The sequence below is a fragment of the Zea mays genome, chromosome 7 (genome assembly GCF_902167145.1).
Source record: "Zea mays cultivar B73 chromosome 7, Zm-B73-REFERENCE-NAM-5.0, whole genome shotgun sequence".
Classification (NCBI taxonomy): domain Eukaryota; kingdom Viridiplantae; phylum Streptophyta; class Magnoliopsida; order Poales; family Poaceae; genus Zea; species Zea mays.
The window spans coordinates 162,397,473-162,468,405 of record NC_050102.1 but is presented as its reverse complement, the minus strand read 5'-3'; the positions used below and the strand labels follow the sequence as shown (position 1 = coordinate 162,468,405).

Here is a 70,933-nt window from a genome sequence, read left to right as displayed (position 1 = left end):
GTGTTTCCTCAATGGCCTCGATCACAGTAATAATTCTTCGCTTTTTCGGCCCAACAGACTTCTTCGTTGACGAGGGCTCCTTCTTCTTCTGTAAAAGCTTCGTCAGATGCGGCCTCAGTGGAATTAGCTTGATAGGCAAGGTTTCAGTCATTACCTTTAGAATTTTCTCCATGTTGGCAGCAGAGGGTGTTGAAAGAGCTTCTTCTCCCATATCAGTCGTCTTCTGCTTCGGAGCCGCTTAGCGAGGAAGAGGGAAAGATGCTTCAGTTTGCCGACCTTCAAAAGAAGATTGATGAAGCCGCTGAAGAAATGCGCCACCTCACTCGGGATGACCAAGACCAAAGGCCTAAACACAAGGAGCTTCGCCAAGAAAGTCCACTCAATGATGATGAATGGTACAGTGACTTCCATCAGGGCAATTTTGCTTTTGACGATGCTTCTCCCTTGGCAGTAGAATTGTAGTCTACCCCATGGCCACCATCATACAAGCCACCTCAGACCCAAAGCAATTCCTGATGAGCTATGAAGCAACAATATCCTCATATGGGGGCAATATTGTAGTCATGGCGAAGTCCTTCGTCATGGCAATCAAGAGCGTAGCTCAAACTTGGTACTCCTCTCTTCGGCCAGGGATGATTACATCATGGCAAAAGCTAAAGGATATGCTAGTGACCAGCTTTCAGGGTTTTGAAACAAAGCCACTCACTGCCCAAGCTCCCTTTTAGTGTACACAGGACCAGGAGGAGTACTTGCAGGCGTATGTCCGAAGGTTCTTAACGCTGAGAGCTCAAGCACCTACAGTGCCCAATGAGATCGTCATTAAGGCCATGATCAAGGGACTTCGGCCAGGACCCACGGCGCAATACTTTGCAAGGAAGCCACCACAAACCTTGGAGAAGCTTCTCCAAAAAATGGACGAGTACATCAGAGCCGATAATGATTTTCGGCAAATAAGTGAAGAAGCCTACAGAAACTCTGAAATGGCCAGGGGCTTCAGAGGGAGATTCCACCCCAGCATGTAAGGTCAATCCATAATGCTAGCTCAAGTGATGACAGGGGAAACCAAACCCAAAGACAGCAGCACAGCTCCCAATCATCAGGGGCACAACAAAGTTCCTTCAGGCCACCAGCTCTAAGAGGCAGAGGGGGCAAAAACTTCGGAGGAAGATATGGAGATCAGCCCAGAAAACTTTTTTGTTTATTCTGCGGCAAATACAAAGGGCATACCACAAGAACGTGTCAGGTTACTATCCAAAAGCAGAAAGAGATGTCAAAGCCGGAGCACGGCAGAATCAGCCGAAGCAGGTCCCGGAGTATGTAGGCAATCAACAGCCTACGGGCTCTGTTGCTTCGGCAAGCCATTCTCAAGCTTATTGGGCCCAGTTGCCACCGCCACCACCGCTAGCACTTACTCTGGTCCGCAGTCAGCAGCCAGAAGGGCATCACCACGCTCAACAACAGCATGAATTCCGAGAGGAATCCGAAGCTCGCACAGTCAACAGCACTATGCCCGAGTCGAAGCACATTTACTAAAGGATATCCTAATTTGATGCATTTTTGTTTGTCATTTTATGTTCTTACATGAAAAATAGTTCACGGAGGTTTAATCTCCAACTTGATGTAATAATATTGTGGTCACACTATCGAGTGTAAAATGCCACCCCTCAACAACGCTTCTGAAGCTACGAAGTCGTTCCTAAGGAACGGAGTAAGTTTCGAAGCTACAAAAGTCATTCCTAATGGGGCATAGAGTAAGTTCCGAAGCTCAAAAGTCGATCCTAATGGGGCGCAGAGTAAGTTCCGAAGCCCAAAAGTCGTTCCTAATGGGGCGCAGAGTAAGTTCCAAAGCTCAAAAGTCATTCCTAAGGGAATGCAGAGCCAATTTACCACCAAAAGACAAGGTGAAGAAGCTCAAAAGACGTTCCTAAGGGAATGCAGAGCTTAAATACCACCAAAATAGAAGGTGAAGAGACTCAAAAGACGTTCCTAAGGGGATGTAGAGTCTGGGTGTGTTTTGTGTGGGTATGCGTCTTCGGCATAAACATCATGTTGCATCACATCATCGCATCATTTCGCATAGCATTACATCATACATCATGTCGCATCAGCAGCAAAATTGTGCAGAAGGAAAGTTGCTTCTTTTGAAATACGCGATGAATGAAAGTGCGCTGGAGAAGGGCTCTTTCATACGATAGTTGTGCTATAGAAGGGCTCTTCGGCAATTATAATCTTACATACCAAAAAGATTTTTGTCGACAACAATATTATACGACAGTTGTGATATAGAAGGGCTCTTTCTTTACGAAGCATGAAAAGAAGGGAAGGTGTTTTTTCGCCGAAGGCTCAAAAATGGTATGTACGCAAATTTCATGCATCGCAAAGAAATATGTTACATTAATATACACATAGATATACATTGTTTAACTTATGTAAGAAAATTACATTTCCCAAATACTACATTTCTTAAGTACACAGAAATATAGTCTTCTTTTAAGATCTTCTCTACAGCTTCCTTTAGTAGTTTGTTGACAGCTTCATCAACGGCTTCTTCGACAATCCTTATTGTCTCCAATGTTGCTTTCATGGCTGGGTCAGCCTCGGGGTCATAGGGCTCAGGTGGCGGCGAAAGTTCAGCTGTGCAAAAGAATCTGTTAATCCGAAGTCAAAAATGAGCACCAAAGCTAAAATTCAATAAAAATACATATACGCCTTGCGCGTTCAGCAGCCTCTTCGGCTCGCTTGGCTTCTTCTCGGGCATCATGGGACTCTTTTCATTTTTCTTTATAGCTTCGTCGGCTATTTCACGGCCGCCTTTCATCCATACATTGGAATAAAATTTACCGTCTATCGTAGTAGCTTCAGCCGAAGGATCCTTCGTATTGTCTACGGAGAAGACGGTTTCCGTTTGGGTTGCATCTTTAACATGTTCACAACCAGTTTTCTCTAAAATTGCTACAACCCCTCTGGCACCGGCGAAGACACAGACATCCCCGCGGTCGCTAAGTATTTCATCAAAAGCTTCAGCTTCTTCGCCGATCCATTCGATGATTTCTTCGGGATCGCCTCTTATAATTTTTTGTTCAGATGAGTATGCACCCACATTTGCAAAACTATCTTTTAACTTCTTAGCACAGCCCAAGGATTTCTTGTAATACCTCTCCTTCGATTCACGAAGCTCGTCTACATTCTTTTGCAATCTTGCGCAAGTCCATTCACTTATTTCTTGTTTTGCTTTAGCCACTTCGAAATCCTCATTCTTTTCAGCAAGCTTTTTGTTTAAGTTTTCAATTTTGGCTCTATGAGCTTCGGACTGTGCAGCAAGATTGGCTTTGCTAACCTTTACTCTGTCTACCAAGGAAAGCAGAATTTTGTCCTTTTCTATGGCTTCATTCCTCAATCTGATAACCTCCAACCGAAGGTTCCCAAGGGCTATTTGGCAGCTTTCGTCTTCAGCATTCTTTTGTGCTCTTAAAGCATTGCTCAAGATTAAGCCCTACAAAAAAGAGGAGGATCAGCACCAAGGTACAAGATACAAAAATAATCTGTTTATAAGCCAGAACATTTTTACCTTCAGACTGTTATAAGCAAGGCTGTCTGCAAGGTCATCTTTTGACATTGCAGAGAGGCCAAGCTCGAGCTTCGGAAACCCCATGTTCCTTGCCATCTCTTGGCAAACAGATATTTCCTTGTTGTCCGGAAGGCAGTATAGAAAGTCATCTTCATCAGTGCCATTGTACACCAAGGATCCTTTTGGGTATTTTAATTCCATGGCATAGTGCTTAGCTTCGGCAATCTGCTCTTCCGACAACTGTTTACCCGAAGTGTGTCGTATGATAAAGTCTAGCTCCTTAGTAAACGCTTCGGGAGTAGGAGATTTAATCTTCTTGGATGCGCCTTCTTTTTCCAATATCAGGGTGGCATCCGAAGGTCCTTGTTCAATATCCTGTTCACTAGTTTCAACAGGCCCTGTTTCGATGGGCACTGAAGGCCTAGCTTCGACTTCAACACGACTTGTAGCATCTTCGACGGCCTCCATTGCAGAGGGACGAGTTGGTTACCTTGTCAATTCCAAGACAGCGTCCAGCACGCTAGCCATCCTCCTCCTCTTGGGAGTTATTGCAGGAACTTTGGATACCTTCGGTAACTCTGGCTCTGGTGGCGGGCTCAAGATTTTTGGCAGCCCTGTTGACTCCTCCAGTTTCAGTTCTTCGACCGCTTTCTCCTTGGCTTCGGCAGGGCGCTTCGCCCCGGCTCAGTTTTCTCATGTCCCGTTGCCTTTGGCACTTCAGCCGATTCTCCCTTGGCACCGACAGGAGTAGGGTATTCCAGCTCAACGGCGGAAGAGGTCCCCTCGGCAAGCTTCGACACCCTGGCCGTTTCAATGTACCTAGGCCGGTGTGTTGAAACCTTTATCTTCTTTCCCTTCGGTGTAGCATAGATGGCTGAAGCAGCAACTTTTCTTTTCTTTCCCTGCTTTCGCGAGGGATAGCAGTAGTCTGGGTATATAAAGCCAATTACATCAAAAACCTTGTTCAATCTTTTCTTGCCTCGTCCTCCGAAGGCTAATGTCATGGCATCATCTTCGGTCCTTGTGTAGGCCCCAAGAAATTCATCACTAGTTGCCTCAATACAATTCAACCAGTCATCGTTTGGCTCATCAAACTGATCTTTGTATCTGAAGGTGTATTTCAGATAAACCAAGCCGCCTTGACTGGACCCGGTAGCGGCCTCCTTTGGCATCTCCCAGTCACTCACAAGAGGTCACACTCTTTAAGCAATGTGCTCTTGGACTAGGTCTCTTGTGCCAATAATGGTGCATACATTGTTAAAAGCCCTCTGGTAGGCTTCAATTTCATTTCCAGGAGCAGTGGATGGCCTTCTGATGCCGAAGTGAGACCAAATAGGGTGTTAGATAATCCTCTTTATATCTTCCATTTCAACTAAGTTATTCTTTACATAAAACCATTCTTCCATCTAGGCTCCTAGCCACCTCTTCCGAAACGTCGGAACTGGATAGCTCACATTAGAGTGAGGCACGAAGCCGTAACAACCAAAATTATTATGATATTGCTCCTTGCCAGTAGCCTTCGTCTCATAGGACAACTCATGCATATTGCAGAAGCATTTTGCACTCGGCTCTAGTCCTTGGCTCCTCACGGCCCAAATAAAAACCCCCATTCTGATGATAGCTTCGGAGGTAATCTGATGAAGGTAAATAACAAAAGTCTTCAGGACTTCAACTAAAAATTTACTCAAGGGAAACCGAAGCCCTGCCTTCATGAAGCTCCTGTAGACAACAACTTCGTCTACTTCGGGTGCAGGGGCAGTTCTATCACCTCCAACCATCACAATAGAAATATCGCGGAAATATCTCCCCTTCATAGCGTCAATCTGGCTTTGCTTGATGGATGACTTCCCGAAGATGGTATGACTCGGCCGTCATGGCCGATCTTCGGTGTCTTCGTTTCCGCTATCCAAATCGAAACTTTCGCTATCACCGGAATCTTCTGATAACCCAGCCAACATTTCATTGGTGATTTTCTCTGTGTTTGTCTTCTCCATAGCCTCATAAAACTCAGCTAGTGCAGGGTCAACAACCTTCTTCTCTTAACACAATGACGATGAAAGCATGCGGGATATGGAGATACAACCCGGGAGCAGGATGAACGGGCGCCGAAGATGTGGCCGAAGAAGCTTCGGCTTCACACAATGACGAAGGTGGAAGATGGCACCGACTTAAAGGAGAAAAGACTACCTAACCCTTGATAGTTTGCCTTATTGTTAACAGTAAAAGTCAGGGACATGAATTTAATTTTATCCAGGCTGTGTCCCGTGCCTGTAAATAGATGAACAGTAACGTCGTGCTCTTCACGCTGGTCTATAATCACTCTTGCGTCACTCGCATTTTTTCACCTTCCAACAAGCCGAAGGTATTAATGTAATGTGAATACTATGAATATTTATTCATGGAAGAGAAGGAGAATATAAATGATTTATTGAATATGCCATTATTATTTATATTCTTTCATATTTTTTATATATCCATTTATACTTATTTTCTAAGATGATGAAGGTATGTCCTTCATGACCTTCGTCCGAAGATCATTATGTCCCAAGGGAAATAATGCTTCGAAGGATGAAGGTATCTAATCGTTAATAATTGTGTTGCTTTGTTCTTGATGTATAGCATTCGAGAACAAGGACCAACATCAGCCTCTCGACCCTGACAGGGGGAAGCCAGATGATGGTCCATGAATGGGACCTGATACCTCCAAGGCCTTAGAAAAAATGGGTTGTGGTGAGCCTGGCCGCATGATCCCACCGTCCAAGGGATCGAGACGGAGGTGACGAAGGCTTCTTATGATATCAGGCGACTCGCTCGTCTCGGGAGTCGTGGCTTCTGAGGCCCTATTCATTGTTTCTTCATTGTCAAGGGAGTTGCCGAAGTTCCCAAAGCGTTCGGTTGCTCCGGGAGCCCGTGCTACGCCAACGTCAATTTCAACCATCCGAAACTTGGAGAATCTCGTCGCAGAACGAGCAAGGCCCCTACCTGGCGGACCAATTGTCGGTGTTTTGTATTTCACTCCGACAAGTAAATTTATTATGCGCATTCTGGGCTCCGGAGTGTGCGTGGAGGGCAAAAGATTTATACTTGTGCGGGCAAAACGTCCCTACATCCATTCATTGGTGGCTTGAGCTACCGGCACCATTGATGATCAAACTCGTAGTAGGTGCTACAGGCAGTCGAGAGAGGGAGGAGAGGCTCACAGATCTCTTATCGGTAGGGATGAAAACGGTTTCGGAATTTTTCGGAATTCCGAAAACCGTTTCCGGTTTTTCTCGGTCGGATTTATCGGTATCGGTATTTTTCGGAATCGGTATCGGTTGTCGGAATTTAAGTTCGGAATCGGTATCGAAATCGGTACGGCGTTTTACCGACCGTTTCTATCGGATACCGATTTTAATCGGAATTTTACCGGATTCAGCTGTCGGAATTTCCGAAACCAAAGCCACATTCCAGCCCACACAGCCCATGACGACATGGGCCGATGTGAGTCTGTGACCGAGTGAGGCCCACTTGATGCCGAGACTGCCCAGTGCTCAGTTGCTCACAGGCACAGCCAAGACCCAAGAGGCCAGTGCGTCACGTCGTGTAGGGTTTGTGGCGGCGGGCGGCGGCTGCAGCTGGAGGCCTGGAGCCGGCGACGCATCCTCCTCGTCTGGCCAGGTATCACCTTGATTCCCAGCTTCTTCTCCCTCATCCGTAGGCAGCAGCGTCAGCTCGCACCTCGCAGCAGTAGTATGAACGAGCTCGCGGCACTGCGGCAGTATGCCAGTATGATTTATGAACGAGCTCGCAGCGAATAAAAACTAAATGAACGAGCTCGCAGCACATGTTGCTCTAATCCAACAACGAAGAACATGTGCAGGCGTGAATCCACCACCGTCGGTGGATGGATCCCATGAATCCCTGCAGAATGTGGCGCGTTCTCGAGCATTTATTTTTTCGTTGAATCGCTCGTTACTTTTGGGCGTTGTTTTGAACTCGATTATTTATCCTCTTTCACTCGCTCTTTCCCCACCCTCAAAAATTTAACTTGGAACATTGCTGGTTTTTTTCCCTTTTGGTTTGGTTCGTGCAGGGGGAGGGAGCCATTCTTGCCTCAGATTCCGAGAAGCTACCTACGGATCAAGTACTATTTAAATTTTCCCATCTCATACGTACCGTTCTTTAATTAATCTGAAATCCATTCGATGCATCAGTCGAGAGCTAGCATGGCATCCGCCTGCATTTGGATCAGTCGAGAGCTAGCATGGCATCTGAAATCCATTTGATGCATCAGTCGACCTTATTGTGATGTTCTTGTAGGGACGCGAGGGTGACGGTCCGGCTGTTGAGCAAGTATCTGGCGGGCAGGCTTGGATTAGAGGACGAATCAGAGGTGCGGTTACTCACAAATTCCAATCTCCTTCCTTGAAGCGTTGGTTGTTTTATAGCAGTACCTTATATGGCAGTACCTTATATGGCAGCTACCTACGGATCAAGTGCTGTTGAGCAAGTATCTGCACCAAAGATTGGATAACTGGAGCAAGAAAAGGTTATATAGCAGTACTTTATATTTATTTACAATTCAATTAGTCATTACCTTTTTACTAATGCACTAATGGATCTTTATATTCCCAGGTTCCAAGGCTAAGAGTGTTGCTATTCCTAATATGGTTTATGAAATGGATGAACTTGAGGCTCTTGCAAGAAATATTTCATTTGAAGTTAATTTACCTTCATTTTCTATTCTATTTTGGTGCATAAAACATTAGCTATGATTTAATTCTATATTTCTTTAACAAAAATGTAGGATGAAGACCTAGATGATGATGATCATGATGATGGACTTGAGGCATCGTTGTAAGCTTGTTGATGAAGATCTAGATGATAATAATGTACCATGAATGATATGAATGTTTCTTATTGTACTTGCTCCGTAATGTTTTGTGACCTTGCGAACTTGGGATTGTGGACTTGTGGCTTTGTGAACTTTATGATGAACTTGTTATATTGTGTACTTGTGTTCTTTGTGATCAACTTATCATATTGTGAACTTGTGATCTATGTTATCAATTTGTAATATTGTGAACTTGTGATATTTGTGATCAAACTGTTATATTGTGAACTTGTGGTCTTTGTGATCAACTTTTTATATTGTGAATTGTGAACTTGTGGTCTTTGTGATATTTGTAAACTTTGTTGTATTGTGAATGTGTTATATTGACATATTTTCATATTGATATGGTTACCGATTGTATTTAAGGTTCCGACCGGTACCGATGTATTTTCCGTACCGAGCTTTCGATTCCGATATTTCCGAAATACCGATATCGTTTTCGTTTCCGAAGTTACCGTTTCCGATTTCGTTTCCGATAAAAAAATATGGAAACGGTAATGGTTTTAGTGTTTTCCGATCGTTTCCGACCGTTTTCACCCCTACTTATCGGGGTGGAAGTGGAGCTTAGAAGCTGAGAGGTGGAGGCTTAGCTAAGTCTTGGCTTGGTGGGGCTATGGCCTCCTGGTCCTCGTTGGTGCTCTTCTTCCTGTTAGTCCTCGTGGGCTCGTCTCCGTCTGTTGATACGTCGTCGATCTCCAAGTGTCCTTCTTTTCTTGTTTTTTCGATCCCCTTGCCTAGAGGCCAGCCTATACCTTTTTATAGGCCGGGACATGGGTTGGCCAGCGGTGGCTTTCCTGGAAAGGAGCTGTAAGGCAAGGGTAAGACCAGTGTTTTACCCCGGGTGAGTCCACACGTACTCGCGGGGCCTGGGGCTGCCTGGATGTCGTGTATTTATCGCGGGGCGGCATGGTCCCATGCGCCATCATTCTGACTATACTGACCCCTTGCTTTCATAGCCTGGGGCTCGGTGCAGTCCGTCGTGTAGTGCCTTGCGGGAGGTCTGCGTATTCATGCCTAGTCCGATAGGCCAGAAGTGCGCCGTAGCCCGAGGGTGCATGGGCTATTAATGCGTCGCAGGCATGGGGCTCGTAGGCCATGAGTGCTATGCGACCCGAGGGGTCCATAGGTCATGAGTGGGAAACGGACCAGCGCCTAGGCTGCAACTCGGTGCCAGTCTGCCAGACATGGTTAATGTGGCCAATTATTTATGGTGTTCAATTCGGGGTCGTTCGCGGTAGCCACTCGAGTGGTTCCCTTCTGACACGTCTGTCCTCCCTCGTTAGGCTTCGACGCTCCGCCATGCCTGGCCCTAGACTCGGTGCCTCAGGGTTTGACTGAGGGTGGGTCCTTCCAAGATTGACATGCCTACATCTTTCGACTGACTAACGGGTCCCAACGGTCAGGGGCTCTTCCCATAGTGCACTCACTGACCGGTGGGTTCTAGGGGCTGGGATCATTTCCCCGACACCATGATAGGGCAAGAGCTCAACAGAAGGGAACATGCCTAGCAACAGTCTGTAAGTGCGAATAAAGGAATATTAAAGAAACTCTGCAAGATTAATGAGAGCATCGCTTATACTAAAACATTTGAACAATTTAATGAATTGTCGGATTGTTGCATCACCAGCATGGATGAACACAGAAAAAGCCCATAAATTTGCCTACAGAAGAGATGGAAGAGAAAAATAAAGAGTAATTTATTAGTTATACTTATAAATTAAGTAATTTTTATATTTAAGAGCTAGTTTAACAACGCAATTTTTCTAAGAGATTTTCATTTTTCTTTGAGAAAATAGGAATCCCTTCGAAAAACATAGTTGCCAAACTAGCTCTAAGTTATGTGTTTTAATTGTTATTATGAATTATGTAATTTTATTTTCTTAATTATATAATTGGATGTATTTTATTTTAATAAAATGGTATGTTTCATGTCAATTCAAAGTATGTAAAAAAATTGACATAGTGAAAGGGAAATGTGCCCTTGGGCCATTTCTAAGTATTTTGGTGATTTAGTGTCCAACACAAGTGCCTAAGTGTAAAATGGTGGACAAAGTACAAATCAAGTATAAAGGTACGTTTCTCAGACTTAGTACATTGTTTTAGAGACTAATGTATTGTGTCTAAGTGCTGGAAATAGGAAAAATCAAGTTGAAATTAAAGATGGCTTTGTTCAGCCAAAGTCAGCTCTGTCTGGGTGCACCGGACTGTCCGGTGGTGCACCGGACAGTGTCCGGTGCGCCAGGCTGGCTCAGGCGAACTTGCTGCTCTCGGGAAGTGATTAACGGCGTACGGCTATAATTCACAGGACTGTCCGGTGTGCACCGGACTGTCCGGTGAGCCAACAGTCGGCTGGGCCAACGGTCGGCCGCGCGATCCGCGCGAGACACGTGGCCGAGCCAACGGTCGGGAGGGGGCACCGGACTGTCCGGTGTGCACCGGACAGTGTCCGGTGCGCCGACGGCTCCCAAGTGCCAACGGTCGGCTTCGCCAGATAAGGAAGGAGATCCGCACCGGACAGTGTCCGGTGGTGCACCGGACTGTCCGGTGCGCCAGGCGACAGAAGGCAAGAATTGCCTTCCTGGAATGCACTCAACGGCTCCTAGCTGCCTTGGGGCTATAAAAGGGACCCCTAGGCGCATGGAGTAGAACACCAAGCATTCTCTAAGCATTCCTAAGCACCAAGACTTCGATTCCGCGCATTTGATTCTTTGTGATAGCAACTAGAGCTTCATTTGAGTTGTGAACTCGCCGGGTTGTGTTGTGAGCTCTTGTTGCGACTTGTGTGCGTGTTGTCGCTCTGATTTTGTGTCTTGTGTGCGTTGATCATTCCTCCCTTACTCCGTGCTTCTTTGTGAACATCAAAGTGTAAGGGTGAGAGGCTCCAAGTTGTGGAGATTCCTCGCGAACGGGATATAGTAAAGCAAAGCAAAACATCGTGGTATTCAAGTGGGTCTTTGGACCGCTTGAAAGGGGTTGATTGCAACCCTCGTCCGTTGGGACGCCACAACGTGGAGTAGGCAAGTGTTGAACTTGGCCGAACCATGGGATAAACCACTGTGTCATCTCTGTGTTGAACTCTTTGTGGTTATCGTATTATGCAAGCTCCCTTCTCTAGCCACTTGGCTTAATTGTGCTAACTCCTAATCAAGTTTTGTGGATTAAGTTTCAAGTTTTTACAGGATCACCTATTCACCCCCCCCCCCTCTAGGTGCTTTCAATTGGTATCGGAGTCGTTCTCTTCAAGAAAGGGACTAACCGCCCGAAGAGATGGATCCTAGGGGCAAGGGGATGGTGGTCAACGATAAGGAGAAGGAGTCCTTCGTCAACGAGCCTAAAGATGACAAGCCTACCGACTCAGGCTCGGGCCACAAACGAAGAGATGGGAAGAAGAAGAAGACGAGGCGCATCAAGGAGATCGTCTACTACGACGACAGCGACGAGTCCTCTTCTTCCCAAAAGGACGATGACAACGTCTACGAGAATAAGAAGACGGTTAATTCAAACTTCTCTTTTGATTATTCTCATATTCCTCAAAGTACCAATGCTCATTTACTCTCCATTCCACTTGGTAAACCTCCTCATTTTGATGGAGAGGACTACGGATTTTGGAGTCACAAAATGTGTAGTCACTTGTTCTCTCTCCATCCTAGTATATGGGAGATAGTAGAGAGTGGAATGAAATTTGATAGCTCGGATAGTCCTTTGTTTATCAATGAACAGATTCATAAAAATGCACAAGCTACTACTGTGTTGTTAGCCTCATTGTGCAGGGACGAGTATCATAAAGTGAGCGGCTTGGACAATGCCAAGCAGATTTGGGACACCCTCAAGATCTCACATGAGGGGAACGACGTCACCATGCTCACCAAGATGGAGTTGGTGGAAGGCGAACTCGGGAGATTCGCGATGATAAGAGGGGGGGAGCCAACTCAGACGTACAACAGGCTCAAAACCCTCGTCAACAAGATAAGGAGCTATGGAAGCACGCGATGGACGGACCACGACGTTGTCCGCCTAATGCTAAGGTCCTTTACTGTCCTTGATCCACATCTTGTGAACAATATTCGTGAGAATCCTAGGTACACGAAGATGACGCCCGAGGAGATCCTTGGAAAGTTCGTAAGCGGGCGGATGATGATCAAGGAGGCTAGATACGTCGACGATGCATTAAATGGTCCAATCCAAGAGCCTCAAACTATTGCTCTCAAGGCAGTAAGGAGCAAGGAGGAACTACCTAGCAAGGTGGCACAAGTTGAGGTGGCCGGGCTTAATGATGAAGAAATGGCCCTCATCATCAAGCGATTCAAGACGGCGCTAAAGGGTCGCAAGGAGCATCCCAACAAGAACAAGATGAAGGGGAAGCGCTCCTGTTTCAAATGTGGTAAGATTGGTCATTTTATCGCTAACTGTCCCGATAATGATAGTGACCAGGAAAAGAAGAGTGGAAAGTGGGAAAAGAAGAAAAACTACAAGAAGGCGAAGGGTGAGGCACATCTTGGAAAGGAGTGGGATTCGGATGGCTCCTCGTCAGACTCCGACAACGAAGGACTCACCGCCACCGCCTTCAACAAGTCATCTCTCTTCCCCAACGAGCATCACACTTGCCTCATGGCAAGGGAAAAGAAGGTAAGTACTCGTAATACTTGTACTTATGCTTCTTCAAGTGAGGATGAGTCTAGTGATGATGATGAAATAGATTATTCATGTTTATTCAAGGGCCTAGATAGAACCAAGGTTGATAAAATTAATGAATTAATTGATGCCTTGAATGATAAGAATAGGTTATTAGAAAAGCAAGAGGATCTTTTGTATGAAGAGCATGATAAATTTGTTAGTGCACAAAATTCTCTTGCTCTAGAAGTTAAAAGAAATGAAATGCTTTCTTGTGAACTATCTACTTGTCATGAAACCATTTCTACTTTAAAAGGTGTTAATGATGATTTAAAAGCTAAACTAGTAGTAGCAAATAAATCTAACTCTTGTGTAGAACATGTTATAATTTGCAATAGGTGCAAAGATTTTAATGTTGATACTTGTAGTGAACACCTAGCTTGCATTTCAAAATTAAATGATGAAGTGGCTAGTCTTAATGCCCAACTTAAGACTAGCAAAAGTGAATTTGACAAGCTAAAATTTGCAAGGGATGCCTACACGATTGGTAGACATCCCTCAATTAAGGATGGTCTTGGCTTCAAGAGGAAAGTCAAGAACTTAACAAGCCATAAGGCTCCCATCTCTACCAAGGAGAAAGGGAAGGCCCCTATGGCTAGTAGTGCTCAAAAGAACCATGCTTTCATGTATCATGTTAGGAGACATTCGAGAAATGTTTATAGAAATTATGATGCTTTTGATTCTCATGCTATGGTTGCTTCTAGTTCATCTATTATGCATGATAGAAATTTAGCTAGGAGAAATGCTATTAATCACATGCCTAGAAGAAATGTTGTTCATATGCCTAGGAAAACAAATAGTGAACCTTCTACAATTTATCATGCTTTAAATGCTTCCTTTGCTATTTGTAGAAAGGATAAGAAGGTGGTTGCTAGAAAATTAGGGGCAAAATGCAAGGGAGATAAAACTTGCATTTTGGTCCCTAAGGCTATTTGTACTAACCTTGTAGGACCCAACAAGAGTTGGGTACCTAAGACCCAAGCCTAAATTGCCTTGCAGGTTTATGCATCCGAGGGCTCAAGCTGGATTATCGACAGCGGATGCACAAACCACATGATGGGGGAAAAGAGGATGTTCTCTTCCTACGTCAAGAACAAGGATCCCCAAGATTCAATCATATTCGGTGATGGGAACCAAGGCAAGGTGAAAGGTTTAGGAAAAATTGCTATTTCATCTGAGCACTCTATTTCTAATGTGTTCTTAGTTGAGTCGCTTGGATATAACTTGTTGTCTGTGAGTCAATTATGTAATATGGGATATAATTGTCTATTCACTAATGTAGATGTGTCTGTCTTTAGAAGAAGTGATGGTTCATTAGCTTTTAAGGGTGTATTAGACGACAAACTCTATTTAGTTAATTTTGCAAAAGAGGAGGCTGGTCTAGATGCATGCTTAATTGCTAAGACTAGCATGGGCTGGTTGTGGCATCGCCGCTTAGCACATGTGAGGATGAAGAACCTTCACAAGCTTCTAAAGGGAGAACACGTGATAGGTCTAACTAATGTTACTTTCGAAAAAGATAGACCTTGTGCAGCTTGTCAAGTAGGGAAACAGGTGGGAAGCTCTCATCATGCCAAAAATGTGATGACAACATCAAGACCACTGGAGTTACTTCATATGGACCTCTTCGGACCCGTCGCCTATCTGAGCATAGGAGGAAGTAAGTATGGTCTTGTTATAGTTGATGATTTTTCCCGCTTCACTTGGGTATTCTTTTTGCAGGATAAATCTGAAACCCAAGGGACCCTCAAGCGCTTCCTAAGGAGAGCTCAAACCGAGTTTGAGCTCAAGGTGAAGAAGATCAGGAGCGACAATGGGTCCGAGTTCAAGAACCTTCAAGTGGAGGAATATCTTGAGGAGGAAGGTGTAATACCCACTTTTTAAGAAAAGTCTAAAAAGGGAAATTATACTACTTTGTATCTATGTGCTATCTATGTTTATCATTTCATGTGAACACCATAAAAAACAAATAATTAATAAAAGACATGCCACTAAATTGTGCATCATGCCGAAGTCTTTATTGTGTGTGCATTTTTACGACAACATGAAAATAAGGTGAATAAATATATTTTAGTGCCCAAGTTTGAATTTCAGAATTTAAGAAAGGAAACACTAATTAACATGAAATCAATATTAAAAAAATAGATAAATTCACCCATGTGCTATGTTTAAGATGAATATTTAATGAGAAAACAGATCTACCAATGAGTTTGAATTTGAATGGGATTGAAAATTTATGAATTTGAACATTTAAAAGGGAAGACAAAATAGGATATAAAAAGAAAAAGGGAAAACGCTTGCACTAGGCCGCCAACCTTGAATTCAGCCCAGTCTCCCTTTGACACCGCGCGGCCCACGTTGCTCTGCTCACCGCGCGCACACCCTGGTTGTTTCTCTACGCGCTGACAGGTGGGTCCCGGAAACCAGACGTCCCCGCGTGCGCCGACAGCAAGGGCCCACGGGCCAGCCTCTCGTGCTCTCGCTCGCGCTCACTGGTTCTACCCTTGCGCTACCGTGTGGGGTCCTCGCGCCAGGGACTGTGAGCGAGGCCCTGTGCTTCTTCCCCGCGGAAATCGCGCGCGCGCAGCGGAATACCGAGATTCCTGGGAGCTATGGGGGCGACCAGACACTCCGAACGGTGCGGTGTTTGACTCGGCGCTACACCCCCCTGCTCTCCATTTATAGCGTCGTCTGTCCTTCTCGCGAAGCCAACCACCGAGCTCTCCTCCGCCGCCGCGCGCGTCAGGGGTCGAATCCGCGATTCACAGCCGTCGGCAGCCCTCAAGGCAAGATCGGGGCTTCACGTGATCAAGCGAAGGCGTTTCGTAGTGGAGGAAGTGTGTGGGAGTTCTCTACGGCACTGCAATTTCTCGCCGTCGACCTGCGCTCCGCCGCAGATCCGCCTTCGCCGTGGTCGGACGCTCTCCGCGCCGAGACAGCCGGTAAGACCTACTCCAGCGTGCTCGCCATCAATTCTGGATCACGTAGAAACTCTCGGACGTTGAGATAGTGACTTAGGGCGCCGAATTGTTGATCACTGGCGATGTTCCGCCACTGGCCGTTGGCGGCGCCGCCGTCTAATGGTGGGGATTGGGGAGAATCACGTGTGTCGTCCGATTTTAATGGACGGCGTAGATTAGATGCTGAGCGTATCGTTTCGGCCGAGCGCGCGCGACCGTAGATCCAGGATCTGAGGGTGGCGCGTTGATCTCGGTTATGTTGAACGCGGTCCGTTGATCGCAGATCGTAGGGCTGGCGTAGCTTATTCTTTCGCTGTAATGGATGATCTAATCGCGACCGTAGAACTCCGATCCAACGGCCAGTAAATCCCGATACCCCTTCGTCGAGCCAAAACTGCAAAATAGCCCCTCGGTTTCATTAAAATCAACCTGTCGTCCATAGTCACTATGCGCTGTGTCTCGGGTTTCTTGTCCCGAGCACCCTGGACTTTTATTAATTTGACACCCAGTCCAGTGCCATGACAAACTGAATAAAGGAATTATAAAATATGTTTTTATTATATAAATAAGTGCTAGAACTTGATAAATTCATAGAAAATCCATTTTAAGTCCAAATGAGTCCATTCCAGTTCCTAAAATTTTGTAATTGTACTATCTATCACTTAGAGCCTCTGTTTTGTCATAAAAAATATTAAAATTTATTTCTCACCTAATCCTATTTTAAGCACATAAAACCTTTGAAAATCCATAACTTAAAATCTATAACTCCAAAAATTATGATTCCTGTTCCTAGGATTTTATTTTAATATGTAGATTATTACTATGTATTTTGTTTATATGTTTGGTGTGATGTTAATTTCTCTATATACACTGTGCTTGTTTGTATTGTGGCGACTAGAAGAGCCTGTTACTGAGGATCCTGGTGAGCAACAGGTTGAAGTAGCTGAGCAGGAGCTCATTGAAGGCATGTTGTGCCCTTGACCACTTTTTACCCAATAATGTTCTTTAATATCATTTATTCATGCATAGGTTAATTTTGATGGGACCCAATAGGTTACCCTAGATTGTTTATCTCATTACCTTGTTTACCCCTGAATCACTTGGGTAGTTTGCTATTGCTTTACATGGATTTGGGATAATTATTTATCATATCTATGTTTTAGTTATTTTGTTATTTTATTTATGTTCATGTCAAGATCATTAATGTTAATTGGAACATAGAGCTTAACTTGAGAAACACGTGCCACCACAAGGATTTATGGACGCTCTTGGCTGATTAATTAGGAAAGCTAGTGGAGGACTACCTTACCCGAAAGGGACAAGGGCAATAGGGGAGTGGTCAGTGTAGGGAGGTCCTTGGTTGATTTTGCTGCGATGGCGGTCAGGCAAGAACCCTGCATTGGAGCTTCCTATAAACTGTAGCGGGTTTTCTGAAACTAGTGGAACTTTGTAAAGGCCTCGTAGTGTTACCCTGCCTCGCCTCCTCGGTAGAGGTGTATGGGAAGTCGCGATCCCTTGGCAGATGGGTAACATGACTTGTGGGTAAAGGGTACCACCTCTGCAGAGTGTAAAACTGGTATACTAGCCGAGCTCACGGTCATGAGCAGCTCAGGACTCTCTGATGATTAACTTGTGGAACTAAATTCAATTTGTCATATGCATTGCATCGCAGGTGATGTTGTTACTTTGGTTCTACTACTTAACTGGGTTGGTATTTACTTATACTTAGTAATTGCTAATAAAATTTTGACCAACTTTAAAAGCAATGCTCAGCTCTAACCATCCTCTTTGGTAAGCCTTACACTTCACGTGAGCTCCCACCTTTGGCGAGTTCATGCACATTATTCCCCATAACTTGTTGAGCGATGAACGTATGTGAGCTCACTCTTGCTGTCTCACACCCCCCACACACACACACAGGTCAAGAACAGGTACCGCAGGATGAGGCGCACGGAGGATGCTGCGATGAGTTCGTGAGCGATCTAGGCCGTCGTCTCCCAGTCAACTTTGGGTTGCTGGACCGTTGTCTCCTTATAATGTAATTATTTATTTATTTTGTATAGAACTCCTGTTGTGTAGTAAAGATGTGACATTCGATCCTGTGCCATGAATCATCATATGTGTGAGACTTGCTCCCAGCACACCTGGTGATTATGTTCGCGCACGGGTCTTGGTGCCCCGAAATCCGGGTGTGACAGAAGTGGTATCAGAGGAATGTTGACTGTAGGACGAAACCTAGATAGAACTGGACAACCATTATCTACTTACCTTTCCTACTCTGTTTCTTTTCTAAACTTCTCTTAATCTTTCTCATCTATTTCCGCTTACTCTGATTATTCTTACCTTTTCTTTCTAAAGACAAATGTGGGTTTCACACTTTGAAATCATGTGCCTAAAGTGACTTTAGGAATAGGAGACCTATTCATAGGAACCACAACAAAACTATTTTTTTATATAAATATTTGTATGCTTGAATGTTTGTTCTTATGATACTTGTCTGATTTGGATCTTTGATTGAGTGTGATGAGTTGTGGAGTAATGTCCACAATTACATCGACATATACATATAGGCATAAATATAAATGAATAAAATTCATGAGATAACTAAACAACCTAGATTATCCTCCATTAAAGTGTATCTATTTCATATAGATCCATCTTATCTTAAAAGATTCTCTCTTATCCCAATAGATTCATCTTATCTTGAAGGAATCATCTTATCCTAACCACTGTACTTATCTCATCCTAAAGTAACAACCAAGATCTAATTAATGAGATTTTATCTAGTCTATCTAGTCATAACAATCTAACCTAGATCTGATCTGATGTGATAGATTAATCCAACCTAACGAAGTCTAACCTTAAGTTGAGCTACTCTAATCTAATTTACTTAAACAAGTTAGTTAATACTGGTAACATAGATTAGATTATATTCCTATAAATGGGTGCTAAACCTGAATTGGTGTCTTAGACCAACTCGTCCGTGAAACCACAACCTAGCCTATGTTATAGGTTGCCCAACCCATTTATCCCAAAAGCAAAGTAAACCTTGTTGGGCCTACCCATCCAAGCACCGACAACTATCTTAACCATATGTCCTTAACTTGGATGATAACTCCAAGAATAAAGGCCAAAGAAGACCAACCATGTCCAGGGAGGATAAGCATCAACTCAAGTCTTCAAAGATCAAGTTGGACTGCCAAAGGAATCAAGATTCGCTATGCATGATGGAGTCCTTCCTTACGCTACTATGTCCTATCCAAGCCTATCCATGCTTTAAAGACATTTTTTCTTACACATTTGGTGACTATACATATATATATATACCCATGCTTTCATAACCACTTTCTAAATAACATGAAACCTATTATTAATTAGAAGTTAAAGGTTAAACTATAAATAAAGCTTTTTACATCCCTGTCCTTACAAATCTCGAGGACGAGATTTCTGTTAAGGGGGTAGGATTTGTAATACCCACTTTTTAAGAAAAGTCTAAAAAGGGAAATTATACTACTTTGTATCTATGTGCTATCTATGTTTATCATTTCATGTGAACACCATAAAAAACAAATAATTAATAAAAGACATGCCACTAAATTGTGCATCATGTCAAAGTCTTTATTGTGTGTGCATTTTTACGACAACATGAAAATAAGGTGAATAAATATATTTTAGTGCCCAAGTTTGAATTTCAGAATTTAAGAAAGGAAACACTAATTAACATGAAATCAATATTAAAAAAATAGATAAATTCACCCATGTGCTATGTTTAAGATGAATATTTAATGAGAAAACAGATCTACCAATGAGTTTGAATTTGAATGGGATTGAAAATTTATGAATTTGAACATTTAAAAGGGAAGACAAAATAGGATATAAAAAGAAAAAGGGGAAACGCTTGCATTGGGCCGCCAACCTTGAATTCAGCCCAGTCTCCCTTTGACACCGCGCGGCCCACGTTGCTCTGCTCACCGCGCGCACACCCTGGTTGTTTCTCTGCGCGCTGACAGGTGGGTCCCGGAAACCAGACGTCCACGCATGCGCCGACAGCAAGGGCCCACGGGCCAGCCTCTCGTGCTCTCGCGCGCGCTCACTGGTTCTACCCTTGCGCTACCGTGTGGGGTCCTCGCGCTAGGGACTGTGAGCGAGGCCCTGTGCTTCTTCCCCGCGGAAATCGCGCGTGCGCAGCGGAATACCGAGATTCCTGGGAGCTATGGGGGCGGCCAGACACTCCGAACGGTGTGGTGTTTGACTCGGCGCTACACCCCCCTGCTCTCCATTTATAGCGTCGTCCGTCCTTCTCGCGAAGCCAACCACCGAGCTCTCCTCCGCCGCCGCGCGCGTCAGGGGTCGAATCCGCGATTCACAGCCGTCGGCAGCCCTCAAGGCAAGATCGGGGCTTCACGTGATCAAGCGAAGGTGTTTCCTAGTGGAGGAAGTGTGTGGGAGTTCTCTACGGCACTGCAATTTCTCGCCGTCGACCTGCGCTCCGCCGCAGATCCGCCTTCGCCGTGGCCGGACGCTCTCCGCGCCGAGACAGCCGGTAAGACCTACTCCAGCGTGCTCGCCATCAATTCCGGATCACGTAGAAACTCTCGGACGTTGAGATAGTGACTTAGGGCGCCGAATTGTTGATCACCGGCGACGTTCCGCCACTGGCCGTTGGCGGTGCCGCCGTCTAACGGTGGGGATTGGGGAGAATCACGTGTGTCGTCCGATTTTAATGGACGACGTAGATTAGATGATGAGTGTACCGTTTCGGCCGAGCACGCGCGACCGTAGATCCGGGATCTGAGAGTGGCGCGTTGATCTCGGTTATGTTGAACGTGGTCCGTTGATCGCAGATCGTAGGGCTGGCGTAGCTTATTCCTTCGCTGTAATGGATGATCTAATCGCGACCGTAGAACTCCGATCCAACGGCCAGTAAATCCCGATACCCCTTCGCCGAGCCAAAACTGCAAAATAGCCCCTCGGTTTCATTAAAATCAACCCGTCGTCCATAGTCACTATGCGTTGTGTCTCGGTTTCTTGTCCCGAGCACCCTGGACTTTTATTAATTTGACGCCCAGTCCAGTGCCATGACAAACTGAATAAAGGAATTATAAAATATGTTTTTATTATATAAATAAGTGCTAGAACTTGATAAATTCATAGAAAATCCATTTTAAGTCCAAATGAGTCCATTCTAGTTCCTAATTTTTTGTAATTGTACTATCTATCTCTTAGAGCCTCTGTTTTGTCATAAAACAATATTAAATTTTATTTCTCACCTAATCCTATTTTAAGCACATAAAACCTTTGAAAATCCATAACTTAAAATCTATAACTCCAAAAATTATGATTCATGTTCCTAGGATTTTATTTTAATATGTAGATTATTACTATGTATTTTGTTTATATGTTTGGTGTGATGTTAATTTCTCTATATACATTATGCTTGTTTGTATTGTGGCGAGTAGAAGAGCCCGTTACTGAGGATCCTAGTGAGCAGCAGGTTGAAGTAGCTGAGCAGGAGCTCATTGAAGGTTGTGCCCTTGACCACTTTTTACCCAATAATGTTCTTTAATATCATTTATTCATGCATAGGTTAATTTTGATGGGACCCAATATGTTACCCTAGATTGTTTATCTCATTACCTTGTTTACCCCTGAATCACTTGGGTAGTTTGCTATTGCTTTACATGGATTTGGGATAATTATTTATCATATCTATGTTCCAGTTATTTTGTTATTCTATTTATGTTCATGTCAAGATCATTAATGTTAATTGGAATATAGAGCTTAACTTGAGAAACACGTGCCACCACAAGGGTTTATGGACGCCCTTGGCTGATTAATTAGGAAAGCTAGTGGAGGACTACCTTACCCAAAAGGGGCAAGGGCAGTAGGGGAGTGGTCAGTGTAGGGAGGTCCTTGGTTGATTTTGCTGCGATGGCGGTCAGGCAAGAACCCTGCATTGGAGCTTCCTATAAACTGTAGCGGGTTTTCTGAAGCTAGTGGAACTTTGTAAAGGCCTCGTAGTGTTACCCTGCCTCGCCTCCTCGATAGAGGTGTATGGGAAGTCGTGATCCCTTGGCAGATGGGTAACATGACTTGTGGGTAAAGGGTACCACCTCTGCAGAGTGTAAAACTGGTATACTAGCCGAGCTCACGGTCATGAGCAGCTCAGGACTCTCTGATGATTAACTTATGGAACTAAATTCAATTTGTCATATGCATTGCATCGCAGGTGATGTTGTTACTTTGGTTCTACTACTTAATTGGGTTGGTATTTACTTATACTTAGTAATTGCTAATAAAATTTTAACCAACTTTAAAAGCAATGCTCAGCTCTAACCATCCTCTTTGGTAAGCCTTACACTTCATGTGAGCTCCCACCTTTGGCGAGTTCATGCACATTATTCCCCACAACTTGTTGAGCGATGAATGTATGTGAGCTCACTCTTGATGTCTCACCCCCCCACACACACACATAGGTCAAGAACAGGTACCGCAGGATGAGGCGCATGGAGGATGCTGCGATGAGTTCGTGAGCGATCTAGGTCGTCGTCTCCCAGTCAATTTTGGGTTGCTGGACCGTTGTCTCCTTATAATGTAATTATTTATTTATTTTGTATAGAACTCCTGTTATGTAGTAAAGATGTGACATTCGATCATGTGCCATGAATCATCATATGTGTGAGACTTGGTCCCAGCACACCTGGTGATTATGTTCGCGCCCGGGTCTTGGTGCCCCGAAATCCGGGTGTGACAGAAGGAATCAAGCACGAGTTCTCCACTCCCTACACACCACAGCAAAATGGTGTGGTAGAGAGGAAGAACAGGACGCTTATAGACATGGCGAGGACGATGCTTGAAGAGTTCAAGACCCCCGAGCGCTTTTGGTCGGAAGACGTGAACACGGCTTGCCACGCCATCAACCGGGTCTACCTTCATCGCCTCCTCAAGAAGACTTCGTATGAGCTACTAACCGGTAACAAACCCAATGTTTCGTATTCCCGAGTTTTTTGGGAGTAAATGCTACATTCTAGTGAAGAAGGGTAGGAATTCCAAATTTGCTCCCAAAGCGGTAGAAGGGTTTTTGTTAGGTTATGACTCAAATACAAAGGCGTATAGGGTCTTAAACAAATCATCGGCTTTGGTTGAAGTCTCTAGCGACGTTGTATTTGATGAGACTAATGGCTCTCTAGGAGAGCAAGTTGTTGATCTTGATGATGTAAATGAAGAAGACGTTCCAACGACCGCAATGCGCACCATGGCGATTGGAGATGTGAGGCCAATGGAACAAAAGGAGCAAGATCAACCTTCTTCCTCAACAATGGTGCATCCCCCAACTCAAGAAGATGAACAGGTTCATCAAGAGGAGGCGTGTGATCAAGGGGGAGCACAAGATGATCAAGTAATGGAGGAAGAAGCACAACCGGCACCTCCAACTCAAGTCCGAGCAATGATTCAAAGGGATCATCCTGTCGACCAGATTTTGGGTGACATTAGCAAGGGAGTAACTACTCGATCTCGATTAGTTAATTTTTGTGAGCATTACTCCTTTGTCTCTTCTATTGAGCCTTTTAGGGTAGAGGAGGCCTTGCTAGATCCGGACTGGGTGTTGGCCATGCAAGAGGAGCTCAATAACTTCAAGAGAAATGAAGTTTGGACACTGGTGCCTCGTCCCAAGCAAAATGTTGTGGGAACCAAGTGGGTGTTTCGCAACAAACAAGACGAGCACGGGGTGGTGACAAGGAACAAGGCTAGACTTGTGGCAAAAGGTTATGCCCAAGTCGCAGGTTTGGACTTTGAGGAGACTTTTGCTCCTGTGGCTAGGCTAGAGTCCATTCGCATTTTGCTAGCATATGTCGCTCACCATTCTTTCAGGTTGTTCCAAATGGATGTGAAGAGCGCTTTCCTCAACGGGCCAATCAAGGAGGAGGTGTACGTGGAGCAACCCCCTGGCTTCGAGGATGAACGGTACCCGACCACGTGTGTAAGCTCTCTAAGGCGCTCTATGGACTTAAGCAAGCCCCAAGAGCATGGTATGAATGCCTTAGAGACTTTTTAATTGCTAATGCTTTCAAGGTTGGGAAAGACGATCCAACTCTTTTTACTAAGACTTGTGATGGTGATCTTTTTGTGTGCCAAATTTATGTCGATGACATAATATTTGGTTCTACTAATCAAAAGTCTTGTGAAGAGTTTAGCAGGGTGATGACTCAAAAGTTTGAGATGTCGATGATGGGCGAGTTAAGCTATTTCCTTGGGTTCCAAGTGAGGCAACTCAAGGATGGGACCTTCATCTCCCAAACGAAGTACACGCAAGACTTGATCAAACGGTTTGGGATGAAGGACGCCAAGCCCGCAAAGACTCCAATGGGAACCGACGGACACACCGACCTCAACAAAGGAGGTAAGTCTGTTGATCAAAAGGCATACCGGTCTATGATAGGGTCTTTACTTTATTTATGTGCTAGTAGACCGGATATTATGCTTAGCGTATGCATGTGTGCAAGATTTCAATCTGATCCAAGGGAGTGTCACTTAGTGGCTGTGAAGTGAATTCTTAGATATTTAGTCGCTACGCCTTGCTTCGGGATCTGGTATCCAAAGGGGTCTACCTTTGACTTGATTGGATATTCAGACTCCGACTATGCTGGATGTAAGGTCGATAGGAAGAGTACATCGGGGACGTGCCAATTCTTAGGAAGGTCCCTGATGTCATGGAGTTCTAAGAAACAAACCTTCGTTGCCCTATCCACCGCTGAGGCCGAGTATGTTGCCGCAGGATAGTGTTGCGCACAACTACTTTGGATGAGGCAAACCCTCAGGGACTTTGGCTACAATCTGAGCAAAGTCCCACTCCTATGTGATAATGAGAGTGCTATCTGCATGGCGGATAATCCTGTTGAACACAGCGGCACAAAGCACATAGACATCTGGCATCGCTTTTTGAGAGACCACCAGCAAAAGGGGGATATCGAAGTGTTTTATGTTAGCACCGAGAACCAGCTAGCTGATATCTTTACCAAGCCTCTAGATGAGAAGACCTTTTGCAAGTTGCGTAGTGAGCTAAATGTCTTAGATTCGCGGAACTTGGATTGATTTATAGCACACATGCGTTTTATGCCTTGATCATATTCATTAAGCATTTTGTTGTTTACCTATGGTGCTCAAGTTGTACAAGCACTCCCCGGACCTTACAAGTCCATTTGCAAGTGATGCACATATTTAGGGGGAGATGTGTTACAACTTGACTCTTTGGGACTAACCATGTGCTTGAGTTTGCTTGATTTAGTCTCAAAGGTGAATATTGGAAGGGAAATGGTGGACTTGGACCATGCAAGACTTCCACTGCACCCTGATGAAAGAGTAACTTATTCCAAGTTCATCTCTATGCTCTTATTGCCTTTTTACTCTTAGTTGAAGATTTTGGTGAGGCAATAGGGTTAAAGGGCCAAAATTGATCCCGTTTTGGTGCTTGATGCCAAAGGGGGAGAAAATAAGGCCAAAGCAAGAAATGGATCAGCTACCACTTGTGAATTTTGAAAATAGTAGAGTTAGAGTTTTTGTTTGTCAAAATACTTCTATTGGCCTCTTGTGGGGAGAATGGTTGATTATGGGAAATAGGGGGAGTTTTTGAAATCTTTGATCAAATTTCTCTTGGAACAGCTCTCTTTATGTTTCAACAAGTGTGTTTGACTTAGAGATAGGAAATTGAGTTTGATTTGCAAAAACAAACCAAGTGGTGGCAAAGAATGATCCATATATGTCAAATTTGAATCAAAACAATTTTGAGTTCTTATTTGAAGTGATTTTGCACTTGTTCTACTTACTTTATGTTGTGTTGGCATAAATCACCAAAAAGGGGGGAGATTGAAAGGGAAATGTGCCCTTGGGCCATTTCTAAGTATTTTGGTGATTTAGTGTCCAACACAAGTGCCTAAGTGTAAAATGGTGGACAAAGTACAAATCAAGTATAAAGGTATGTTTCTCAGACTTAGTACATTGTTTTAGAGACTAATGTATTGTGTCTAAGTGCTGGAAACAGGAAAAATCAAGTTGAAATTAAAGATGGCTTTGTTCAGCCAAAGTCGGCTCTGTCTGGGTGCACCGGACTGTCCGGTGGTGCACCGGACTGTCCGGTGGTGCACCGGACAGTGTCCGGTGCGCCAGGCTGGCTTAGGCAAACTTGCTGCTCTCGGGAAGTGATTAACGGCGTACGACTATAATTCACCGGACTGTCCGGTGTGCACCGGACTGTTCGGTGAGCCAACAGTCGGCCGGGCCAACGGTCGGCCGCGCGATCCGCGCGAGACACGTGGCCGAGCCAACGGTCGGGAGGGGGCACCGGACTGTCCGGTGTGCACCGGACAGTGTCCGGTGCGCCAACGGCTCCCAAGTGCCAACGGTCGGCTTCGCCAGATAAGGAAGAAGATCCGCACCAGACAGTGTCCGGTGGTGCACCGGACTGTCCGGTGCGCCAGGCGACAGAAGGCAAGAATTGCCTTCCTGGAATGCACTTAACGGCTCCTAGCTGCCTTGGGGCTATAAAAGGGACCCCTAGGCGCATGGAGCAGAACACCAAGCATTCTCTAAGCATTCCTAAGCACCAAGACTTCGATTCCGCGCATTTGATTCTTTGTGATAGCAACTAGAGCTTCATTTGAGTTGTGAACTCGTCGGGTTGTGTTGTGAGCTCTTGTTGCGACTTGTGTGTGTGTTGTCGCTCTGATTTTGTGTCTTGTGTGCGTTGCTCATTCCTCCCTTACTCCGTGCTTCTTTGTGAACATCAAAGTGTAAGGGCGAGAGGCTCCAAGTTATGGAGATTCCTCGCGAACGGGATATAGTAAAGCAAAGCAAAACACCGTGGTATTCAAGTGTGTCTTTGGACCGCTTGAAAGGGGTTGATTGCAACCCTCGTCCGTTGGGACGCCACAACGTGGAGTAGGCAAGTGTTGGACTTGGCCGAACCACGAGATAAACCACTGTGTCATCTCTGTGTTGAACTCTTTGTGGTTATCGTATTATGCAAGCTCCCTTCTCTAGCCACTTGGCTTAATTGTGCTAACTCCTAATCAAGTTTTGTGGATTAAGTTTCAAGTTTTTATAGGATCACCTATTCACCCCCCTCTAGGTGCTTTCACATAGCACTTGGTTGTAGACTAAGGTCGTGTTTGGATCCTAATGGCTAATTGTTTGTGAGTGGCTAATAATTAACCGGTAAATAGTTACCTATCAACAATTAGCCAGTGTATGTATGTTTGGAGTCTTGACTAATAAATGTCTTTTTCTCTCTATATGATCTATTAGCAAGGTTAAATGAGTAACGCGCAAACAATTTACCAGCTCTCCGGCTAATAATTAGCTAATTTATTAGCCAACTTGTTTACAGATCAAGGTTGGTGCTAAAATTAGTCGACAAACTGTTAGCCATAAGGACCAAATATGCCCAAGTCTAGACTATGAAATAGAGCATTATAAATATTGAAGCGGAATTATTATTTAACCGGTTATAAAAAATATGTTGAGTTTTATTCATCTTAACGTCTTCGGAATAATTGTGACTTGTGTGTACACGCACGCGCGTGTGTTTTGTCTTATGCTCCCACGGCATCCGCGCATGCGATGCTCTTGACTTCCTCGCATCCAGGAACAACATTGCAGAAAAATTCGAAGACAAATCCCATACACATAAATAAATAAACCACATACACAAAGCATAACAGCCTGCTGCTGTGCAGTGTGCACCACCAACATCTGACATCTCCAATGGATTCTTCTCTTGTCCTAGCGCTTATCGCCGTCGCCTTGCCCGTGCTCCTCCATCTCCTAAAGAGGGGAAAGACGCCATGGCGGCCGGCCGCGGCCAAGCTGCCGCCGGGCTCCCTTGGCCTGCCGGTGATCGGCCAGAGCATCGGTCTTCTCCGCGCCATGCGCGCCAACACTGCCGAGCGGTGGATCCTGGACCGGATACACCGGTACGGTCCGGTGTCCAAGCTGTCGCTGTTCGGCAGGCCGACGGTGCTCGTCGCGGGGTCGGCGGCCAACAGGTTCATCTTCTTCAGCAGCGCCTTAGCGATGCAGCAGCCTCGGTCAGTGCAGCGGATCCTGGGGGACAAGAGCATCCTGGAGCTCACGGGCGCCGACCACAAGCGGATCCGCGGCGCGCTGGTCGAGTTCCTCAAGCCGGACATGCTGAGGCTGTACGTGGGCAAGATCGACGGCGAGGTTCGGCGCCACCTCGACGAGTGCTGGGCCGGCCGCTGCACCGTCACGGTGATGCCGCACATGAAGAGGCTCACGTTCGACATCATCTCCCTGCTGCTCTTCGGCCTCGAGCGGAGCCCGCTCCAGGACGCCCTCGCGGGCGACTTCGCCCGCGTCATGGATGGCATATGGGCCGTCCCGGTGAACCTGCCGTTCACGGCGTTCAGCCGGAGCCTCAGGGCCAGCGCCAGGGCTCGCCGGCTGATCGCGGGGATCGCGCGGGAGACCAGGGCCAAGCTGGAAAGGGGCGAGGCCTCCCGTAGCAGCGACCTCATCGCGTGCCTGCTCAGTCTGACCGACCACAGCGGCGCGCGGCTGCTGAGCGAGGAGGAGATCGTGGACAACTCCATGGTGGCCCTCGTCGCCGGTCACGACACGTCGTCAATTCTCATGACGTTCATGGTCCGCCACCTCGCCAACGACCCGGACACCCTCGCCGCCATGGTCCAAGGTGAGAAACCCAACTAGAACGCACCCTTCCCACGTCGTCAGCGCTATGCTTTGAGATGACAGCTGCCACCGGTGGCGACGCAGAGCACGACGAGATCGCAAAGAACAAGGGCGACGGCCAGACCCTGGACTGGGAGGACCTGGCGAAGATGAAGTACACGTGGCGCGTCGCGCTGGAGACCCTTCGCTTGGTGCCTCCCATCTTCGGCAACTTCCGGCGAGCGATGCAGGACATCGAGTTCGACGGCTACCTCATCCCAAAAGGATGGCAGGTGTTCTGGGCGGCGAGCGTGACGCACATGGACACGGGCATCTTCCACGAGCCGGCAAAGTTCGACCCGTCCCGGTTCGAGAACCAGTCGGCGGCATCGGCGCCGCCGTGCTCGTTCGTCGCGTTCGGCGGGGGTCCGAGGATCTGCGTCGGCATGGAGTTCGCCAGGATCGAGACGCTGGTGACGATGCATTACCTTGTCAGGCGGTTTAGGTGGAAGCTCTGCTGCAAGAACGATACCTTCGCCAGGGACCCCATGCCATCGCCGCTGCACGGACTGCCCATAGAACTTGAGCAGAAGGCATCGCCATGATCGTGACAAAATTTGGCGGCAGATATACATGGCAGTGCTTTTTAAGGATCAGGGAGTGGGGTGGGGAGGAGATTAGCCCCTACTGGAAAATAAATTAACACGTAGAAAAATTAGCTCTACTGCATAAAAGAAAAAAACAAATCATGAAAATATATTTCATAATGCATCAAATGATATTAAGAGCATATATAATGTGTGTTTTGAGCTGTGTCTTCAGACGCGTCTAAGGTGATAAATGTAAAAAAAATCTAAGACATGTCTCTTGATGAAGTTATTATGTCTTGTCTCTATGCTCGAGACTGAGGACTGACTAATTAGTCAATTTAATTTATTGAATAATTGATTGGTGTAATGAATATAGTAAGACACATGTTTTAGATAAGTCCTCTGTATTGCATTGTGTTTTAGATATGTCTTATACTTAAATTATCGTGCAGCAATATATGCATGCCCTAACTTGGTGCTATAAATATCTTGGAGCTTCAAAAGCAAACAAGTCCATGCTGCAGCAACAATTGATGGGCACATCAACATCATGGCAGCTGGGATGGTCTTGTTTGATACGTACAGTGTTTGCCTAATTAAAAGACAACTGATACAGAGATGACTTTGTCGTGTTCACTCACATAGTCACAGAACACCGCGCGACCCAGGTTACCGGATTACTAATTCGCTACAACTGAAGAGTGGAAGGATAATAGTAGAATGTTTAGCCAAACTTTGGAGCCATATTCAGTGCTCTATGCATGATTGTAGTTGTAGTCATGCTTCTGTACTTGAAAAGGCTATTCAGCTTGTTCGGCTGCCATTTTCATCCAGCTGCAGCTGCAAACAAACACTGTTCCTACAGCAGCAAGCAGCAGGCGGCTGCAGCAGCTGCCACTGTAGAAACTAGCAGCCGAACAAGCCGCCACTGTAGAAACTAGCAGCCGAACAAGCCCATTGTCATGTTCGGCCGGGACCGGAGGCCCAAGCAAACACGACTAGTTCAAGTGGATTGAGATGGGGTTTGTTGCAGTCGTAGCTGCTTAGTTTACGAGAGTAATGGGGTGTTTGGTTACACCCCGCTAAAATTTAGCCCATGTCCCATCGAATGTTTGAACCTCCGTTCCGGGTATTAAATGTAGTCGGATTATAAAACTAATTTGTCAGCCGAAAATTAAAAAACGAGACGAATCTAGTCCAGTTGGTTGGGTCTATATTTCATACTCTTATTTAAAAATCAAGCGCTTGATGTGACCCGGGCTAAACTTTAGCAGGAGCAACCAAACACCCCCTAACAGTTTTAAGATAGAGGACAGGGAGGCAAGTGAAAGTTTTTTTTTTGACAAACTGACAAAACCCCTATTTCATTATGAAATAGGATTCAAAGTACATCAAACAACAGGAACGGCCCTTGCAAATGACTAAGTTAAAATCCAGTTCTTTTTTATCTGAGCCCTGTCCTTGCCGGTGTAGGCATCACAGTGCCGAAGTTGAAGCACTCAGCTACTCTCGTATGCTCTCCCATCATATGTACAGTCTGTATGCTCGGCCGGCCGGCGGTGTCCACCAACCGCGACGAGGCCGACCCCACGCCAGCTTCTCCACGGCCGCCGCCGCCACCGTCGGGTCGAAATGCAGAGATGCACTCTCGCTTTGTGCTTAGGAAAAGTCGACGGTATTTACGAAACTGCTACTGACGCTTGGAAGCTTATATTTTAGGAGTTTTTTTCTCGGTAATGATTTTTAACGATTTGGAAAACTTAACAATCTTATTTTTGGCGATTTAGAAAACTCAATCGTGCTGAGAATTCTGGGAACTCTCTAACTGATGACAGCGGAGTGGACTTGCCGGTGGGTTCGTGGTCCTGGCACTGTGGTAGCGACGGGAACGAACAGGAACAGGGACGGCCTGTCTCTCTAGGCTCTTGAATCTTTTGAGTAATTTGGGCTGGCTCCGTATCCTGGGCCTTCGCCATCATCCTACTTGATGGGCCTGACAATTGAAGGTCGTGACTCGTGAGCATGAGATTACTGCGCAGTGCGCACAACTCGACCCTCAAAGGCTGATTTCCTTAGGGATGGATTATGCTTTGTTGGGATACTCTATATTAACCATAATCCACATGCGTTTGAGGTGAATTGATGTGTAAATTAGTTTAAGTTATACCATAATCCACCTTAATATATATAAATTGAGATCAATATTAGAGTACTCAAACTAGATCTCAAGGGAATTAGAGGAGATTAATCCCCTCCTATCCCCCTTGAACAAGTTCCAAAGGAATTTCATACGCGCTCGGCTCGGCTCTCACGGTCTCCTCCTGCCATATTTTTTTGCTTTTTAACCCTTTTCAGTTTACAACTATGTTTTTTTAGGTTTGAATCTAAGAAATAGATTTTTACCTCGGTGTCATCATAATTAACGTCGAGGTTATATATCTTGGCGCTATCTACATTGGCATCGTGATCTTATTTAGATACGCTGATCTGACGTCTACATGTCAGGGGTCGGCACCGTGACTTCTGGCACCGACCTCATATATACTTGACGCTCGGCCTCCCGCCTTTTTTTTTGCTTTTATCCTTATGTGCGTTCTTTTTTTTTTTGCTTTTTAACCTTAGGTGTTGCATGCGTTCTATTCTCTCTATACTTTACTATGCAGTCACATCATCTAAATTGCACTATATACTTTTTCTCAACCCGCACCGGTTCTCCATAAATTATTCCCCATACCTCATTATAGCTATAAAATATTATTTTCATACTTATTCATCATTCAACATTATTTTTTATCTAACCAACAAATAATAGCATACACAAACTTCGAGACAATGACAATGGGCACCCCTTATTCTGGCGTGATGATGTGTGCAGCTCAGTGCTGAGAATTGGACCGGGCCAGCCCGACCTAAGCCCATCGTGCTTCGTGCCAAACGAGTTCGGGCTAAAAAAGCCCAAAAACTTTTGGGTCGTGCCGTGCCAGCCCGAAGTACAAAAACAGTGGCCCAGTCCGGACCTAAACCACGTCGTGCCTTCGTTGGGCTGTGTCGGCCCAAGCCCGGCCCGTATATTTGACCACATAAAATCAAAATATTATAACCATATAAGGTTCGTAGCTTACTAAATTAGAGATATTAAACAATTCTAGCATCATTTGACCACATAAACTCTAAATATAACAACAATATAAAGTTGATATCTTACTAAATTAAAAAAATTAAACAGATTGGGTTTAATTAGGTCGTGTCGGCCCAAGCCTGGGCCATCTATACGGGTCGTGCCGGGAGTCCGACGGGCCGGAATTTGAGGCCCGGCCCATATTATTTCGTGTTGGACCGTATTTTGGTCTTTTATTTTTGAGCCGTGCTGGTACTGACTCGAAAAGTTCAGTCCATATTCCCAACACTAGTGCAGCTGCCGCAGCATGGGAAAAGGGTAGGAAGTAGCGCTTGGTTCACCCATAGAGTGCTATACGCGAACAGGTTTAGGGAAGGGGGCGCCGAGCGTCAAGCGCTACGGATAGCCCGAGGGGCAAAAGTGCAGACGGGCCACCACGGGGCCAGCCAACACCCAACAGTCTGGGTCTGGGACATAGCCGAAGAGGAGACTTGGGAGTCAACCCCGTCCCTTCCAGGAAACTCGCAAGAACATGCAGTGCATCGGACCTAGAGCTTTTATGGCCCTGCAATCCTACAAGGCAACAAGAACAGCCATCTGCCAAACAGTGAGTGGGCACACACGGCCACCTCTGCGATCTCAGATCCCATCGCTACAGAGAGGAGAAGCACACTGCACGCAGCGCACCGAGTTTAGCAGCTAATCCTAGACATGGACCACCTGCCGCTGACCTCGCCCGCCGCGCCAGCCGTTGCGGCGTCGCTGCTCCCGTCGCAGGGCGGCGGGAGGGTGCTCGACGCGTACAAGACGGCGCTGGCCACGGCGGCCTCGGCCGCGGCGTACGCCGTGATGGCGCGAAGCATGGCGCGGGAGCTGCTGCCCGACGAGCTGCGCGCCGCGGCGCGGTGGTGCGCGGTTTTCGCGCGCGCCCGGTTCGGCCGCGGCGAGAAGGAGCGCCACACCATCGTCATCCGGCACCAGTTCGACACGGGCTACAGCGAGAACCACCTCTTCGACGCGGCGCGCGCGTACGTGGCCACCCGGATCGACCCGCGCGCCATGCGCCGGCTCTGCCTCGCGCGCTCCCGCACCAAGGAGCCCGACGGCAGCGGCAGGTGGAACACGCTCCTGTGCATGGAGCCCGGGGGCTCCACCGTCGACGTCTTCGGCGGCGTCGAGTTTACGTGGAACTGCGTCGAGACCGGCGGCGACGACAAGAAGGGCAAGGGCGGCGGCGGGCGGCCCCGCGAGTCCTTGGAAGTGAGCTTCGACGCCGAGCACACCGAGACGGCGTTGGAGCGGTACATTCCCTTCGTCATGTCCACGGCGGAGCAGCTGCAGCTGCGGGACCGCGCGCTTAGGATCTTCATGAACGAGGGGCGCTCGTGGCACGGCATCAACCACCACCACCCGGCCACGTTCGATACGCTCGCCATGGACCCGGTGCTCAAGCAGTCCGTCGTCGACGACCTCGACAGGTTCCTGAAGCGCAGGGACTACTACCGCCGCATCGGCAAGGCGTGGAAGCGCGGTTACCTGCTCTATGGCCCGCCCGGCACCGGCAAATCCAGCCTCGTCGCCGCCATGGCCAACTACCTCCGCTTCAACCTCTACGACCTCGACCTCTCGGAGGTGCGCCTCAACTCGGCGCTGCAGAAGCTGCTCATCCACATGCCCAACAAGTCAGTGCTCGTCATCGAGGACATCGACTGCTGCTTCGACAACGCTGCCGCGTCCAGGAACGGCCTGGACATGGACCCCAACTACTCATCGGGATCGGGATCGGGATCGGATTCCTCGGACGAAAACTGGGCCCAGCCGCGAGTCGCTCCCCCGAAGGCCAGGGGCATCACCCTGTCCGGCCTGCTCAACTTCATCGATGGGCTGTGGTCCACGTGCGGCGAGGAGCGCATTATCGTCTTCACCACCAACTACAAGGACCGCCTGGACTCGGCGCTGCTGCGGCCGGGCCGCATGGACATGCACGTCTACATGGGCTACTGCGGGTGGGAGGCCTTCAAAACTCTGGCCAGAAACTACTTCCTCGTTGACGACCACAAGATGTTCCCGGAGATACAAGAACTTCTCTCGGCGGTGGAGGTGACGCCGGCCGAGGTCTCCGAGATGCTGCTGCGGAGCGAAAACGGTGACGTGGCCCTCGGGATTCTTGCAGAGTTCCTCCGGGAGAAGAGACGGAGGGGGAGAAAAGAAACAAAGGAGGAGAAGGACGCAACAGAGGACAAGGATGAGGAGGAGGTAGCAGAGAAAGCTGCGTAGCATAGTACTGTATTCTTTAGGTTTCCTCCATGGATCATTTTTATTTCTGGAGAAAGGAATCGAAATAGGTCACGGGAATAAATAGCTAGGCCATAGGAACAATTTATTAGGCCTTCTCGTCGGTACTGTTATCCTATCGCTCGGTTGCTGCATGTTTTTGCTGCACGTCAGCTCATCTGTTTCTGATTATTCACTAGTCACTACTGCAGCGTCAGGAGCTGGAGCCGACCAAACAAAACAAATTAACTTTTTATGATTAATTCTGTTTTAAGTAGCCTACCCATTTTTATGATGTCTTTCTTCGAAAACCCGGCCGGTGTGCTACAGAAGCTAGATGCTATTCGGTCCAGATTCTTTTAGCAAGGAGAACATCATAAAAAAAATATAGACTAGTCAAATGGAAAATCATTTGTCAACCTAAAGAGCTAGGTGGGCTGGGAGTCATCAATCTTGACATAAAGAACATTTGTTTATTCAGCAAATTGCTTTTTAAAATACTCGATAAAGATGGTGTGTGGCAACGTCTATTAAGAAACAAATACTTGAGAGACAAATCCCTAACACAAGCTGCCAGAAAACCGGGTAATTCTCATTTCTGTGCGGTCTAATGAACGTCAAGGATAAATTTCTCAAGTAGGAATATTCTAAGGTGGGGAACGGACAAGCAACAAGATTCTGGGAAGATAAATGGCTTAATAATTATCCTCTTAGAGAGCATTTCCCAAACATTTTTAATATAGTGCGCAATAAGACCTCGCTGGTTGCAGAAGTGCTTGTCACATGAAAATCTAAATATTTCTTTCCGTAGATCTATTGTTGGAATTAAGCTTGTATAATAGCATATCATGATACACTTACTGGCTACGGTTAATCGGACTCCGGTGAGGGACACTTTTGTGTGGAGAGATCATAGGAATGAGACTTTCTCAACCCGATCCATGTACTATAATTTAATTAGTACCCCCAATTATAATCGTGGATGTTTGCTTTGGAAGTTGAAATTACTCCTTAAGATTAAGATCTTTCTTTGGTATCTAGGTAGGGCCTGATCCTAACCAAAGACAACTTAGCCAAACGTAGATGGCGAGGAAGTCTGAAGTACAATTTTTGTAATTAGAACGAGAACATACAACATCTTTTCTTTGATTGCTACATAGCTAAAATTGTTTGGAGAATTAATTATTTTACTTTAAAAATAGACCCACCCGTTAATATTAATCATATTATAGGGGATTGGGAATCCAACAAAGGTTGTATGCATAAAAAGCTGCTTTTTCTGGCGTTGCGGCTTTGTTTTGGTCGATTTGGCTTTGCCGTAATGATGTGGTGTTTAATCATAACTATATACCGTCAATTATACAGGTGATTTTCAGAGGTACACATTGGTTCAGATTTTGAAGACTCCTATAAAAGGAAGAAACACGACAGCAAATCCTTGTCGTGTGTCAGTCTTTGGAGGTGGTGGCCATGGAGGTCTTCGCGAGTCACGGGTGGCGGTCTAATACAAGGATTGACGCGGTTTAGTGTTTGTGATCTTTTATTCCATATCATGTTTTAAGTTAAAGTTTGTTTGATCCACAAATTGTTGGGATGATATATTATTTGAGTTGTATGGTTGTATGCATGAAAATGCAAAAGGCCGGAATGATATTTCCATTTCCAAAAAAATAGCTCTGTAAGAGAAAAAAGAGCTTCTATGAACAATGTGTGGACATTAGGTGCATCAGAGAAGCTCAAGCCGATAAAAACTGTATCAAAGTCGGCTTGAATCGAAAAACTTGTTAAGTTGTCCCATTTCTTCATCCTTTGATGTACAAAACGCATACATTCTCACCCATGGAAACGATGACAACATCCGCCGAACACATCACCATGTACTACACATCAAAATTCAGAGCTAAAAGTAGGACATGTTCATGACTAGATTGGCAGAGGGAGGCCAAACATAATTCCCTGCTATAGAGATAGTGGATGGTGTTTACCCGTGTGGGAGACACACCAAATGTGTCCCTGAGTTTCTCTATAACACTGTCCATCCATAATGGGTTCACTAGGTATATGCCCGTGCGTTGCCACGAGAGTAAAAAAATAGTATAAAACATATATACGGAACAACATACATCACTTTAATATACAAAATATGTGTAGCAAAATACGCCGTAATATTATTATAAATACGCCGATCTAAATAGATCGAACTGATGTTGAACAAACATTATCAATATCACACAAATTCTCTAAAGAGTCAATATAAACTCTTTAATGATAGGTAAAGCATCCCTAGTTCGATGCTCGTGCATTGCAACGGTATACATATTATTGATAAAATGTTACTGCATAACGATTATATGAAAACTAACAAAAATATATTATTATCGACCTTAATATCTCATACAAATCAAATTATACGCTAAAACAAAAAGTGTTTGTTACTGTACATAACAAGCAAGAAACTATTGGTGTGTATAATGTTGCTATACACTATGTTCAAAAGGTAAAAGAGAAATCATCAAAACACAAGATCGAGATACAATACTAATTGAAAGCACCAAGATGCAAATGGGTTTAAAAGTCAAAAGATAAAGTAGCACCAACTTAATTTTATATACCTAAAACCTTTATATGGAAACTAAAAAAGATGGTAGCCAATTTTAGATAAAGAACACCAATAAGCAATTTTTCATCTAAACAACTACACCTCCATTAGAATAGCCCTCCTCTAATAATGCTAAATATACAAATAAACATACCCTCAAATACAACAATTTTTTAATTTTCTGAAATGGAGAGAATTAAAGTCAATTTAATAAAAAGATACCAATAACATAACAAATGGACGTCTAGTATTAGACAGGTTTTATAAATATTTATTCAATAATATTGACATGTTGGAACACCAATGCAAACATGGCATTTATGATACGACAACTAAAATAACAGGAGAGAAAAATGATCATGACCATACATCATAGGCATGTATACCCTTAAAAAAAGCAGCAAGCTTTCCAAGTTACTACAAGAGCCAGAGATCGACTAACATAAACGAGCACATGAGCTCAACATATCGCTAAGAAAAAACAGTGATGTAACCTCATTCAGTATACAAAACAGAAGGATCCTAAAAAACAGTGATGTAATCTCATTCAGTAGACAAAACAGAAGGATCCTTTGCATTGCAGTCACTGAGCATCATCCACCAAAACTCCAAAAAAACATTCTGACAGCACCAACGGCCTTCAGCCCCTGCTAAACAGCCACCTGAAGGTTCAGTTCAGGCAGGGAAGCAAGTACAATACCAGGGAGATTAAGCATAAACAAAGACAAGCAGTGTTACCTCACTTAGTCTCTCCCTCATTGTTAAGCATGAAGCGAGGGAATATAGCATGGATATCATCGACAACATCCTAACCAAGAAGCTAGTGATAGAACATTAGTGTTGGAATTTTCTTAAACCTGCCTGCATAATTATCTCCTAGATGTGATGGTTGCTTCATATACACAACTTCAATGTTCGTAGAACTAAAGAACTTTTAAGTATGTTCCAGCAATTTAGTTATTAGAAAACATTCCCATCACTTCAGCTCTGAGGTTTAGACATATTATTTCATATTATTGTTTGAATTTACTTTAGGAAACGTATAATCAGATTTTATAGTGTAGGGTTCAGATATATCCTATTTGTAGCTATGTTTCCTATTCTCTTGTTTCTTTTCAGTGTGATTTCTTTTCGAAAATTAGTGGATCAAGTTCACCTGCCTCATCGCTACAATCCTAGCCATCAAAAAATTTATATGTTAATAAATGGACAATATATTTGCTATTTATCATTAGATACTTGAGAAGATTTTAAACTGAAGCAAAAAATAATTAGGATTCAGAAATACACAAAACATGTTATTCACTATTCTATTTGCTAGTTGTTAGCCACTTAGTCTGTTACCTGAAGTCCTGAACTGGCCAAACAAGTGAAGTCCTTGTCTCCTGCGATGCGGACTGCTTCTCTCCTCTGCTTCTTATTGACATATATAATGCTACTTGATCTTCATATCGTTCATTATTCTAGCCCTAAATACACAACAAATTTACTGATTCACGATTATGACCATAGCAATAGAGCTGGTTAGAATACAAAATGCACCTAGGAACGGTTCATTTCTGAATCCTAATTATTTTTTGCTTCAGTTTAAAATCTTCTCAAGTATCTAATGATAAATAGCAAATATATTGTCCATTTATTAACATATTATTTGCTAGTTGTTAGCCACTTAGTCTGTTACCTGAAGTCCTGAACTGGCCAAACAAGTGAAGTCCTTGTCTCCTGCGATGCGGGCTGCTTCTCTCCTCTGCTTCTTATTGACATATATAATGCTACCTGATCTTCATATCGTTCATTATTCTAGCCCTAAATACACAACAAATTTACTGATTCACGATTATGACCATAACAATAGAGCTGGTTAGAATACAAAATGCACCTAGGAATGGTTCATTTTAAAAATATGTGAAGCCTATAAGCTTAAAAAAGCAGTGATTAATAATTAAATCATGTTCCTGGTTGGATTTCTTTCTAATTGTTCAACAGAAACAATTACGTCTAAGAAGCACGTAGTAGTAATGCGAAGGTTAGTGTTTCCCAAAATCTGTCCATGTGTACCTAAGCCCCGCTGAACTTATTGAATTACACAAAATGCCACCAATAATATATCATCTAAGGCATTATAGTGCTCGAATGGAACCATAAGTACCTTCCCTCTAAACTGTTAGTTCAAATCTAGCACTAAAAACATACTACAGATTAAAAGGTGCGCATAACTACCATACACTGTGAACCAAGTACCAATTAGAGATTACATTGAAGTATTGAACCAAGCTCTTTGGTTGTGGCTACCTCCTCTTCCTCTCTCGCATGTTAGTTTCCCCTTGCGATTCATTTCGTCTTCTGTTCTGTCCACCATGAGCAGCCTCATTCATCCCCTGTCTACTCAGCAGAAAATCAAGATGAAGTAGCACTGAGGAACGATGAGCAAACCTAATTAAGCATTTAGAGCCATGCAAATAGTTATTAAACCGTGTAGATTCAATTCCTGGGCCATGAATCTGAGTAACTCATTGAACATGCTTTCGGTAAGCATCAGGTTTGCTTTGATTCAATGTTTTTCCTGTGGCCTTTATGCAAACAGGGAACTTAAAATTTTAAGAGCTATGGGAGACAAAACAGCAGGGAAGGGAACCTACGACGACGTTAGGAAGAGAACTGCCAAAGGAGGGTGGCAAAGGAGGAAACCTGGCTAGTGTTTGAGATGGATCACTGGAGGGGCCAACCTGTGATGTCCACCGCATGTCCCCATCCAGCTCGACCCTCCTGCCATCGGCCGCAGATGCATCCAGCACCATGCCCATTTGCTCACTGGAGGCCTGCTACACACCTCCTTCACTACCCGGCTCACTAGCTACACGCCTACACCAGTCCCGCTTTGTTGTTGCTCTGGTGTTTGAGGATCATGAGGTGCTTGGGCTTCAGATTGTGGAGACAGAGTCTGTGGCTTCAAAGCTACCTTTGGTTTTGTCATGATCGGTTTGCAGAACCTGTAAAAATGGTTTCGGAAGCAACAGTCTGAATCAATGCCATACTAAAATTGATGAAGAGTGTTTTTGTTGCAAAGACCAGAAAGTGGAGAAGCGATGCAAGCTTGATTCTGGAAATACCAAGCCCTTAGCTTGGGAAAATAATCAATATAAATAGCCTGAGCAGGAACCTCATTGACTGAGCCCATATCATTGCAAGAATCCCTATTAGAGGCAAATGAATTTGAGAACTCAATGTGATTATTGTGCATCAACAACAGATAGTCCAGAGTCAGTTCCAGCTTTACTGAGCCTCCACGACCAGCAATACAATACTCTTGAGGAGGTCTATAAAACTTCCACAAGCGAAGAAGACAAAGAAATGCACAAGAGAGGACTATATAAACAGATATTTCACCATGAATGGTAGACTTGTGATTAGGAGGCGGTGGTATTGACCCAAAAGCCTCACATATTGGCATTAACGCCACAACAACATCTGGAACCTGTATCACATAAAGATTTTCTTAAATTCAGGAACAACAATCAGTGCAGCAATGTTAAATAATTTTGTGCCCAATCAACAAGAGATTCAGGCATTTCACATGATGTTCAAAAGTTGGTATAGAAGTGATACCTTGTGAAGAACTTGCTGTGATGGACTCAACTTTTTCATTGCTTGTTTCACCATAATTCTTGTTGACAATATCTCCTCTAGAAGGCGAGGAAGTACACCTTTTCTTATCTACAGAATACCATTGACATTGTTCTGAAAAGGTCAGTACTTACTAAGGGAACATAATGTGCAGCAATATAGTGCATGTGCCAGGAATCACTAAACATGTAATAGTACATTTTCTCATTTAACAGTTATACTCGACAAGATATCTCATGCACATTCAAATTCTCTCCTCTCAGTTGATTCCAGCCTTGCGCTTGACCTGCCCTTTTAGTCCTAAATTCTCCATATGCAGATGACACCAGGGAGCACTGTTATTTGCTCAAGAGAGAAGGAACATGTAAGAATTAAACAGATCATTTTTTTATAAATGAAGAAACAAAACTTTAAATGGCACTAACAATATCTAAGCAAAATTTTCAGGCATGCATACTTAATCAAGCTTGAGATTAAGAGTTGCGGTTTATATAGCTTGTTCCCATGTGTTAATGGTAACAAGATCCACCGTGCAGGGTAGAAATAGATTAGAAGATCTATACCTCGAAGAAAAGGCAGCTGGATCAGCTCGTTCAGCGCGTTCCCCTTGTTCTGCTTTGGCTCGACCTTGATGTCCTTCTCCGCGTGCGGGAGCAGAGACAACATGTACTACATTAGATAGAGGACACTCACATGTACGTGATGCGGCGGGAGCAGGTAATGAGTACCTTTTCCCTGTTCCAGAACGGCGCCACCGCGACCTCGACGCCTGTGGAGGCGGGCTCGACGTCAGGGACCGGGTCCTTGAAGCCGAAGAGCGTACCCTCCAGACACGCCGATGCGAGGTGGTCAGGCTTCCCTGCATCGGTCGCCTTTACGGGGGCATCGACGTGTTTCTCCTTCTTCGCGTTGGTTGTGAGGCAAGGTGGTTACGCGCGCAGGAAGTCCCTCTGCGCGTGGAGCCACGCCAGCGGCCACGACCGCCCCATGGTCCCCTCCTCCGTGTCGTCCCCTCCATCGAGGAACGCCGCGTCACATGACTTGGAGAGGAACGACCGGAACCAAGACCTTTACAACTTGTCCTAAGGTCCTCCATCGCTCTGACTGCTCCTGTTCTACCGGCTGAGACATCATCGCATTTGCTTTGCTTCTGCGACTGCGGATCCGGCGATCGACAGGAGGATATCGATCCCGGCTGTCTCGCAGCTGTGCGCGCTGGCGACAGCCTACCGGCCACCACGATACAATCGCGCCGCCGATCTGTCAGGCTCGATGGCGGCGTCCCAAACGAAAAGGGGAAGGACCGAAGGAATCAGGCGGCATCGCCCAGGTAGATACATAGATAGATAAGAGAAAGGCGACGATTACTGCAGATCTTGACTGGGGCGTGGATTCGGAGGAGATTGGGCTAGGAGAGGAGCACCCGCTTGCCCTCTACGCAGAGCTACCGGATCTCCGCCTCGGACAGCTGCACCTGGCGCCCTCCTCGCGCCGCCACCGGCAACCGCTGAATCCTCGGTGGTGGAGTTGTTGAAGGACAGGGGCATGGCCTCCCTCGATTCGACCACCACCCGGTGCCTGCGTGCTTGGTCGCAGTTGCCGCCGTTGAGGCCGTGCTCGGAGGAATACCAAGTCCCTGTCGCAAAGAACGTGGGAGGAAGAGGTAGGGGAGAGATAGGTACAGGGAATCAGCAACCACGGGAGGGCGGTAATCCTGCTCACCAGAGTTGGGGAAGGGGCTCGGGCGGGGGCATGGCTGCGCCCTTGTTGTCCTTCTTCTTGAGGGACTCGAGCGCCGCGAACAACTTGTGGCAGGGGAAGGGGCCACAATGGCATCCTCGTCCTCCTCCTCCTCAACAGCCATCACCTCCTCCTCTGCTCCTCCCTTGCGAGACGACGGGCCCTTGCGCAGAGACGACGGGGGCAGGGGAAGGGGCGCCCTTGCGAGACGACGAGCCCTTGCGCAGAGACGACGAGCCCTTGCGAGACGACGTTGGCAGGGGAAGGGGAGCCGAGGACTTGCGCGTAGGAGGGCAAGGATGGTGGGGGCGGGTGGGGGCGAGGACGGCGGAGAGCGGACGAGGGCGAGAATGGTGGGTAATCCCGGGAATGGCGCCCTTCCTTCGATGGAGAGTCGGGCGAGGGCGAGGATGGCGGCAGAGACGCGGGCATGGCAGAACCACCAACTTGTGCACACCTACACTAATAACTTAAACAGTAGTAAAGATTCGTTGGTTGAAGAACTACCACAAGCCATTCCAAGGATTGGACACCCAGTTACCCAGCTCGGCAGTGGATAGACCAGGCACTGGTTGGAGTTTAAACTATACTAATGGCAACCACAATTTACATAGATTATTTTTTTACAATATCCAAGTAGTCTATAAGAAGAATACCACTAGAGATAAAGATCCCTCGACCACATTTTGGACCACTAGAGAGAGAGAGAGAGAGAGTAGAAAACTAATATGTTTACTACTCATGAGTAGTTCTATGGACACTATTGTCAGATCCCACAATGTTTCAGCTAACTGTTAGATAATATTTTAGTCATATAAACTACTTTCATCCAAAAAATTAGAGGAAATTGATCGATCATGATTCATACAAAATTAAAATAGCAATCAAGAGAAAACGATAATTATTGAACTTTATATTAAATGAAACCAAATTTAACGATGTAAGTAATAACTAGAAAAATTGAGTTAGTATAATTTAAAAATATTTAATAACCTACAATTTGGAAACTGTTAGAGGTTAAAATTGTTTTTGTTCTTAATATATATTTAGCAACTTGTTAAATCTAAGTTTAAAGAGTTATTTTTTAGTAACCGATGGAGATTCTCTAACCCAGTTGTCCAGACCGAAAGAAAAAAAAATGAGACATCGTCTTAGAAAAGTTTGAAAAAAATAATGTTTTTGTCGGTGTCAAACTGCCAATGGATCGAGGCCCATGTAAACCTGGCCCAACAGAGGAGCGTGAAATTCGAAATTCGACCGTTCGACATCACCAAAACCATGAATCCCGCCCAAACGCCAATTACTGAGTACTGATCCCGAATCCCCAACCATTCGAACGCCACGGCCATCCCCCTCGAATCCCCTCCAACTCGAACATTCCGGAATCCATGGAGGCCGGCCCCCAAACCTTCTAGAGCGTGCTTCTCCGGTCGCCATGAGCCGCCGCGAGCCGGACACCTCCCCCTTCTGCGACCTCTCCAACCTCCGCACCCCGAGACCCAACCCCAAAACCGTACCTCCCTCGCCTCAGTTCTTCACCGCCTCCAAATCCGCCCTCCAGGCTCCCACTCCGACGTCACTCCGCCGCCGGAGGCCTGGCGACGGCGTCCCTACCCCGACGCCCCTCGGCCGCCGCCTCCACGCCCTCGAGGTCGACCAGTCGCGCTCCGCCCGCCGCGCCGAGTCCGGCCGTGAGCGCGCCCTCCGTACCTTTTCCGCCTCCGCCTCGTCATGGCTATCCCTCCTCCTACGCGACCCCTCCGCCTGCGGGTGCTTCCCAGGGTTCACCGGTTCCGCCGCGGCCGCGCAGCCCTGGGCTACGGGGAAACGCGGCGCGCTCGATGGAGACCGGGCGCGTGGGGGGCGCAGCCCGAAGAGGTGCCGCGGTGGTGGTGATCGCGGCGGAGAGAGGAGCAAGGAGATGACGCCGGCGATGGTGGCCGCGTTAAGGGAATCTCTTAAGGATGCGTGCAGCCTGGAGGATGTCACGGAGAGGATGGAGAAACACATGAGTAAGGGCGCGTGTGAGGAGGTGCTCTTTATGATGTTTCAAATTTGTAAGGTGAGAAAAAATCGAGGCTCGAGGGTTCAAACTCTACGGCTATGGCATATAACATTCTTATTATTGTGGCCTACGGTACATGCTAATTTTGCTTTGTTAGAAATTTGAAACAACGAATTATCTAATTTCGACCTGTCGTCAAACTGAGATTGTATTTGAAGAACTGGGCATGGCAAGCTGGCAACATTTAAATTGCGAGTGTAGATGTGATAAAGTATAGTATCGTCTTTGAAAATAACTTATGTAAGATGTGAAAATTGGATATGAGTATATGAAACATATGGTAACATTATGCATCACTTCGTTATCAGTATGACTGTATGAGTGCCTGCTGTTTTTTTCCCCACAAAAGGGTATGCTAAGAATGAGAGACCGCAAAGTAAAGCAACTAGGATTGTCTTTTGTACATAGCTTTTGCTATGCACTTAAATATACCTTATGTCTAGATATATAATAAAAACTATAAATTTAGAAAAGTCAAAACAATCTATGGAACAGAGGGAGTACTCTCATGCACTTTCTTATTTCCTAAACGGTATCTAGTGATTATAAATGCTATAAAAAGTTTTCCTATATTATTCAGTAGAAACATTATTCTCTAACTGGCACATTATTTCCCCCACCTTTTTCAGAACATCGATGAAGGCAGATTGAAGATGAAAGCACGGTGCCCCCTTGTTACTGACCTTAGGCTCAAAGAGAAAGCAACTAGGGTTTTCATGTCCTACAATCCATATTGGCTCAGGATTGGCTTGCATATTGTTCTCGGTGGTGATTCCTTGCTGCAGACTGGACAAGGAAAACGGGACAAGGAGGTTCATTTTCTAAAACTAATTTTGGAGAAGCATATGCTTTCTCAAATCATGACTGCAAAATCATGTGGTAACAAGAAGCTGGTAGAAGAGCACCATGTACAAGGTTACAGTGATGTGCTGGGCAATATTATATTGAAAAGAATTTTTCTTCTTGTTGTTGCACTAGACAGAACCAAAATAGAAAGTACTCTTCCTCTCGAAGCTGGAATCGATGGCCTTGATGGTGGATCCCCTCTTTTATTTTGTCACCAAAGTCAAATAAAATCTAGTCGTCAAATCATTCAAGGTAATATAGCTGAATCCATCGTTTTTTTATTATTTTTTGCGTCATGCAAGTGTTATATCTAGTTGTCATTCTATTATTTGACTGGTTACTTAATTCTAGAGTCTTTGAGGGAGACCATGCATGGAGAAGGTGACATTCTGGTACACCTCACAACTATGGGATATAAACTAAATTATCAACAGGTATCCGAATTTGCTGTATTACTGTACCAAACAATTTGCTTTTGTGTTTCGGTTGTATAAGTTTGTTTCAGGAATGGTATAGTTTAAAATCTTGTTTGAATTTTATCGGATTATTCTAATTTTCTTTTTTCTCACCAGCCTGCTTTGTCAGAATATGATTTCACAATGAGGAATTTATTTGAAGATCTCCAAGATGGCATAATTCTTTGTAGAGTTGTTCAGCTGCTCCTCGCAGATGCATCAATCATTTCGGTAAGAATTTTCTTTTGCTACATTAAATAGCTTGATCCTATCAGCATTTAATTGACGGTGCCAATACGCTTCATTTCAGAAAGTAATTGTTCCCTCAGATACAGACAAGAAGAGGCGAAGTAACTGCACCACTGCTATACAATATATCAAACAAGCTCGGGTTCCATTATCTGATTCTGATGGAGTCACAATTTCCGCGGAAGACATCGCTGCTGGGGATAAGGAGCTTATTCTTTCACTGCTGTGGAATATGTTCATCCATATGCAGGTCAAATGTTCAATAAACCCTTTTCCCCCACAAAGATAGAGTTCTAGATTGCTCACTGTAGGAGTTAACTTAACCTTCAGTTTCACATGCTTCTCATAAGGTTTCGCTAAATGCTTTTACTTAGTGGTTATATGTAATTATTTAATCGTATTATCTTAATGTATGGTCTTCATAGACTTGGAGAAGGCTTATGACAAAGTACCTAGGAGTGTAATGTGGTGGGCCTTGGAAAAACACAAAGTAGCAACAAAGTACATTAATCTTATTAAAGATATGTACACTATTGTTGTGACAAGTGTCCGAACAAGTGATGGAGACACCGATGACTTTCCAATTAACATAGGACTACATCAAGGGTCGTCTTTGAGCCCTTATCTTTTCGCTTTGGTGATAGATGAGGTCACAAGGGACATACAAGGAGTTTTACCGTGGTGTATGCTTTTTGCCGATGATGTGGTACTTATTGAGGAGAGTAGGAGTGGTGTTTCTCAAAAGTTGGAATTGTGGAGGCAGACGCTGGAAGCAAAAGGTTTTAGGCTTAGTAGGTCTAAAACAGAGTATATGAAGTGTGATTTCAGTGCCATGGGGTATGAGGATGGCGATGTTAGTCTTGATGGGCAAGTGGTACCCAAGAAAGACACTTTTCGTTACTTAGGATCAATGCTTCAAAAGGAGGGAGACATCGATGAGGATGTCAGTCATAGAATTAAAGCCGGATGGTTGAAGTGGCGACAAGCTGCGGGTGTCTTATGCGACCACCGGGTGCCACGCAAACTAAAAGGCAAATTCTATAGGACAACAATCCGGCCGGCTATGTTGTATGGAGCAGAATGTTGGCCCACTAAAAGACGACATGTCCAACAACTAAGTGTGGCAGAGATGCGTATGTTGCGCTGGATATGTGGCCACACAAGGAGAGATCGAGTCCGGAATGATGATATACGAGAGAGAGTAGGAGTGGCGCCAATTGAGGAGAAGCTTATGCAACATCGCTTGAGATGGTTTGGACATATCCAACGAAGACCTGAAGAGGCACCAGTGCATATCGGAATAATTAGGCGTCCCGAAAATGTGAAGAGAGGTAGAGGTCGACCAACTTTGACGTGGACAGAGGCTGTGAAGAGAGACCTGAAGGAGTGGAATATTGACAAAGAGCTCGCCGCAGATAGGAAGGGGTGGAAGTGTGCAATTCACGTGCCAGAACCCTGATTGATAGTTTCGCTTTTCCTCCGTAATCGTTTGACCTTTTCTTGTGTCCATTTTAGATCTTGCTGGTCCTTGTGGGTTTTATCTCTTTTATGTGTTTCCCCGTTTCGTTGTTTTCGGTTCTCCTTTGCCTTTGTTTCCCTTTTCTGTTCTTTGGGGGTTGAGCTCTGAGGTTTTCATACGGGGTTTCATCTCTAGCCTACCCCAACGTGCTTGGGACAAAAAGGCTTTGTTGTTGTTGTTGTGTATTATCTTAATGTATATTATCACTCAATATTGTTAAGGGGTGTTTGAATGCACTAGAGCTAATAGTTAGCGACTAAAATTAGTTGGATACATTCAAACACCCTAGTTTAGCTAGAAGCTATTTTTAGTAAATTAGTTCATAATTACCTAGCTATTTGTTAGCTAACTAATTCCAATAGCAATTTTTTAGCCAACTAATTATTAACTCTAGTGCATTTAAACACCCCCGAAATCGTCTTCAAATTATTCATATAATGGTTTTATAGGTTACTGTGTAATTTGTACCGTCTCAGTTTTTTTTGTTATGGCAATGTTTTCATCTAACTCATTTAGATTCCAGAATAATTTGTCTGTCTCATCAAATGTTATTGTCTTTTGCTCCCGTGCAGCTACCGTTGTTAGCAAGCGCAACCTCGCTAGCTCGTGAACTAACCAAGCTAAACGTACATGTAACGGTGAGTGATCCGTTCATCTATCTTAAACAGTTAAAATATGTGGATAGAATGGAATAAAATACCATGCAGTACTTATTTTATTTCATTACAATAGACAAAAGTTACTTGATAAAGCTATCGGATACGTTGTGCTTATCATTTTGATCGGAGACTTTTGTTCGTTATTTTAAGGAGGGCTTCTTTTTCTGCTTTAAGAATATGCTGGGCACGTTTTTTATTAAGGGGTCCCTTTTATTTCAGGAACAACAAATATCTGAGAACAAGCCACACATGGGTTTGCTTTACAATTGGGTTCAGGTAAGGATTCCTTTGTTTCTTTTATCTGCAGTTCACATAGTTGTGTGCAAAAAGTAAATAAGTCCATAGGTTAATGGACTTCAGTAAATTGATCATTTCGCCAAGACCTGGAGAACTTCTGAAGTTGTAAAAATAACTTTCCTTAGGATTCATGAACCAAGTATCAAGACTTCTTTCCTCAAATATACTGGAAAATTGTGTATCATTGCAAGGTTTTCAAGTCGATTAGTCGAATCGAGTCGACAAGGTACTGACTTGGTGACTAGTCGATAATTCAGTCGACTAGTCGTCGACTTGCTAATATAGTGTATGTTTTGCCTATATAATGGCTTCATATAGACAATATAACATTTTTATATGAAGAAAGGGCATGTTTTACCTCATTTGAAGCCTGAAATTAAACGAAACTGAAATAAACAGTAAGTCTTACTCTTACCTCATTTGAAGTTTCAAACTGAACCAAATCAGCCACATAAGTCATAAGTCATAACAGCCATATATAGACATATAGTTCAAATTGGAAATCAAATAGCAACAAAATATAGTTCAAACTTGAAAGGAAATAAGCTCCATTAGATAGCTAAGTTGCTGTTGCAGCTAGATAGATACTAGATAGTAGATACCCTAAATATCTCCCAAATCAAGATCATCCATTGCATTTTTTTCACCACCAACACCAGCTTGAGTTGGACTGCTATGTGGGGATTCACCAAAGTCATCCACTTCTTCGTCATCATTAGGCATGTTGCTGTGAGGGCGAGAGAGGAGGAGCAAGACTCACTAGAGCTTGCTGTGAGGGCGTGCAGAGGGGTGTGCAGAGGAGCGACGCAGGTTCCTGTCGGGTTTAGGGTCGGGATTGGCTGGAGGCGGCCAGAGGTGTTGGGAGGTAGGGTTTATGTTGTATTATGGGCCTTTGAGCTGCTTGGGCCGAACTGGGACACAAGTCGGCCGACTTGCCAGACCAGTCGTTGCCAAGTCGTCCGACTTGCTAGAAAAGTCGAGCCGACCTCACCAGTCGAGATCCCAGGGCCGACTCGACGACTAGTCGCCGACTTGAAAACAAGGTATCATTGCACTAAGTATTAAGTTGCATGCACCAACAAGCTTAAACTGACAGGAAGTGGAATAGAAGCGAGCAATAACTATTTGTATTTTAATTGTGCTAACCAGGATTCAAATTCGTGACCTTTGCCTTTGATACATGCATCAACCAGTTCAATCTAAAAGCTTAAGCTGATAGGAAGAGACAGTCAATTCATTTATATTATATTCCAACATTCCCCACTCACGTCGATCCTCCTTTGAGTCTCAGACAATATGAGCAAGTAATAACTATTTTTATTTTAATTATGCTAACCAGGATTCGAATTCGTGATCACTGCCTTTGATACCATATTAAGTTGCATGTATCAATCAGTTCAACCCAAAAGCTTAAGCTGATAGGAAGATGCGAGCAACTCACTTATATTATATTACAAGTTTACAACACTAACAAGTATCAAGACTGTTAAAAAAATGCATATTTTTGTTTGTAAAAAGGCTGTTGTCATTGCCACTTTCTTTATACTTTCTGTTGAAAATCCTCATGCTTGGGTTTCTGTGAACTGGCTACGGGACGATGGGAGGGAGGCCGTGGGGGCGGAGGAGCTGGTCGGCAGCGTGGCAGCGAACTGGCCGGCAATGATGGTGGGGACGGCCGGAGCCACGCCAGAGATGGACGCAGAGGCGGGGCCGTGCCCAAAGTGGCGTCCGCGCTCAGGCCGTAGGTGGCATCCGCGCCGGCGGGTGGGGTGTGGAGAAGAGAGAACTAACCTAGCTCTGTACCATGTGGGAAACCCTAGCCTTAACTCAGTGTTGGGAGTTGTACTAATAGACCAAAGTTATTGAGCTTGGCACATTACACAGGTGTATGAATGTATTACAAGGGGCTAAGCCCAAAACCCTATACGGGATTCTAACACGCAAGATCAAAGACAACACAGAACATCATTGATATGTTCTTAATCGTCACTGCTTTAATCATTTTGAGCTAGTATCCTTTTAAGCTTACTGTTTTTGAACTTGTATTGTGCTAACCGTACAGCCCTGCCTTTATTGTCTATTTGCTACCTACGTTAATACTTTGTACTTTTGCAGGCAATATGCTCAAAGATTGGCATGACTGTTGAAAGTTCATCTCAGTTAGACAGAAGAGCACTGAACTGTTTCATCAACTATTATTTGAATATTGATATTTCCCCCTTCAAGGTTCTCCTGAACTGTCATAATTTTTTGTGTTTTATTTGCACTGGAATCACACCTTTAACTTTATGTGCCACTTTGATACCCACGTGCTCTGTTGATTATTTGTTTTAGGAAACACCAACTGGATGCCGAAAGGAATTGTTCACCTGTCACCAACTTGATACTATATCAGATATCGCTGGCTGGCCATCCAGCGAGATGGGGAAAGTACTCTCCGATGTTCTTCAGGCAGTTGTAAGTGTTTACTTTTTTTTTGTTTGCACAATCAGTAGTTTCTTTCTCAAACTTTTTTCTGCAATATGCAGGATATTCCAGCTAGTGGCATCCTAGCTGATGGTGTATTATTTGATGAGAGGAGTACCATTCTTTTGCTAGCATTCCTATCTTCGCATCTGACTAATGATGAAAGATTGGTAATATTTGCTGTCACTTTCAAATTCTCCTTCGTGTTAACTCCTGTTCAGGATGCATAAAGAATCCTCTTTAATTCATATAGGATCAACTAAAGAATTTGATCAACATGAGGTTGTACAAGAGTGCGGATACTAAGATTGCAGCAAGACGTATATCTCGAGGAAAGATTGATATAAAGTATCATCCATCTCAGACAGATAAAAATGATGGTGCATGCACCAACCAGGGTTTGTTCTTTATCTATTCTTTAGTTTGTAAGTTTCTGCCGCTGAAATGAAATTTGGTAATATTATTGTGAAATGTTATTCTCCATATCTATATATAGTATAATTGTTCTGTGAATTCCCATGGTTAATTTAACCATATCAACTATGCTGGTAGCATAATAGTTTGCTACAATCTAGTGAAATTTGTTTTAATCTTCTTTCTAGAGTGGGCTGCAACTATTATACAGACTCAGGCCAGAAGTCTTATTGCAAAGAATAAATATTGTGAGCGTAAGAAGGCAATATTTATCCTGCAAGGTGCTTTAAGGGCATGGTCAGCCATCATCTCGAACAGGAACCGTAGTTGTCTAAGTATTGCTGCCTCTATTCCCTGGCAAGCACAAGGTGCATTTCCCTACAAATTCCTCATGATTTCTGGATTAGTTTTCCCCAGTTACATTGTTCGCGTCCATTTCTTTTCAGGAAACAACAGATATTTCATTTTTATAATGGAAAGGCATCGATTTGTTCAGATGAGAAAATCTGCCATTATGATTCAACTGGCTGTAAGGATTTGGATTAGAGGAAGAAAAAAATTTAAGAACAGTGATTCTTTCAAAAGCTGTGAGTTCCTTGAAGGTAAAACTCCACCCAAAATTAGTAGCATTGCTCCTTCCCCTCAGGAGCATTGTAGTGGTGGAGATAAAACAATAGCTTCGCCCACAGCATGCAAGCACTGTGAGCATGTGCTCACAGTGAGAGCTTCTGCTGCTGCTCCTATTCTTTATTTTGATGGCATGGACAGTCTAGACTCAACAACTCCACTACAGTTTAGCGGCAATCAAAGCAACTTTATAACTTCTACCACTCAGCTGTGCAAAAGTGAGCATGACTGTCGGTCGTGTGTGGTTGAGAAATCCAATTCAGTTTCCGTCAGTAAGCTTGTGAGTGCGGATGACATTCAGTGCAGCAGCAGTATTTGTTTCCCTGTCTGCAAGGAACTAGTGGCTGCTCAAACGATACAAAGTGCATACAGAAGGTTTTTGAACAACAGAAACAGGATAACTGGTGCAATTAAAATCCAGAGCCACTGGCGATGCTATTCAGTACGCAAGTGTTTCATGAAGGAAATTCAGGCTATTGTAGGAATCCAAACATCAATAAGAGTATTCTTGTGCTACCAAGCTTTTCAACGCCACCGACTTGCTGCAGTACTGATTCAGCGAGTTGTCAGAGGATGGCTGGCTAGAAAGAGACTGTTAGGTTAGTATGTACATCTAATATTGTCCTTGATATATTCTTGTTGCTTATTGACTGTTGTTATGGCGGTTGCATTACGGATGTAAAGCTGCTAACTTGCTAAGATGTGATTTGTCTTGTATTATCCAAGTATTACTGACAGATGCTACTTATACAGGTTCCTCTTCACTGCGAACCTACACAAGACTTTGTGTAGTCGACCAAAGTCAAAAGAGAAAATGTTATCAAAGCCTTGAGTTGAACATTGTGCTAGACTCTGTCATAAGGCTACAAAGATGCTGGAGGAAGTTCCTGCTGCGTCAGTCTGTCAAAACATATGTGATCTCAATTCAGTCTTTTGTCCGTGGCTGGTTGGCACGGAAGCAACTAAACCAAACTTTCCGTTGCATCAACATCATTCAAGTATGTATGCTATTTGTTTTAAAAAATGCTTCTAGACTGGCTATGTAGCCTAGTACCACCATTTAAGTGTCAAGAATTACTGTAATCTGGTACGTTTATTTGCAGAGATGGTGGCGAAAGGTTCTTCAAACGAGGAAGCGAGCTGTGATTGTCATTCAGACTCGTTTCCGTGGTTGGGTTGCACGACAAGATGCTATTAGAACTAGAAACTCTATCTGTAACATACAGGTAGAATAAAGAGGCAGATGATGTCTGATCTCTGTAAGTTTATTTTTGTTAATTGGATATACACAGATTAATACTTAATAAGTCTATTTGCAGAGATGGTGGAGAAAGGTTTTGTTCCTTAAATTGAGGAAGCAAGCGGCGTTAGTTATACAGGCTCATTTCCGTGGTTGGATAGCACGACAAGTTGCTTTTAGAACTAGAAAAAGTATTACTATAATACAGGTACAACATGATTTTTGCTAGTTGGATAAATGAAACCAATATCCATGCATCTATTCAGATTCCAAGTGTAGGAAACATTATTTCATTATGCAAATATCCTTCCTTTCATAGAAAAAACAATTGCAATTAAGTGTGATTTTCTCATTGACATTTATCTAACTGATTTTCGCAGTCCTATGTCAAAGCCTACCTTGTGAGGAAGGCTTCGAAGCAAGAAGTTGCACATATAAGATCTAGACTGCAGAAGTCATCTTCACAGGTTGATGATAGTATGCGCCTGATCAACAGACTGGTGTCTGCATTGTCACAACTCCATCGCTGTCGGAGCATACACAGCATTCGTCAAACTTGTGCAACATTGAGTAAATACAACCCTATGCTCTCTTTTATATTTTTTTTTCTCCAACCTAGATTCATCATTGATTCATGGGGCATAAGGTTGTGATATCATACTCCCAGGCTCCCAGCTGTCTCGATTTAGCCGTCAACTTGCCAGTCTAAGCACTTATGTTGAAGAGCTAAGAGGTTATATGCTCTCTTTCTCCTACAGGTACTGCTACAGAGTATTCCAAGAAATGCTGCGAGAAGCTGGTCGCTGCTGGTGCTGTAGATATATTGCTAAAGCAAATATATTTGCTGAACCGTGGGATTGCTGACCAGGAGGTCTTGAAGCAAGTGTTCCTTACTCTCAGGAACATTGCTCGATATTCAAATCTTAGACAGGTGTTAGCCAGCACTGCAGAATCTGTTGAAATCATCTTCCAGGAATTACTGAGGTATCTATATATAGTATGCAATGTTCAAGTTCACATGCTGCGTTTATGTTGCCTGGTTAGTTTCTTGCTGTCACATTCATGACATTGTGATGATCTGTTTGATGTTCTAGCTTAGCTGTAGTTGGTGCCGCCCTCTAAAACTCTTTATTTATAAGGTAGTCTGTTCTTCTTAGTTTGATGCGTACATATCCCAATCATTTTGATCTTGAGTATACTAGATTAAGAATGGCGACGGGTTTGAGTTTGTTGGTTTGTGAACATTATATGCTTGTCCTTATTATAAGCTGTGTTTTGGGGGCATGCCATTCTTATATGGGATGGATGTGCTTAGGAACAAAGCAGACGGATTCTTCATCGCGTCTGATATTCTAAAAAGCCTATGTGAATCCAAGGAAGGCCGTGAAACCGTCCAAGCGCTGAGTCACCTCATCAAAAGGCTGCGCAATCTGGTGCATGACCTGGAAAAGAAGGTAGAGCTTGATAAGAGGTAATGCAATACATCAATTCGCAAGATTACGCCCTTGCCACCGATGTCGGGTCTGCTGAAACGGGCTCCTCTTGTCCTGCAAGGAATGGGCGCACCGGAGCCGTGAAGGCGACCAACCTGCGGCGGCTTCGGGAGGCCGCCACACTCTATCATATCCTCACCAGTGGTACTTAACGCGTCGGCAGCATAGCTAGAAAGGCTAATCTGACGTTTTGTTGTACAATAATTTAGTCTAAGAAGGTTTTCATGTAACTGGAGGTGACTACGGTGCAATTGTCGAAAACCTTCCTAGGTAACCAGGATCTTCTAAGTTCTGTTGCTGCAGTTGGTTTTGTGTGGTAGGTGTGAGAATCATCGGCTTGATGTATTGGATTACCTCTTATAAAGAGTGAAGTCGCTGAGTTAACCGTCCTCACGTGTCTTGGATTAACCGCCTTTTATGTTCTAACAAATCATCAGCTCTTGATGTGATTGTTAGTATCACATACCAGTACCAAACAGAAAAACGAGTCATCCTATTCATTAACTTGCAGAAATGGATTTTCTGAAATAGTTTTTTTTTGCGTAATATATAAATCTCAAATCGCGGAAGGCAACATCGATACAGCTAGGCACCAGTTTACAACAACAGACTTGGCATCGTGTTAGCTTATTGGATTAAAAATGAAACAATGGCAAATGCTATAAAAGGGCAATTCCGTTGAACAAATCTTGCCCTGTCAGCATTACAGTTGAACTGTACATATACACCCGCTAGCTACGCCTATGTCATAACTTACAGGCTCATCCTGCCTATGAAGCCGCCACTGAAGTTACAATAATTAGAAGAATCAGTGTGCACTGGCGTTCATCCGCTGGATTCCAGATTGATCGGCTGCATTAGGTGAGCAGATGACCTTCGCCTTCGTTTCCCATCTGGGGTCAGCCTGGTCGCTGTCTTGACTGGAATCTTGCCATTTTTACGCAACGGCTTGTTGGGACACTCATGTTGTGCCAGGGAGGACTCACCGTCTTTGCCTGCATTTTGCAGTGGGGACTTGACTCTCTTCCGAGCAAAGCGTGCCTCCATTTCTGGCCTCCGGTTGGGACCAATAAGCCTTACATGAAATGGATTCTCTGCTGTGTAACACACCAACTCATTCGTGGCTTTTCCTTTATCCAGATCAACACTTCTGCCGTTCACCTGTAACATACACGTGGCTAAAAAAATGCTTGAGGTTGCACCAGATAACCAGACTATGAATCTGGGAGAGAAGGGAAGCTTACCAGCTGGAGAAGGGCAGAGAACGTTCTGGCAATCTCAAACTTTGGTCTGCCGCTAACAATCTCACTAAAAGATGCAGTTCCTGTATTGTTAGTTCTTGATGAAAGTGTGTCAAGTATTTGCTCCCCATATGAACCGATATCAAAAGGTGGGTTTCTATCCTGAAAGACATGGATGTAGGGGTGAGCGCTAAACAAGTTCAAAGATGCAAAACTGTAAGCAGTTCAAGCCAGCAACAAAACCTGCTCTTCCAAGGCAATCTCAATTCTTTCTTTCCATGTTGAAACACGAGCGTCCATCTCACTCTGCTTTTCAACCTCAGCAATGCTGGCAAGGAGAGCATTCTGTATAAAGAATTATCTGTCAGTATTGGAAGTTGAAGAGAGGCAAATTCAGGACGCAGACCAAAACCGAAATTCTCGGTTGCAATTTGGGTTCTAGAAATAAATAAAAAACTTGATCTACGGGAGGTAAGACAGGCTCCAGACATTATATTAAGAAGAAGCACTTCTCACGCAGGTCGAAAAACCCCTAAACTCCTGCCCCACTGATATACAGCAGCACTATAGCCCATGTGAAACACGACCGGGACCAATGTCTAGACCTGTGCTTTGGCGTGGGTCAGACGAGGGGGGGGGGGGGGGGTTAACCACAGCATGGGAAGTCCAATTCAGGACATGAGGAGTGCTACTCAGACCACCTAACCAACTCGGCTAGAGGCCCTTTCACAACTTGGAAGAGCAAATTACATGCTAAATGAAATTCACAGTCATATAAATCCTTTGAAGCATCACCTCCAGATGTGTTTTGAGGATTTTATGAGTGGTTGGATGCAGAATAATATAGCCAAGTTAATAGAGCTCAGCTTTAAGACCATGCCGTTAAGACTTTAGGTGTGTGTGTTTTCATGAATGCATATGAGCGTGTAATTCATTGAGCGGAATAGAAGTGCGATCACACGCACATCCAAGCCAGGAAAGGGCTTAGGCAGCACCAAAAATAGAAGAGTTATAGGAATCAAACTACAGGTCTGAAAATTATCAGCTGAGACGTGCATGCATCTCATTGTTCCGGCAGTAACAACATTGATCATCTATATGGGGGGAGCAAAAGCCTTAACCAGTGCATGCACGAAAGGTGGAAGCACATTAAATATACCAGCATAATATTTTATTTCAACAACTTAAGCACCAAGGGTTGTTGCATGGGAATTTACGAATCAGTCAATTCCTTCTGACACTTCATTGCAGAAACTCTGTAAAACCCAATACATGACAAAGATGCAAGATAAAAATTGTTAGGAAGATATTGCAACTAATCCTACAAGCAACTTTGTCCAATGCAGTAATAATCTATTATGAAATAAGCTTTATCCTAGAACGTTTTGACATGCTGACACCTAATATGTTTCACCAACATGTTGACTTACATGGCCACCAAGATGAGTGTAGCCAAACGACATAGATGCAACTCACCAGATGTGACCGACACAAGTCGTCGAGGTTTTCATGTGTATCTATGTCATCCTGTGTACCTTTGGGAGTTATAGCAATAATCTGAACAGAGGAAAAATGAAATATCACCCGAATGTCGGATAACTAAACATAGCAACCAGAAAACAAAAAGGTTAATAAAACAAACCTCATCAGGACATGTTGGAACATCAAGATCAATATCTATGTCGTTTGGCATGTCTGGGTCATCATAATCAAAATTAATGCCAGTATTGGATGCATTGTCATCTTTCAAATCTCCAAACACATTGGGATTTTCTTCTCCTAATTCAAATGATCTCAAAAACTGCATGTAAATGGTGAACAAATTAAATAATTTTTATTTCACTAAAAATTACAAATTAAATAAGCCAAAAAACAGACATGCCTAATACATGGACATTTTAACAATGATGAGTACCTTTTCAAAACGAGGGGGTGATTGGGAACCATAATGTTCCTCCTGAGACTGCTGTGCTTCAAAAGATTTAGCATGTTCAGGTATGACGACACCAACCATCTTTGCAATAGGAAACAGTGATTTGAGAGTTTTCTTTTTCGAAATGCCAATAACACCCCGTGGAGAACCTTTCACTGTTCCAAAACAGAACAGTAAAGAAAGTTCAATACATAGGTCATCAAAATGACTTTACAAGGCACTAAACAAAAGAGATATATCCAGAAACAACAGCTTCATGTACCTCTCCTGTAAGGCCGAATCTTTAAATTGCCAGGTTCATGTGGATTCAAAGGTTTCCATGGATCCTCGTCATCAGAATAATCTCCAACAGGGTCCTCTATATCATCTGGGGGATGCATTTCAACATCATCAGCAAAGCTAGGTTCAACAGGATCAGACCAATGTTTGTTATCTGGACTGGTTTCTTGAGTTGAAGATTGGTTCTCCTGAGTTGGATCTAGACCTCCTAGGACTTTTCCAGGGGCTGATTTACGACCTGTGCCCACTGATCTTGCATTCGGGGAAGTGAAAATATTGGCTTGGCTTTTAGAAGGTGCTGCACTGCCTTGATGAGCCACACTATTTTCTTTACCAGAATGTTTTCCTTGCAGAAAGTCAAAAACAGCTGGTGCATCACAAGGATCCAGCAGAAGGAAATCTCCATAAAAATCACATGTTGCTAACTGCAATACATAAATAGCTATGACTATTTTGGTATGGAAGTAAAAATTGGCCAATCTTGCAGCTGAAGGGGACAGAGTTTACCAAATATGAATCTAGCTCGCTTGCTTCACTATCCAGACAGTCCCCTTCAAACACCAGTAGGTTTGCTGGTGGCCTCACAATTTTTCTTTGTAAATCATCTCGATCGACATTGTTATCCAGAGATATTCTTGTTTCCACTGGTACATTTAAACAAGGTTAAAAATGTTTTTAGCTCCATGACTTTCGAAGTAAGCTCATTCGGTGAAGGATCCACTTACCTGGGACATCATCTAGCCCAATAAATATATCATCTTCTTCACTGGGAATAATGCTAGGGTTGTTTTGATTAGCTTGAGCTGAGCCATTTTCCAGTTGTTCCTGTCTGGCATAGTTATAATGCTTTAGACTATTATAGCTAGTATTAGAGAAATCCTCAACATATCATTTAAACCCAAGGTATCACACTGATCTAGACATTCAGGAGGCACTCTTGTACATACAATGACAACTTGATGAATCGAAATTCTTCTCTCTCAGCAATACTATAAGCTGAGACAATGTGTACCCTCCTCTCTAGAATGGAGGTGGAACAGTGTTCAAGGCAGTAAAGGAAGAAATGCTTACAATGATATTAAGAGTGGTAGCAGCAATGATGAAACAAAAGAGCCAATGAAACCATTGGTATCGGGGTAGACCGGAAGGGGCAAGGTTGACTCAGAGAGAGAAAAAAGAAAGCTAAAAGGACAGGATTTGTAAGGCCTGCATAAAACACTGGCAATTTGGATACAGGTGAGCCATGACCCATGATCGGAATCATCGGCCTCACGTCTCACATGTTTACCATTGCATCTTTGCTTCTCTCCATCTCGTCTCTTTCCACTCCTTCCTTCCACATGAGTCTTCACTCTTCAGCCCCAGAGGATGGCATTTGGCTATTTTGCAAGGAGGCCTAAATTAGAATAACATAGATGTGTTCGTTTACTCCCCTTCTCTCCATGCAACCATTAGGCAAGGCGTCAACTATGGAAGTTACTGCCAACCATCATAAAGCCAAAGCAAACCCTAGGCAGGGGCTAATCTAGGCCAAATGACCATCAGGGTCTTGTCTGAAAATGGTGTGGTCATTAGGAACTGCTTGCTCTATATACAGTAGTATTCAATTGCAATTTCCAAAATTCGTCAGGGTCGGCTGACCCCGATGGCAAGTAATATTCTATTCGAATTTCCAAAAAAATGACAGGCTCAGCTTATCCCAATGGCAAGCTGTAGCTTCACGCCTTCACCCTTGCACCTAGGTGATGCCTTAGTGCCATGATTATATTATTATCTTCCAAAGTATAGAAAGGCCTTCGTTTAGCAATATGTTGACATTGATCCCTCTGAGCACAGAGTAAATCAAACCAAGTGAACATGGATTTGGGCCAACCAAGTGAACATGGATCTGAGCCATCTACTTGACCTCAATGCTTGGGAGCTACATATAGAATTTAAGACAATAAAATGCCCAGTATGGTGGAGTACCAAAAGTAAGAATGAAAGGTGTCATTCGGAGATCATCTAAAACAAGCATACTTCATTGAGGTTCCTATAAGGCAGATACAAATGTCCTATTTCGAAAGTCTATGGTTTCCGAACCAAGCAGAAAATGTTTATCTGCCAAGTGATATTTTTAAAGCCTACTCATAAAAAAACTCAACCTACGGGGGTAAAACAGCCTCTGGGCATTACATTAAGAAGATCTTCTCACACATGTCGAGAAACCCCCGAACCTTAGCCCCACTCATACACAGCGGCATCTTACGGCGTGATTGGTTGGTTGGATTTTGCCCAACCAGGCTGACGGGATCCAGAAATGTGTTGTTTGGATAGCTGAACGGTCCCTGGAACCTGGCTGCCCACGTGCAAACGCCGCCGCCGAGCCTGGTTCCCGGGAAACACATTTCGTTTTCGTTTCTACACAGCCTAGCCCATTCTGTGAGTCCTCGTGTTCGCTGCTCTCTCAAGGCATGCACGAGGCAAGTAGAAAACGACCAACCAATCACACTGCGGTATAATGGTACGAATGGAAACGCCAAACAAACAAGGTGCTGCTGCATGCTCAGAACTTGGTTCGGGAGCGCCTGGCTGCACAGGTACCGGCATGTCATAGAAACGAGAACCAATCACGCCAGTAGCCTATGTAAGAACGGTCGCGACCAAAACCAGGCCTTGGACCTGTGCTTTGCCGTGGAACAGATGAGGGGATTTTTTTTTTAACTCAGGGCCTGAGCAGGGTTACTCGGACAGTCAGACCACCTAACAAACCCAGCTAGAGGCCCTTTCACAAAGCCTACTCGTATAAGATGCGCAAAAATGTAGAATGCATTTATCAATACCGGTTTCAGTCCCACATTCGACGGGTAATACAAAATACAGCGTCCAGGGAAGCAATTAGTGCATAACGGATAGATACAAAAGCAACATCAATATTTCCTTACTTCTTTTGCGAGAGGAACTCTAACGCGTGAAGCACCAACGAGTACAAGTACTCCACCTTCCTACTGTACACTTGAACCGATCCTTGGAGTAATAACGCCGCTGTAGATAAGAAGACACAAATTAACAAGGCAAAATAACTTTGTTCTGGTACATTTCCCATATTTAATTGTCCTTAGAAAGGGTAAAAACCTTGGGCGAGCTAACAACTAAAAAGAAGCTGCTTCCTTTAACATTTATTCAAGCAAAGGAAATAAAACCGCGCAAGATCAAGCAAGTCAAGTCCACATGTTCAAGCCTCCATCCATCGTCAAAGTGTCAAACCACCCGAAGTGTCAAATTTTTAACCTCCCACTCCCAATTCCCAGCTCTCCAGACCCCTAAGATAGCACAGCCGCTGAAAAGAAGTGCCGCACATTGACCGCAAGAAACCCTGGTCCTCCGCACCACCGTACCTTCGGCAAAGTTGACAGAGTGGGCCCCGTCCTCGCCGGAGACCTCCCCTGAGCAGATCTTGAGCAGGTAATCCTCGAGGCTCTTGGCAACGTCCACCTCCCAATTCGACTCGGGGTCCCTGTTCGCCTGCAGAATAGGGAACCTCCCGCCGCTCGAGCCCCCCTCCCCGCCGCCGTCCATGCCTCCGCCCCAGGCTACTAGGCGCAAGAAAGCATCATTCTGCGGTAGGGTTAGAAACCTGGTTCTAGAAGCTTCTGGAAATTGGGCGGGAGACGAAGGCGCGAGAAATCGGAGGTGTGAAGGCTGAAGGGGAAGGAGGCTAGCCGGCTAGGGTTGGGACTTGGGAGGGGGTTTGGGGAATTTTGGATGTCGGGTTCTCCCGCTCAATGGATTTGGATCAGCGGGAGTCGCGTTTCGGCGAGGAGCCGTTGGTTCAGTTTGGAGTCAGCTTCTCTTAGTCTGTCTTCATGTCTTCAGCAATATCCTCTATATTCATACTCTAGATCTGTCATTTACAGTTTTTTATAAAATATTTTATCCTCTATATCTCATTCTCCTCCAATAACGTTCTCTAAATCACGTCATCTATACGTAAATACCTATATTAAAGACATTTTTTTATTTTTTATTTTTGTACATTATTTGTCATTCTCTCAAATATATTGTACATATTTTAGTTTTGCTAAACCGGTTATTTAAAGTATTCAAATGAATAGAGAATCGTTTAGAGAAACTCTATATAGAGAGTGTCAGAGAGGGAATTCTCCGACCGGGTGGCAGAGTGCACTCGCCCTAAATCCTAAGATGAGGAAGGGGCTTAAGCGTTTTGTCTGTCTTGCTAAGCGATCACCAAGCACATGAACACGCGAGGATTTAGAGTGGTTCGGGCCGCCGGATCGTAATACCCTACTCCACTGTGGGTTGGATTGTTGTGGAAGCTTGGGAATCGAGAGTCTGTCTAAGTCTGGTCCTGAGAGAGCTTGTCTTGTAACGCTGCATACCTCCCCTTTTATAGCTAAGGGGGTATGTACAAGAATACTGAGCCCCGGCATGTGGGCCCAGGAACATAACGGATGTAGTACTTGGAGCTACTAATGCTTGCTGCTGGAGCAATCTTCTTGTGCCCTGACATCCGAGATCTGCTGATAGGAACGGGGTGTTCGATCTTCCGTCAGGTGAAGATAACTATTGATTTGGTGGAGATGTCACACAAACGATCCGGCTTCCAATCAACACGACTAGAACCCCGCAATCGCAGCACCACTTCTCCTCTGGTTATCAACCGTGCGCTGCGCGATTGACCTCGCCACGAGGGCTAATTCCTGCCTGAGAATCGAAGACACAAGCAAGAACAAGAAAGAACACAATCTAGAATATTGCGGATGAATGATTAAGCTCACAAGTTGGGGTCTCACAAACCGATCTACGACGACTGTTCTTGACAGATCTAAACTTAAGCAAAACCCAACCTAATGTGGCGACGGCTATTGAATAAATAGAGTATTAGGGCGTGCGTGACCCCTGGACTCGCCCCTAATGGGCTCCGACGCGATACACGGTCCAACGGCCCAACAGATGGTGTCGCAGCACCAAAACAGAATCTGAATGCTGACTTATTTCGACGATTCCCGTTGACTCCGGACGAATTTTAGGATGGAACCAGTTGGGTTGGTTAGATAATCTTCTTATCTTTCCAACCATATCAAGTCCGTCGCAATCGGAGTCTGGATGCATCTTGGGCGTCCATTTTAGTGCAGACTGGTCCTGGAACCCGAGATGGAGTTGCAGTCGAGTCGGACTTGATCTCCTTCCTGTTGTGGGCGCCCTTGTTGCTCCTCCTCAACACCTAGGCCTTTCTCAAGTCCTTGTTGGTCCTCGCCAAGGTTCCTAATCATCAAAACATCCATGGCCCCAAGCATAAGCTCTGAAACACAATTGACTAGGGCAGAACGTACCTGGAGAATTAGCTGTCGTGCACGCGATCGTGTTATCGGTCCATTCATTGTATGTATAGAAGTGATGTCCTCATCATCTGCGTAGCATCGGCGTGCAAGGAAAGCTTCTCATATAAGGGATGATGAGCACAGTGCACCGCGCAGCACGGCCGTACTGTTTTGATAATGGACTGGACATGTGCGCCTTTTGCAGGGTGGCCCTGGCGCCGCCTGCCAGCGGAGTGGACAGGACGCAATAAATGCTGAGGGGGCACATCGCCTGTCAGCAGGGTGGACAGGCGGCGCGTCCTTTCCGCAATAAATGCAGAGACCGCGCGGCCTAGAGACCTTATGTCAGGCTCCGCCCGCTGGCTTACGTCACGGGCAACAAGCCACGTGGCAGCATCGGGTCTCCGCCTGAGCGGGGAGCGCAAGCGTACAAGATAAGGCCTAAAAGCATCTAGGCCCCTGGTTGGTTTTAGTGATTAATGACAACGTAACATTATATGTGACTAACGTGTGTTTTTGCAGAGACAAATGGTAAGTTAGGTCGCATAACAGGTAGAAGTACTACAACGGTGAAAACAATCCCGGAGATAAGAACTCGAAGCGACGGCTAAAACGACGAAACAAAAGGTGAAGGTCTACGGAGTCCGAGTGTCAAGGAGATGTGGACACTCGCGATTTAGTTAGGTCTTTTATTCTCTTTTAGTCGTACTATAAAGAGGGGTTGTCGATGAGTAGTTTGACCAAGAGAGTTCTAGTGTAGTGTTGGTGCACAATCACACTCATACACAGTGCTAGGTGTCACTCTAGAACTCACACTCAAGTTAGAACGAAAACCGATTTGAAAATCAGCTGAAAAACAAGAGTTAGTGTTTCTGGCTTTGGGGCACCGGACTGTCCGGTGTGCACCGGACTGTCCGGTGCACTCTCTGCCAGGTGGGACCAGGCTGGTCCACGGCAGAGGCTTTCCCCTTCGCAGAAACCCGAGAGCACAGCTTTCGGAATTGAATTTTAGTGGCACACCGGACACCGCACCGGACTGTCCGGTGTGCACCAGACAGTGGACTGTTCACTGTCCGGTGCGCCATGAGTCCAACGGCTCCCTGTCAGAACTAGCCGTTGGAAACGACCGTTGGCGCACCGGTGGCGCACCGGACTGTCCGGTGCGCCATTGCGCAGTGAAATGCCTGTAACGGCTAGTTGGTGGGTGAGGGCTATTTATACCCCCTCCACCCACCATATTCAAGGTCTTGCACTCCACATTTATTCCAGCACATTACTAGAGCATTGCAAGCACCAAAAGCCTAGTGAGGAGATTAGAGAATCATAATCCACGCTTGTTCCTCATTAGCGCTAGTGAGAGCCACCTAGAGCACACACCACTTGCATTAGACTTCTCTTGGTCAAGCGAAAGTCTACGACTTGTTACTCTTGGTGATCGGCATCACCTAGACGGCTTGGTGGCGTTGGGAGCTCGGTGATCACCGTGAAGATCTTGTTGGTGACCCGACTCAAGTTTGTAAGCGGTCTCGAGGGATCCACCGCACCGGAGTGGCAAAGGATCATCTCGTAGTGAGCACTTGGTTCTTGCGAGGACCAAGGGGGAGCGATACCCTTGTGCGGGTGCTCCAACGAGGACTAGTGGAGAGTGCCGACTCTTCGATACCTCGGGAAAAATTGGAGGAGTCTTCTAAACTTTGCTTTACATTCCGCACTTAATTCAAGCACTTTACATTGTGTATTTGTTTAGCAAGTATTTGAAGTATTATCTTAGCTATGTTGCATTTCTAGTATTATTTTCTTAGTGCTAGTTGTTGGGGTGAAGTTGGGCTCTTGTTTAGCTCTTGCTTAGTTTTTTAATTAGTGTTGATTTTTAGAAAAGCCCAATTCACCCCCCCTCTTGGGCATCGTGATCCTTTCAATTGGTATCGGAGCCTTGTTGCTCATAGATTAGCGTAACCGCTAGAGTTACGATGTCCGGGTGGGATGGACCTCCTCCCGTTTTTGATGGTGACGATTTTCCTTATTGGAAAATTCGTATGGAAGCATACTTAGAGGCTATAGACATTGGTGTCTATAAAGCCGCCACACAAGGGTTCCCCGAACCTAGAGATCCCACAAATCTTGTAGGTGATGAGTTCAATTATGAGAAATGGAATGCTAAGGCCAAAAACACCCTTTTTAGAGGCCTTTGCAAAGATGTGTTCAATAGAGTAAGAAATCATAAAAATGCTCATGATTTGTGGATAGACATTTGTGCTCTACACGAAGGAACTAGAAGTGAACGCGAGGAAAGATATCACATAGCCATGCGAAAGTTAAATTCTTTTGAAATGCTTACTAATGAAAATGCAAATGCTATGTACTCACGACTTAATATTCTTGTAGAGGAAGTCAATGGATTAGGGCTTACTCAAATCTCACAACCGGATGTTGTGAGGAAGATTCTCAGTGTCCTCCCAATAGACAAATATGGACACATTGTCACTGTGCTACATCAAATGGATCTTTCAGTTACCACACCTACACAAATTTTGGGAAAGATCAATGCCCATGAAATGTACATGCACATCAACGACAAAGAAGAATCATCTTCCAAAAGAAAGGATTTGGCTCTCAAAGCAAATCATGAAAGAAAAGGAAAAGCAAAAATACAAGTTGAGGAAGAATCCTCAAGTGATGATGACCTTGACGCAAACATTGCCTTGATGGTAAGGAAGACCACCAAGATGTTGAAGAAGCTAAATAGAGAAGGCATCAAATTTGATTCAAGAAAGAAGAAGTTCTTCTCCAACAAAAGAAAGCCCATTTCTGAGATGGACTGCTACAACTGTGGTGAGCTTGGTCATCTTGCTCATCAATGCAACAAGCCCAAGAAGAACAAGTTCAAGGGCAAGAAAGAAGATGCCAGCGATGATGAAAAGAAGGAAAAGAAATTCTTCAAGAGGAAGGATGGAAAGCAAAAGAGGTTTCACAAGAAGAAGAATGGAAAGGCATATATTGTTGGCGACTGGCTCACCGACATCGAATCATCAAGTGGGTCTTCTTCAAGTGAAGAAGAGAATGATGAAAAGGTTGCCGCCATCGCCGGGGACTTCTCTTCACCACCACCATCGCCATCATCCACTTCTCACCTATGCCTCATGGCTAGGGGTGAACGGAAGGTACAAAATGATATTAATACTGCTGATGATAGTGATAGTGATAGTGATGAAGAATTTGCTTCACCTTCATATGATGAGTTAGCTGACTTACTTAAAGAATATACTCAAATCATTAGAAAGTCAAAAGCTAAATGTGATAGGTTGAAAAATGAAAATGAATCCTTAAATGCCAAGTATGACATAGTTATAAAGGCTAGTGATGAAATAAAAGAAGAAAATAAAACTATGTCATCAACTGTAAATGAGCTCACAAACTCCCTAAAAGATGCTAAGGAAAAATATGACAAATTAAATGAAGCTAATAGGGAGTTGCAAAATAGACTAGTAAAGATCAAGGAAGACTATACACAAATTAAATTTGATCATGACAATCTTCTTGTTGAAAATGAACTTTTATCTTGCAAAACACATGAGGCTATTAACCCTGTTGTTAAGTTTGATGTAGCAACCTCATGTGATGTTTTGACTCAAGAAGAGCAAACTAGTCTACATGCTGAATTGACTGAAAAAGTTGAAGTCCTGACTTTAGACAACCAAAAATTGAAGAATTACTTGACTGATGCAACTACTAGAGGAAAAGTTGCTATTGAGAACAATGATTTCAACAATGAGTTGGCAGTGGATAATCAAAGGCTTAAGAATGAGGTCAAGAAACTAAAAAGTGAAAGTGAACATCTTGCAACAAGTGTGCAAAAGTTCAACAAGGGTCAATACCTCCAAAATGAGCTGCTTATGAACACTGTTATGAAAAATAACAAGAGTGGTATTGGATACAATGCTTTTGTGCAAAAGAAAGCTATCACTCAATACAAGCCAAAGCAGACTCACAAGCCTATCAAATGCTCTGAGTGTGGAAATGAAGGTCATTTTGCCCACAACTGTAAAGCTAAACCACCAACTCCCTTGCCTAAGCACTCAAGACCATTTGCTTTCAATGCTCACTATGTTCTAAGAAAGGTTGCAAATGGAAAGGTTAAGGTTACATTCCTAGGTCCACCAAATAAGAGTAGACCTAGACAAATCTGGGTGGCAAAATCCTTAATTGAGAGAGTCACTGGTCCTATGCAATATAGGGCCCTCAAAACTCAAGCTTGAATTGTCTGTGAATGTAGGTGAACTACAAGACCGGTGGGAGCCATTAGGTTATTGACAGTGGATGCACACAACATATGACAGGCAACCCACGGATGTTCACCTCACTAGATGAGAATGTTGATGGTCAAGATAAAATCACATTTGGAGACAATTCAAAAGGAAAAGTGCAAGGACTTGGCAAGGTGGCAATCTCAAATGATTTATCAATATCAAATGTTCTCTTAGTTGCACCTTTGAGCTTCAATTTATTATCAGTGGGACAACTCTGTGATCTTGGACTTCAATGCTTATTCACTCCATCAGAGGTTATTGTAACAAAAATGGATGATGAATCAATGGTATTCAAGGGATTTAGATACAACAACCTCTACTTAGTGGATTTCACTTCAGAAGATGCAGACTTAAGAACTTGCCTCTTCACCAAAGCTTCTCTTGGATGGCTTTGGCATAGGAGGCTTGCACATGTTGGGATGAGCACACTAAAGAAGGTATTAAAGAAAGATATGGTTAGAGGATTAAAGGATGTGATGTTTGAAAAAGACAAGCCATGCAGTGCATGTCAAGCTGGAAAGCAAGTTGCTAATACACATCCCACTAAAGCTTTCATGTCAACATCAAGGCCATTGGAACTACTTCATATGGATTTATTTGGACCTACAAATTATGTCAGTGCCGGTGGCAACCTCTACTGTCTAGTGATTGTTGATGACTTCTCAAGATACACTTGGGTGTTCTTTCTCCATGACAAATCTGAAGTTGCATCTATATTCAAGAAGTTTGCCAAGAAAGCACAAAATGAATTTGATTGCAAGATTAAGAAGATTAGAAGTGACAATGGCAAAGAATTTGACAACACCAACATTCATGAGTACTGTGATGAAATTGGGATCAAGCATGAAGTATCTGCCACATATACACCTCAACAAAATGGAGTTGTTGAAAGGAAAAATAGGACCTTGATCACCCTTGCAAGAACAATGATTGATGAGTATAACACACCGGAGAGGTTTTGGGCCGAAGCTGTCAACACTGCTTGTTATGCATCAAACAGGCTATTTCCTCACCGGTTACTTGCAAAGACTCCTTATGAACTGCTAAATGGGAAAAAGCCAGACGTCTCTTTCTTCCGGGTATTTGGGTGCAAATGCTACATCTACAAGAAACGCCATCACCTAGGGAAGTTTCAAAGACGTTGTGATATTGGTTTTCTTTTGGGTTATTCATTAAAGTCCAAAGCATATCGAGTATTCAACCATGCCACTGGCGTGGTAGAAGAAACATATGATGTGGAATTTGATGAGACTAATGGCTCCCAAGGAGCACTTGAAAATCTTGATGATGTAGGTGATGAGCCACTTAGGGAAGCAATGAAGAACATGCCTATTGGAGCTATCAAACCAAAAGAAGATGAAGAAGAGGTGCAAATCATTGACAGACCTTCTTCATCAAATGTACCACAAGATGATGAAAAAGATGAGAGGCATGCAAATGAAGATACATTTGTCTCTCATGAACAAGCAAGGGTACAAGCCGAAGATGTTGATGCTCCAGGATCTTCTTCCCAAGTGGTTGACAGGAGAAACTCATCACTACTTCAAGCTCATCCTCAAAACCAAATCATCGGGAGTCCTTCACAAGGGGTTATTACTCGATCACATAGACATGCTACTTTTATTGAACATCACTCTTTTGTTTCTTGTGTTGAGCCTACTTGTACGTATAGATGAGGCGCTACAGGATCCGGACTGGGTGAATGCTATGCATGAAGAACTTAACAACTTCACCCGTAACGAAGTTTGGACCCTGGAGAAGCCCCCACAAGATGCAAGAATCATTGGAACAAAGTGGGTGTTCAGAAACAAACAAGATGATCAAGGTGTGATTGTAAGAAACAAGGCAAGACTTGTCGCAAAGGGATTCTCTCAAGTTGAAGGCTTAGATTTTGGAGAGACCTTTGCACCGGTTGCTCGACTGGAAGCCATCTGTATCCTACTTGCATATGCATCATGCTATGATATAAAACTTTATCAAATGGATGTAAAAAGTGCATTTTTAAATGGCTTCATAAATGAACTTGTGTATGTTGAGCAACCGCCTGGATTTGAAGACCCTAGATATCCTAACCATGCTTACAGGTTGTCCAAGGCGCTTTATGGACTAAAGCAAGCTCCAAGGGCTTGGTATGAGCGTCTTCGCGACTTCCTCATCGAAAAGGGCTTCAAGATCGGGACCGTCGACACAACTCTCTTCACAAAGAAACATAACGGTGATATTTTCATTTGTCAAGTATATGTTGATGATATAATCTTTGGCTCGACAAATGACTATCATTGCAAGGAATTTGGTGAGTTGATGTCGAAGGAGTTCGAGATGTCAATGATTGGTGAGCTAACGTACTTCCTCGGCTTTCAAGTCAAGCAAATGAAAGATGGTAACTTTCTCTCACAAGAAAAGTATACCAAAGACTTGTTGAAAAGGTTCAACATGGAGAAGTGCAAACCAATCAAGACCCCCATGCCTACAAATGGACATCTCGACTTAGATGAGGGAGGTAACCCGGTTAATCAAACTCTCTACCGTTCTATGATTGGTAGTTTATTGTACCTTACCGCATCTAGGCCCGATATCATGTTTAGTGTTTGCATGTGTGCTAGATTTCAATCTAATCCTAAGAAAGCTCATCTTCGCGCTGTTAAGAGAATTCTTAGGTATCTCAGGCACACCACAAGCGTTGGTCTGTGGTATCCCAAAGGAGCTATTTTTGATTTAATTGGCTATTCCGATTCGGATTATGCCGGTTGCAAAATTGATAGGAAAAGTACTTCTGGGGGATGCCACCTGCTTGGTAGATCACTAGTTTCATGGA

The 70,933-nt window shown here is 44.4% G+C and overlaps 4 protein-coding genes and 1 long non-coding RNA gene across 7 annotated transcripts; 3 read left to right on the top strand and 2 right to left on the bottom strand.

The window, feature by feature from the left end:
• Positions 1–27,787: 27,787 nt before the first annotated feature.
• Positions 27,788–29,737, top strand: LOC100281774 (taxane 13-alpha-hydroxylase). The gene is made up of 2 exons (NM_001154694.2): positions 27,788–28,784; positions 28,868–29,737. Exons 1-2 carry the CDS (start codon positions 27,836–27,838, stop codon positions 29,365–29,367), a joined length of 1,449 nt encoding a protein of 482 aa, NP_001148166.2. The 5' UTR covers positions 27,788–27,835; the 3' UTR covers positions 29,368–29,737.
• Positions 29,738–33,061: 3,324 nt separating this feature from the next.
• Positions 33,062–34,911, top strand: LOC100281676 (mitochondrial protein). Its single transcript, NM_001154596.3, has one exon. It carries the CDS (start codon positions 33,182–33,184, stop codon positions 34,745–34,747), a length of 1,566 nt encoding a protein of 521 aa, NP_001148068.1. The 5' UTR covers positions 33,062–33,181; the 3' UTR covers positions 34,748–34,911.
• A 2,986-nt stretch (positions 34,912–37,897) lies between these two features.
• Positions 37,898–39,876, bottom strand: LOC103633235 (uncharacterized). 2 transcript variants are annotated; one of them, XR_556421.2, is made up of 5 exons: positions 39,777–39,876; positions 39,599–39,686; positions 39,025–39,149; positions 38,082–38,151; positions 37,898–37,990 (listed from the first exon to the last, which is right to left on the bottom strand). It is a non-coding gene; the product is annotated as an uncharacterized lncRNA (long non-coding RNA). The 2 variants fall into 2 exon arrangements; XR_556418.2 differs by having other exon boundaries at positions 39,599–39,691; positions 39,777–39,871.
• A 4,100-nt stretch (positions 39,877–43,976) lies between these two features.
• On the top strand, positions 43,977–55,430 carry LOC103633234 (abnormal spindle-like microcephaly-associated protein homolog). The gene is made up of 20 exons (XM_008654930.2): positions 43,977–44,769; positions 45,402–45,870; positions 45,970–46,052; positions 46,191–46,304; positions 46,384–46,572; positions 48,414–48,479; positions 48,720–48,776; positions 50,913–51,023; positions 51,132–51,254; positions 51,326–51,433; positions 51,517–51,661; positions 51,866–52,045; positions 52,124–52,903; positions 53,058–53,302; positions 53,408–53,530; positions 53,624–53,752; positions 53,925–54,114; positions 54,303–54,528; positions 54,860–55,015; positions 55,099–55,430. Exons 1-20 carry the CDS (start codon positions 44,143–44,145, stop codon positions 55,187–55,189), a joined length of 4,212 nt encoding a protein of 1,403 aa, XP_008653152.1. The 5' UTR covers positions 43,977–44,142; the 3' UTR covers positions 55,190–55,430.
• Positions 55,431–55,560: 130 nt separating this feature from the next.
• Positions 55,561–62,323, bottom strand: LOC100277921 (uncharacterized). 2 transcript variants are annotated; one of them, XM_008653024.4, is made up of 11 exons: positions 61,868–62,323; positions 61,415–61,514; positions 59,216–59,319; positions 58,998–59,134; positions 58,474–58,915; positions 58,194–58,366; positions 57,921–58,079; positions 57,755–57,835; positions 56,522–56,623; positions 56,282–56,440; positions 55,561–56,215 (listed from the first exon to the last, which is right to left on the bottom strand). In XM_008653024.4, the coding sequence occupies exons 1-11, from the start codon at positions 62,046–62,048 to the stop codon at positions 56,195–56,197; spliced, it is 1,659 nt and encodes a 552-aa protein (XP_008651246.1). In that variant the 5' UTR covers positions 62,049–62,323; the 3' UTR covers positions 55,561–56,194.
• Between the last annotated feature and the right edge of the window lie 8,610 nt (positions 62,324–70,933).

What these genes read in the sequence shown, in the direction of transcription:
- LOC100281774 (NM_001154694.2), top strand. Translation starts at nt 27,836, where the DNA reads ATGGATTCTTCTCTTGTCCTAGCGCTTATCGCCGTCGCCTTGCCCGTG. An exon ending in CCTCGCCGCCATGGTCCAAG is followed by an intron (nt 28,785 to 28,867) that starts GTGAGAAACCCA and finishes GTGGCGACGCAG; the next exon opens with AGCACGACGAGATCGCAAAG.
- LOC100281676 (NM_001154596.3), top strand. Translation starts at nt 33,182, where the DNA reads ATGGACCACCTGCCGCTGACCTCGCCCGCCGCGCCAGCCGTTGCGGCG.
- LOC100277921 (XM_008653024.4), bottom strand. Translation starts at nt 62,048, where the DNA reads ATGGACGGCGGCGGGGAGGGGGGCTCGAGCGGCGGGAGGTTCCCTATT. An exon ending in TGGGCTAGATGATGTCCCAG is followed by an intron (nt 59,135 to 59,215) that starts GTAAGTGGATCC and finishes TAAATGTACCAG; the next exon opens with TGGAAACAAGAATATCTCTG. An exon ending in GCGAGCTAGATTCATATTTG is followed by an intron (nt 58,916 to 58,997) that starts GTAAACTCTGTC and finishes TATGTATTGCAG; the next exon opens with TTAGCAACATGTGATTTTTA.
- LOC103633234 (XM_008654930.2), top strand. Translation starts at nt 44,143, where the DNA reads ATGAGCCGCCGCGAGCCGGACACCTCCCCCTTCTGCGACCTCTCCAAC. An exon ending in GTTGCATCAACATCATTCAA is followed by an intron (nt 53,303 to 53,407) that starts GTATGTATGCTA and finishes GTTTATTTGCAG; the next exon opens with AGATGGTGGCGAAAGGTTCT. An exon ending in TCAAACTTGTGCAACATTGA is followed by an intron (nt 54,115 to 54,302) that starts GTAAATACAACC and finishes TTTCTCCTACAG; the next exon opens with GTACTGCTACAGAGTATTCC.